The 72,089-nt window shown below is 43.1% G+C and overlaps 3 protein-coding genes and 1 long non-coding RNA gene across 11 annotated transcripts in view; 2 read left to right on the top strand and 2 right to left on the bottom strand.

Annotated features, from left to right (window-relative positions):
- LOC124708750 (mucin-5AC-like) overlaps positions 1–1,486 on the bottom strand; it is a 2,296-nt gene extending 810 nt beyond the window's left edge. Inside the window, exons 1-2 of the mRNA XM_047240418.1 lie at positions 434–1,486; positions 238–369 (exon numbers count right to left, since the gene is read on the bottom strand). Coding sequence (XP_047096374.1) covers positions 238–369; positions 434–1,486 — 1,185 coding nt within the window. The remainder of the gene's footprint in view (positions 1–237; positions 370–433) is intronic.
- Positions 1,487–13,565: 12,079 nt separating this feature from the next.
- Positions 13,566–17,679, bottom strand: LOC124650035. 5 transcript variants are annotated; one of them, XR_006986857.1, is made up of 6 exons: positions 17,569–17,679; positions 17,323–17,406; positions 14,169–17,017; positions 14,039–14,094; positions 13,913–13,959; positions 13,566–13,824 (listed from the first exon to the last, which is right to left on the bottom strand). It is a non-coding gene; the product is annotated as an uncharacterized LOC124650035 (long non-coding RNA). The 5 variants fall into 5 exon arrangements; XR_006986858.1 differs by having other exon boundaries at positions 14,177–17,017; XR_006986859.1 differs by having other exon boundaries at positions 15,783–17,017.
- Positions 17,680–23,016: 5,337 nt separating this feature from the next.
- Positions 23,017–25,081, top strand: LOC124708366 (epoxide hydrolase B-like). Its single transcript, XM_047240038.1, has 5 exons — positions 23,017–23,169; positions 23,275–23,489; positions 23,569–23,898; positions 24,471–24,541; positions 24,623–25,081. The coding sequence occupies exons 1-5, from the start codon at positions 23,097–23,099 to the stop codon at positions 24,867–24,869; spliced, it is 936 nt and encodes a 311-aa protein (XP_047095994.1). The 5' UTR covers positions 23,017–23,096; the 3' UTR covers positions 24,870–25,081.
- A 9,355-nt stretch (positions 25,082–34,436) lies between these two features.
- LOC124650030 (calmodulin-binding transcription activator 3-like) lies at positions 34,437–44,412 on the top strand. Of its 4 annotated transcripts, none has more exons than XM_047189596.1 (13): positions 34,437–34,688; positions 36,844–36,963; positions 37,906–38,021; positions 38,153–38,241; positions 38,367–38,409; positions 39,640–39,787; positions 39,909–40,028; positions 40,110–40,438; positions 41,402–41,773; positions 41,871–42,565; positions 42,658–43,198; positions 43,548–43,892; positions 44,034–44,412. In XM_047189596.1, the coding sequence occupies exons 1-13, from the start codon at positions 34,643–34,645 to the stop codon at positions 44,142–44,144; spliced, it is 3,075 nt and encodes a 1,024-aa protein (XP_047045552.1). In that variant the 5' UTR covers positions 34,437–34,642; the 3' UTR covers positions 44,145–44,412. The 4 variants fall into 4 exon arrangements, with proteins under 4 accessions (XP_047045552.1, XP_047045551.1, XP_047045553.1 ...); XM_047189595.1 differs by having other exon boundaries at positions 39,906–40,028; XM_047189597.1 differs by lacking the exon at positions 34,437–34,688 and having other exon boundaries at positions 36,931–37,025; positions 39,906–40,028.
- The last annotated feature ends 27,677 nt before the right edge of the window (positions 44,413–72,089 follow it).

The following is a 72,089-nucleotide window of genomic DNA, read 5'->3' as shown; positions in this document are numbered from 1 at the left end:
TGTGTGTTCTGCTCTACAAGTATCTGATGATCGATCAAGAAGCTAAGAAATTATCAGGTTACACTAATATAAATGTGAAGGACACTGCCAGCTCTCCATCCTGTACACATGCATACCAAATTTATGTGAAGAACACTACAGTTTGGCTCTAAAAGTACCTACTCGGTGAGCACGCAGTGGTGCACGAACTCTGAGCAAGAAATGAAGTGGAAACATGAAGCCTAGGGCTTGAATTACCTGCTTGCTCGCCTTCTCAGCTGACGGATGCTTTGCCGGCGATGGGACGTAGGCGCTGCGCGATCCGGCCAGCGACCCGCAGGACGAAGTCGAGTGGGATTCCTCACTGGAGACCTTCCTGGCTTCCTGCGACTGTCAAATTGGCACATCAGAGGCAACGGACAGAGGAATCAAGAATTGCAAGATGCAGAAAAACAGGGGACGGGGGTGAGGTACATGTATCAAGTACCTGCTTGCTCGCCTTCGCCGGCGAGGTGAAGAACTTGCAGCATGGCCTGGTCGACGAGTCGGACAGGATGGAGGAGCGAGAGGCCTCGCCGGTGACCACGGCATTCGTCTTGACAACCTTCTGCGTCGGCTGAATGGCCTGCTGCGGCACGTCCCACTGCCGCAGGTTCCTGCGGGGCGCGCTCACGATGCCGTGCTGTCGCCGCGGCCTTTTCTTGCTGCTGCCGCCGCCGGACTTGCGCAGTGGCGGCGCCGAAGTCTGCGAGGCCGAGAAGACGAACGCCGGAGAACTCGTGTGGCCGATGGCCGGCCCCGGAGAAGGGAAGAACGCCAAGCCGGCGCTGTCGGTAGAGCCCGTACGCGCGTGTTTCGGGGAAAGCAAGGACGCCTCGGCGCGGCCGCTTTGGTATTCCCTGGGCGACAAGGACGCGAAGCCGCTACCTGCAGTGGAGCTCGCTGGCGTGGGCGGCTGCTCCGGTGAAGCGGTGAACATGAAACCACCGTTGGCAGTGGGCCCCGCCGTGGGCTTCTTCGGCGATGCCACGGGCGTGACCCCGCCGGTTGCGGTGACGCCCGTGGGCGTTGTCGGCTGCCCCGAAGAAGCCATGAACGACAGGGTGCTGACATTGGAGCCCGTAGGAGACGGCGTCGTGAGCGTGTCCTCGAAGAACGCGAAGATGTTGCCTCCACCGCCGCCGCCGATCCACGGGCGCGCTGACGGGAATGAGAAGTCGCTTGCGGGGGACCCCCTGCGCGACAGCAAAGGCGGCGCGGTGGTCGGGGACCGGCGCGGCGAGGGCGGCGGCGTGGGGGTGGGCGAGGAGTCGAAGGGGTGGAGCTCAAGCAGCATCTTCTTGCGCGGCGAAACGGCGGGGACGAGGCAGCGGCGCTTGCGCCCACCAGCGACGGCGGCGGGCGCGGAGAAGGCGACCGCTGAGTGCGGTGGATCGATGCGGAGCTCGGCGAGGTGGTACGGCAACGGCGAGAGGAAGAAGTCGCGGTGGAGGTGGGCCGCCGCCATCTCCATGGTCGGCGCTCCCGGCCGGGTTCTTGGGTTCTTGGAGTTGGGGTGGCGTGGCGGTGGTTGTTTGTCTTGGAGGCGAGTTGGTTAGTTAGTTTGTTGTGGCCCTTGACTCCTCCTGGATGGAAAAGAGAGAAGCGACTAATGATTAGCGTTGGCGTGACTTGTCTTGGCTTTATAAGGCGGAAAAAAAATCGTGGGGCGATCGTCTCGTCGTCGTTGGTACTATAGTCCAATACTCCAATACCATCGATGGCAAAACCTCGTCGTTCGTTTACTGAATCAGTGTTCTTGCTCGTGGTGAAAGCTCCATTGTTTAAAAAATTGGCCGAGATACCGATTTATCGGTCGATTTATCGTAAATCGGTGGTAGCCGATAAGATTTTGGCATATCGGTTGATTTATCGCCGGCTCTGATATTGCGGCCGATTTTCAGTGTTATAGCTGATATTTTGCCCGAATTTTGCTGAAATTCGGTCTAGAAGTCGATATTTTCATCCTATAGTTTTTCGAACTATGCAGTAGCTCAAAATTTGCATATTTATTGTTTGAAATGCAAGGGATCAAGGTAGTACTTTTGTTAAATGCTTCAATATTATTTTTACATAGCATATTATAGAATATTTAGTGCCAAAAATTAGGATTTACAAGAAAAAAAGGCGATAAATGGCCGACCGATAAAAACGATTAATCGGCCGATAAGCGATTAATCTCCATTTTAGGTTTGACCGATAAGTTAACGATTAACGATTTCTTGAACATTGGAAAGCTCCAAGCCTCCAACTAAGGGCTGCCAGGCCAAATTTCAGAGAAACAAAAGGAGGAAAGAAATGCCAGGGAGAATAAACTACATGTGATAAAAAGAGGGCACTTGTGCGACACGGATTTGGTAGACATGAGTGTAGATGCACCCATTTTTCAATATTCAAAAATGCCATTTAAAAGTTTTGGTAAAAAATAAAATAATTTTTGCATGTACATATTATCTTGATACTTACTCGTGCCAATTCTCAAGTGAAAATACAACCATATGTGTCAGGAATTGATCACCTTATTGGTTGGTGTCAGCAAGACACTGGTCACCTAGCGATATCTTATTGGTTTGTGTCATGAATTGATCAGCTGACGACATAAAGCCATCACGGTTCGCTCGTCTTGACTCTCATAGATGCCGTTGGATGAATGGTGAACGGTCAACATCAACATAACGGTCAAATCAGGTGGATAGATTCACAAAATACAACCATTTCGACGGGGACAAAATCTTTACTGGCCACCTTTAGCACGATCTCTTCAAATCTTTGGGAATCAACCTACACATGGGTACTAGTTACCACCCTCAAACGGATGGACAAACCGAAAGGGTTAATCAGTGCAAGGCATTTGACCAAAAACTAAGAAGTGGTGTTCATGGCTTCCAATGCCAGAACGGTGGTAAAACACAAGTTTCCAAACTGCTCTAAAAATGATTCCCTTCCAAGCCTTGTATGGTTTCCCAGCTTCACAAGTGGCAAAAATGTTTTTGGTAGATGACAATATTGAAATAGTTGTTGAGATGCTCCAAAATAGGCAACTGGCCAACCAAATCATCAAGCGCGACTTGCAAGAAGCTCAAAACCGTATGGTGCACTTTGCTAACATAAAAAGAAGTGACAGAGAGCTCCTTGTTGGGGACATGGTCTACTTGAAAGTGCAACCATACCGCCATTCTTCTCTCAGCATCCACTACTGTATCAAACTCCACAACAAGTTCTACGGTCCATTCCAGTACTAGTCAAAGTGGGCAAACATCTTATAAACTGTTACTTCCTGAAGGTTGTAAGCTTCACTCCACCTTCCATGTGAGTCAACTAAAGAAACACAAAGGCCCTCTTGAATGCCAACACTTCCATTGATTGATGAGGAAGGCAACACAACTAGGTCGTGAAGCTATTGTTCAACACAAACCAATTCCTCGCAAGTATGGTACGATAAGCATTCTTGTGGTTCAATGGCTTGTTAAATGGATTAACTTTCTAGGAAGACACCTCCTTCATCCAGGACTTCCCTAACTTCACGTCTTGAGGAGAAGTCGTATCTCAGCAAGGGGCATTGTCAGGAACTGATCACCTAACAACCTGAAGCCATCACGGTTTGCTCGGTTGACGCTCCCAGATGCCATTGGATGACGGGCTAACTGTCAAGATCGAGATAATGATCAAATTAGAAGTTAGCTCCTTTCCTTTTAGCTTTGCGCTTACATGCTCCATCGCTATTAGAGCTCGGACGGGATAAGACGGCTCGCTCTGAGCTCGTAATCTCATCCTTCTCCCTCTGGGTTAGAACCCTAATGCCGCCGTGTTCCGGCTGGCCAATAATTGGTCTATAAAACTCTAGATTTAGCAAAGAAGGAATCTCAAATTCAGTAGTATAGGTGGTGCCTGAATATTCCGTGTGTTCGTCTAGTTTAGACTCTGAATTGCTATTAGCATCCTATCAGTTGGATTCAATGATGATAATTTGGTGTATCTAGCACTGTTGTCCGAACTCCGAAGACCGTCCAAGATGTTCCATATATTTGTATACCATTCATATACCTATGATGATGTTGTTGATTTCCTCTATGTGTGAGTAGTTTACCTTGTTCTTAGGGAGATGGAGAAATCCTAGCAATATTATGATGTTTTTTTTCGAAAAGGGGGTCTACCCCAGCCTCTGCATCGTGATGATGCACACGACCTTTATTAATAAGTTCAAGACAAACCGAAGAGTGTGATACAAAATTCACCGATCACGCATGATGGATACATAAATCAACCAGCGAAACATCATAAAACTGAAAACTAAACTGCAACTAGGCGAACTAAGCATCCTTTAGTCAACTAGTGTGACACCATCCAGCCTGGGACAAGATACCCTGAGCGACCTTCTGGAGATGGTTGCATCCAGTATCCATAAATGCCCACTGGTCCGAGGGAGGAGTAATGCCCACTGTTGCACCCAGTGAACAACCATATGAATAACCTGCATAATATTAAAAGTAGTTGAATTGTTAAACACAATATTATTTCGACATCTCCATATTGAACAACACAAAGCAGACACACCAATGCGCATTCTATCTTTTGATTTTTTGTCAACACCATTCAGCCAATTACCAAACATATTAGTAACGTTAGCTGGTGGTGGGAGATTAAAAGCGAAAAATATCATGCTTCAAAGTAATTTTGAAAAAGGACAAGCTATAAAAAGATGTTCGATAGATTCTTGTGCACCACAAAAACAACATTTCGTACAGCCTTTCCAATTACTCTTTGCAAGATTATCTTTGGCTAACAAAACTTTATTATGAAGAAACCACATGAAAATTTTGATCTTCAACGGAATTTTAAGCTTCCATAAGTATTTCCGCAAAAAAGGCGTATGGTCATTCATTAAGTCTTCATACATAGATTTAACCGTAAACAAACCAGAGGTTGTAAGATTCCAAACAAAAGTATCTGGTTCATTTTGAAGAGTAACATTCATCAAACGTCTAACTAAACTTAACCAATCTGTCCACTTATTCCCTTGTAACCCTCTCCTAAACTGAATATTCAGCGGTACCTGAGCTAATACATCGGCAACTAAGACATTTCTATGTTGCACAATGCAAAACAAGGATGGGTACTGCTGCGCCAAAGATTCATCCCCCAGCCAAACATCCTCCCAAAATCTAACAGCCAAACCATCCCCTAATTTAAAGTGACCTCGTGCAAAGAAATCATCTTTCACATGCATTAGTCCCTTCCAAAAAGGAGAATCAGATGGTTTAGCTTGAACTTGAGAAAGAGTTTTTTGAGAAAGATATTTATTATGTAATAGCTCCTGCCACACCCCCTCTTCATTTAACAATTTGAATAGCCATTTACTTAGAAGGTATTTACTTTTTAGTTCTAAAAGCTCAATACCAAGACCCCCTTGATCTTTTGGCCTACAAATAATATTCCATTTTGTTAATTTGTAATTCCTCTTGTCCCCATCGCCTTGCCAAAAAAATCTAGACCGATAAAAATCAAATCTTTTCAGAACCCCTTTCGGAATCTCAAGGAAAGACAACATAAACATCGGTAAACTTGTCAATACAGAATTGATCAAAACAAGCCTATCCCCATAAGATAAAAGCTTGCCTTTCCAGCATCCCAATTTGCTCTCAAATCGAGTTTCCACCGGATACCAATCTGAATTTCTAAGTGTTTTGTAGTGGATAGGGACTCCAAGGTACTTAAACGGAAAAGAGCCCGCCTCACATCCAAAATATGTTTATATTGCTGCTCCTCTTCCCTTGCTTTTGCGAAGCAGAATAATTCGCTCTTATGAAAATTAATTTTCAAACCTGAGAGTTGTTCAAAGATACACAATATTAATTTCATATTTAAAGCCTTTTGTAAATCATGCTCCATAAACAAGATTGTATCATCCGCATATAGAAAAATTGAAATACTTCCCTCAACAAGATGTAGGATTAAGCTTCCCACTTGGCCATCTGCCTTAGCGCGTTCGACTAAAATAGCCAACATATCTACAACAATGTTAAATAGGATAGGCGATAGAGGGTCATCCTGTCTCAATCCCTTCTTAGTTTGGAAATATTGCCCAATATCATCATTAACCTTGACTGGGACACTCCCGTCTGGGACAAAATCTTTGATGAAACGACACTATTCTGGCGCAAAACCTTTCATTCTCAATGTTTGTTGGAGAAAGGACCATTTAACCTTATCATAAGCCTTTTCGAAATCTATTTTAAACGAAACCCCATCCATTTCTTCGAATGCAACTCATTAATAGTTTCGTGTAATATAACCACACCTTCCTGTATATGTCTACCCGGCATAAAAGCTGTTTGTGTTGGTCTAATCACTTTCGAAGTAATCTCCGTCACCCGATTAGTGCCAACTTTAGTGAACACTTTGAAACTGACATTAAGTAGGCAAATAGGCCTATATTGCTGAATTTGAACCAAATTTTCCTTTTTGGGTAGTAATGTAATGATGCCATAATTCAGTTTATATAGGGACAACTCCCCACTATGGAACTGACTAAATAACGCCATTAGATCATATTTAATAACCTCCTAAAAAATTTGATAAAAACCAGCGGGAAAACCATCCGGTCCAGGAGCTTTATTATGTTCCATTTGATAAATAGCTTCATGCACCTTCTTCTTAGTAAAAGGAGAAGTAAGAATATTATTTTCCTCAATGGAAAGCTTGGGTATATCCTGGTTGTTGTCCTCAATTAGATCAACATTGGACGGGATTGGATCTCCAAAGAGCTTCTTATAAAATTCAGAAATATAAATCTTTAAATCCTCATCACCAACAATAGTCCCTTCCTCTTGCTCTACTTGGTAAATTTTCTTTTTTCTTTTCTTACCATTAGCAATTAGATGAAAATACTTAGTATTACTCCCCCCTTGTTGAATGTGTTTTACTTTCGCTCTTTGAGCCCATTTGGTCTCCTCATCTCTCCTTAGCTTAGCAATTTTTTCGTTCGCATTTTTCAAAGTTGCCCTTCCGGCTTGAGATAGGGGGAAAGTTTCTGCATTTAGATCAAGGTCGTCAATAAGAGCAATTAGTCTCTCGTTCTCCTTTTTATAATTACCACTCATACTCTTGGCCCAACCTTTTAAAAATCATCTTAAATGTCTAATCTTATTTTGCCATCGCTCAATAGGATTATGACCTGTGTTAATAGAATTCCATTCCTTTGATACCATCTCGTAGAAACCCTCTTGTTTTAACCAGAACAGCTCAAAAGAGAATCTAGATTTATTTCCATTATGTGCTTTTATACCAGAGTCTATAAAGAGAGGAGTATGGTCAGAACCAGACCCAGTCCTAGATAAGGCTCTCACCGACGCTAATGGAAATTTCTTTTCCCAATCAACTGTAGTCAGAATTCTATCCAACTTCTCATATGTAGGATTATCTCTTCGACTAGCCCGTGTAAATTGTCTCCCCGAATGGGCAATTTCCCTTAAGTTGAGAGACTGAATAATTGAGTTAAACATAAAAGGCCATCTTGCATTGAAATTATCATTATTTTTTTCTTCTTTTTTCCTAATGATGTTAAAATCACCACCTACCATCATAGGGAGATCTTGATTATCACACATCCTTACTAACCCAGCTAAGAAATCTGGTTTTTGTGCATCTTGGGGAGCCCCATTAGACAGGCACAAAATTTCATTCAAAACCATCTCTCCTACAGTTCATGTGCATTCGTACGAAAAGTCCCTAGTGGTAACTTTTAGTACTTCAAGATTATCTGAATTAACTCCTACTAAGATTCCTCCAGACCTCCCTTGAGGAGGTAAACAAAACCATGAGAAATTAAAAGGGCCGGCTAACTGATTTAAGAAAGGGATTGCAAAGTTTGATCTCCCTGTCTCCAACAAAGCAATGAAATCAAGTGCATATTCCCTAATAGATTCTTTAATAAAAAGATGTTTACCCGTATCCCCAAAGCCACCTCCATTCCATATCATACCTTTTAAATTCTGCATTACTGATATTGTGATGATCATACACCTTTTTCTTTCTTACTTTCTTCTCTTTTATAGGTGGTAGAGGTTCCCCTACAAGATCATCAACATCACTAATCTCCTTATCATCATCAACAAGATCTTCACAAAGAGCTAACACATTAGTCATAACTAGATTGGAGGGACCATTATCCCCTTCGATCACATAATCAATATTTTTTGAAGATATTGGATATTACGAATTTCTCGTACATTTTTAATACTATCAACAGTTTGTATTGCCTCATTAATATCATGTCCCAAAGAAACTCTTAAACGTGAAGCTAACCCTATGATCTCCGAACTATCCTTTTCAATAAAAGAGAGGTTTGAAGATTTTTTTGTACCTGTCCCCATAGATTCCATGCGTTGTTGAGTTAACTTCATAGCCTTGTCCATAACCTCAGCATCCGCATTGTCCTTGTTTTGTAGACGTGCACTAGAACGAGCCATGGTAGGAGCAATACCACCAAAAGCAATTACTTCCTCCTCGGTCAGCCTATGAACATCCTTAGTTTGAGAACCATCAGCTGCTCCATCAAGCACCTGAACATTTGTTTGGACAATCGGAGATACATCAAAACGAGAAACACAAAAATTATCATGTGAATAAGATTGCTTTTTGTCGGATAATACCATGCCAACCACATTATTTTCACGAGTAACATGACCACCAACAGCTCCATCAAGCTTGTCATCCAAGTGTGTGTTAATACAATATGAATTATTATCAAAAGTTTGAATTGAATCGGAAGAAATCTGTAAATTTTCATCCAAACATACCTCAGAAACAGTGTTCACTGCACCATTAAGCAGCACAGAGGATCCGGCGCTCTGCACCCCCGACATGGCCACACAAGATCCGGCGTTGGGAGCCTCCCTCGGTGTGTGCGTGTTGGCCGCTAGTTGGCTCCCCGCCGCCACTTGGTCTCTATACCGCGGGCAGTCCCGCACGAGCTCCGAGGGCGATCTTGTCGGCCCTGCTGCGGGCGCAGGCTGATGGACAGACATGTGCGCGGCCAACGATTGGCTAGGCACATCAGCCGAGGAATATTTTCTGAGACCAATCATTGGCACATGATCCAACAACAAATCTTCCTCAAAATCAGTGTCCTTTCTGTCTTTTTGTGGCTGACTAGGAGATTGATGTGTAATACCATTTTGGGCTCCATTTTTTATCAAAATTTTTTCTGTTACCTCCACGGGCAGACCAGACCCATCTTCAGCAGCAAAAATACAAGGCAAACTTTAATCGGAGATGGAGGAAAAATCCCAAAAGAAACCATCAAAACATTTTGCTTGAAGTTTGTATTATTTCTATTCTCACTAACTGTCCCTTGATTTGCTCCTAGATTCATTGTTTCCTCTACCTCCATATTTGTGACCTCATCTTTGCTATTTTCATTCCTCCTATCTTCTTCATTTCCACCATCCCCTCCATTATTATTCCCATCATTATGAGGATCATCAGCCATATCTATTTCTACATTTGGATTATTTTTCTCCACTTCAAAGGCTAGACAAAAAAACCTCTTGAGATGTATACATCAGAGGTATACGGAATAAGTGATGCATCCATGCACCCAATCCTCAACCTAAGAACCTTGGTTTTCCTTGTGAATGCCATATCCACCTCCATTGTCTTCCCAAAAAGAGAGCCTAGAGCCCATAGAGAAATATACTCATTTCTGACATCTGAAGAAATTCCAGTGGCTCTCAACTAAACCTCTGGTAACATAAAAGTAGGCTCCTCCATAGCTGATCATTCATCAATTTCCATATCTGTTTCACGGTTTGGCACTGGGTATGTTCTGAATTTCTTCATTCTTTGCACCTCATTTTTGTTAGGAAACTTCACCTTGTACATATTATTGTGGAAATGAGTAACTTCCCATTGGAAATTCTCTGATGGCACTATCCATTTCAACTGCTCAACTATTTCATAAATAGTCATAGCCTGTCCCTGTATAGTTACTTTAGCCAGCTTAGCATTCTCCACCTTGGGCTGATAAGTACCTCTGAAAGGAATCTCAAAGAACATCAGAGCCTCATTGGCATACCCATACATAGCAACCGTAGGTTTTGGAGCATGTAGTAGATGACAAGCATTGGAGGCGTGATTTATTGAGTCACAAATGTCACACATTAGCACCGTGCAATCATCAATATAATGGCCCAGCTGCTTGCAGCGGAAACAACTATCAGTATTTTTTCTTTGCCATTACTGCACCATCCTCCCCTATAGTATTCCCTCCTTGTATACTGCTAGGATGCACAACCGAGGAAGTAACCTGACCCACATCAGGTTGAGAAACAGCTGGTGGTGGAACTTGAACATTCCCATCGAAGGACGTGCTCCCACCATGTTGGCCACCACTCTTCTATGACGCAACGGTGACAGCTGCTACTACGGCCTGCACCGTTTGTTGTAGGAGAGCCTGATCAATGCCCCCCTCTCGCCGACCACCATCTACCCCGGCATTATTCCGGGCAGTCCCTCCTCCAAAACTACCACCAGACGACTATTGAATGGTGATCGAGATAACCTTCTCGGTTTTCGATTCTCTACATTTGGAGCTGGATTCTGAGGCTGATAAGTGCCCTGGCGATGATACTGGTTATTAAAACGACGATTGTTGAAACCATACCCAGATCCGCGGTGGAAGCTTCCGAAGCCGCCACTGCTAAAACCTCCAACATTCCCAAAACCTCCAGCGTCGTCGTTACCATCCTGATACCGAGCACCCGCCTGATCGTCCCAAGCCGCCAAGTCGCTCGACTCCCCTTGCACGAAGTTCCTCTACCTTGCGAAGGAATTGGGGCCCGAGTAACGGCCACCGCCGCGGACATTAGCACCGCTCGGGAACTGGCGCCCCCGATCATCGCCGCCTCTGCCTGGTGCCTGACCAAAACCGCGATTCATCGATCGCCGCCGTAGGGAGCTGCGATTCGTTGGTAGAAACAAGAGTTTTGCGGCGCCAGGTATACCCAAGCAGATGACGAAAGGCTCGTCCAACAACGAGATTAGGTTTAGGAACGTCCACCGCGTGCGCACGCTGATGTGCCCGCATGCGATTACGTCTGTCATTTGGGCTTAGCTCAGCAGCCAGAGGCCCAAAATTCGTACCCTTCCTTAGCCCACAGGCCCGCACATTTGAAATTTTCGGATCATGGACGTGGGCATCCCCAGATCCGGTGATCATCGCCGATTTGTTCCTCCGGCGCACCACTTTCCAGCCGCCAGCTCCGTCATCCATAAAACATGATGGTTCAAGAACAGGGTGAACCAGTTGCTTATACTTTTTTTTTGAAATTTGACCTACGGACTACTCGATTAAAACTCTGACGAAAAATTCACCGGCGAAGCGAACACAAGTGCCGCCTCCTTCTGCGTCAATTGACGACAAGCTCGCCGTGCCGCGCGTTGCAAGACACCATCTGAATCCGGCAGATCACGATCACCTATCGGTGAAGGATCTGATAAGGGGTTGCCCGATCTTCTCAGTAAGCGACGGGTGGTGATGAACACGCGATGGTAGCAGCGGATGAAATCGATGATATGAGGAGGATAACTTGTATGACGCCGACGAAGTCTCTCGATTGATTCCTGTCGCCAATGCAACAGCTCTCAACCCTGCAAGATATTCGCAACTCCACACACTTGCGCACGTAGCCGCCGACCACGAAGCGGTAGATTGCAATCTTCTAATCCCCAATGGAACAGCAGATCACACAAACTTTCAGTAGCATAAAACTCCAGATCGCAACGAATTGGAGAGTTGGGATTCAATAGTTCTGCATAGCAAACAACTAAGAACTAGGGTTTATCTTAAACATGGTCTAAAGAAGCTAGGGGGCGTCCAGGGCACTTATATAGGCGTCCGGGACGACTTCTGGTCGAAAAGATACAAGAATAACCGACCCAGAATAGATCTGGTCGAGACAGACTCGGACACGGCCGGTCTGGGGGCCGGTCGGCCGGGCCAGGGACCGGGCTGGCCGGTTCAAACCGGGTTGCAACCGGGCGCTGGAATTGTCGCGCAGTAACGCTCCCGGTTGGCATCAGCGTGGCGCCCGGTTGGCGCCGGGGCGTATCCGGCGGACCGCCCGGTTGGACCGGGCCAGGGACCGGGCGCGTCGGCGTGGCGGCCGGTCTGACCAGGTGCTGGTCCGGCCTGGACTTCGTCTTCTCCTATCGCGCATGCCTCCCGCTCCTCCCTCGCGCGTCCATGAGATATCTTCATGTCCAGCTCCATGTCCAGCTCCATGTCCAACTTGACGTCCATCTTCACGTCCAGCTGCTCCTCTCCTCCTCGTGCGATGCTTGTCTCCTCTTGATACCTGATTATACATAACTAACATGACTTAGGCAGTATAAAGTTCTCATCAATCAAAGTATCGTTTAGGAACAAGTTCACCTGTTGTTTAAGTAGCTTCGCACGAGCCCTTGTAATTGGTCCAATCCGAACTTCATTGGACTTGAGCTTCACATCAGGTTCATCTTCATTTGGTAATGACAGAGGTAGTGGTGTAGTAGGGATGTCCTCATCAGGATCCCTGCATACATACCTGATCGAAGATGAAGACAACGCCGACGATTCTCCGTCGACCTCGCCGTCCGATCCCTCGTCTGAGGAATTAGAGATGGCCCAGAACCGGCCCTTACACGCCGGCGCCGGATCCCTGATCCCTCCGGTCCGATCGAGGTCCGTCTCAGCGATATCGCCTTCCGCGTCGCCTGCCGACGCCTCTCTAAGGGTCGTGATCCCTTCTTAGAGCATCAATTTCTTAGAGCAAATCACTCTTCCAATATTATGATTTGAAATAAATATAATCTAGAATTTGAGTTCAACATGTATTAGTTCTCTCTGTAGATATTATGTGAAGTACACCATATAATATTTATCTACGGTACTAGAGAGGTGGAAACTATCGTTGATCATGTGGTAGTATGTACGGTGCTAAGTGACATAACGTGTTGGCATACTATTCACATGGGTAATGGGAATAAGACTGAGATTCATTAAGCTCATATCAACATCCATGGGAAAATCCTTAATTGTGAGGAATCAGAGTGGATTGTTTACCATCATTGAGCGGTTATTCGAGCTGAAATAACACTAGATGGTCATGCGCGCTTCGCCGCGCCGGCTGCTAGTCATTCTTGAATGACCTGATTCTTGTGTCATGTCTTTATGTGTTCATAGTCGTAGTCATATATGCTAGGTAGTGGAGCATCCATAGTTGTAGGACGGATCAAGAGGTCCCTATCTTAGCCGCAGCTCGCCGATGCCATCGAGAATGCCAATGGTTATTTCTGCCCGGTCGAAACTAATCGAGAATGCCAATGTCACCTCTACATTCTGCTAATTTTTACCTACCTAACATTGGGACAAACACAGGCTAATTTTTTTTCTAGCATAATTAATCATGATCCATCACAACCAAAGATGCAAAACAAAGCCAAAGCAAGCTTCTCGACCAACCGCCAGTGTTCACCACGTACTGTCAATCCCTTTGGAGGACACATCATAACGCACATCATACACTGGCATAGCATACTCATAAACATCACATAAATGTAGATAGTACATGGCCTAAGTTCAAGAATGTTAAGGTAGCATACTTGCACATCGACCTAAACATCATATCAGGTTCAGCCTCATGCAGACTACATGACGATGGCGCACAGACAAAACACAAGAGCACACACCATCCTGAGGATGCAGCAAACGCCTTTCTGATGCAACCTGCTCCAATGAAAGAGCAGCTACTTGGAGTTCCACACATTCTGATAATACAGTTATGACCAAGTCAGGCAACGCACAACTGGTGAAAAAACGCATATAGTGATACGACAAATGCATGTATCACAACACCTTCTTCCCTAACTTCTCAACACCATATGGGAATAGCTGCCTCTTCACTGCAAGAAAGAAGGCAGCTTAGCTATGCTCATCACCTAATAAAAAGCAGGAAGAAACAAAAGCAGGCAGAGAATATACTTTTTCTCAGAGTGATTTCCCGATCGAATGCAAATCTGGATCATCACTACATGGACCTGGAGCAAAAAAAAAAAAAAGCTTTCAGCACCGCCACTTAGCAGACCAAACCAACATGAGATCCATCACATACACACAGACCGAGGGCAGAGGCGGCGGAGTGTGCAAGCCTACATCAGGAGACAATGCCACTTCTGCATTTATATTCATGGTAACATTTGGTATACAGTAAATCAATCTTTTTATTCAATAACATTTTTTTTTCTATAAACTTCCTTAAATTACATCTTTTAATTGAGCTATATGATTGCCAGATGGTTATACCATCAATAAAAGAGTAGAAATATATATTGCTTTGAACAGTATTTGCATATGGAAATAAAAACTATATATGCCTTAATAACAAAGATATTATGGTTGTAGCATGCTATTATGAAAAAATATACAACAATCACCACATATCATCAGTCAAAGATTTATAGATGAGGTAAAACTATGCACATGCAAATTTAATAATGATGTATGCCTTGGTGGACAACATAGTTGGAAATGCAAACTTCAGGGCATGTTCCATTCCCCACTAACCTGTAAGTATGTAAAAGTATCAAAAATATTTCTACTGTAGCATGTGTGTCTCTTTGGCCATGTAAATACTAAACAATATAATAGTTTCATATAGTGATTAACAACCAGCATTCATACATAAATGTTCTGAATAATATAAGAGATTTCACTTTAATCTTGTAAGTCCTGCTAGCATGAATTGTATCTATTAACCTTGGTGGGATAGATTGTGTGAATAATAAAAAAGCAAGAAACTCCTTCAACTGGAGGAGGCATTTAAGTGATTCTACTAAGAGAAAAATGGTGTCATTTCAGCGATTTGCATAGTTAATCCAACTAAGTAGTTAGTACTTCTATTTCCCTAATAAACTTAGTACAGACTGTTAAATAATAGTGCAATGATAAATATTTAAATCTGTAAACTGAATAAACTAAGTAGCTGATCACATGTGACAGAATGTGCAAACTGGCACAAATTCAGTCCCAAGATAAGAGCTTATTAACATGGAAGCAACATCTTTTGGTACTGACACATGACACAGACAAGGTGCAGATATGGTAGGAATATGAGAAGAGGAATGTTTCACAATGCAATTATTAATCGTTAATTAGTCCAGAAATAATTAAGCCAGAAAATTACATACTGCTACTGAAATTATGAATCTATGCATCTTTGTTACTGCAACGTAGTGGATATACCATTAATAGAAGTATATATGGATTAGACATATTAAGAGTAGAGAGACAACAATCTTAACATGAGTACAATACTGTTACTGAAATTATGAATCTATGCATCTTTGTTACTGAAACTCTGTGCCATGGTTGGGCAATACTACGATGGTAAACAATAATAAATGTCCAAACAGTTTCTTATACATACACCAATCGGCATATTAAACGGTATATTATGTACTAAATAGTGGAATTCCCTAACAAGGTCAATGCGGCCAAAATTTGAGTAATCTTTTGTGAACTTGTCTAGATGGAGGAAACTAAAAGCGTAATCAAATTCGCCAACATCATCCTCAGTATTGTACTTGCTTTTGATATTCACATTTAGTTCCTTGGTTTACTTCCTTACATTGATATTGTGTTATGCCACGAATGAAAGTGTGGCACAAATATACTTAATGCAAGCTATACAAAATGGAAAATTTGAAATTTAGTATTAAAGCGATACCTGCCAAAAATCTACGACAAATCAACATCTTTCATGCCGCAATCTCACTAAGCAAACCTGAAGAGTTCCATTAAAATTCAGTCTTCCACGTCTAACTGGAGGAGAGATTAAACTACAGTATATATGTACATAAAACAGAAACTACAAACATAGATGGATAAATGCTGCTTATAAGTTGTTGAGTAAACAGGCTCTTGTACATTAAGCTATGTTGTAAGGAGAACCATAATACATACATATATGTATATACACACACTAATTTGCTGGCAATGCTTGTCTGATGCATTCTTTGGAGCACTGTATCAACCTCTAAACTCCAAACAATACTATTCTTGTTAATTCAGTATTCAAGAATTAGGAGGAAAAGGTTCTAGTCTCATGTGAAAAGATCCAATGACCTTCCAGAGTCGCTGGATCTGATCCAAGTAACAAAACCGCATACAGTCTACCTTGAGCCCAATATGGAATCACCCTGGCACCTCGCGACACCTGCGCCTCCCTTACCACATGGCCCGCCGTCCGTCACGCCATCCACCTTGAATTACTCATATCATTCTTAGACTTCCTATCAAAGTAATTTACCATACAAATAGATTGAAATCTACTATAGATATATTCAGTATATTTAAACACGTGCTAGAAAAAAGTTGAAGTTAACGTTGGCATTAGCGTCCTCAAGGAAAAAACTACCACTTGTATATCTGGTAAGATCATTTTACTAACATCCTAAATTGATACATTTTTAGGTGAAAAATCCGCCGATCTATTAATAATCATCAACATCAGCACAAACAACCCCGAAAGTAATACAAATTAATAGACAGGTTGGAACAATACTGCTGTCTTTTTCTTTAAGGTTCAAATCTTATGTTATGTACAATTCAACAAACAGAGAGGGGCAATGATGGCAGGGCCACATCATTCCATAATTTCCACTTAATATAATGAGAGAAATTATAAGAGTACCACTATGTACAATACATGGGTTTACTGAGCTTGTGTACCGTAAAATTTCACGCTCCACCATTAGGAACACACAGGATATAATTAATATGATGTCAGTGAAAATTGACAAAGGGGAGATGGAACTGCTATAGGCTAACAGTATATATGATCTGATGCACGTACACTATTTACTAATACGCAAGAATCATCCCTTCACTTAATAGATTGACGCCGACATCAAATATTCAAATTTCATCATGATCATGATTCTCCAAACTTGTGGACAAAATCTGCGGTAGATAAACAGCAAAAATAGAATCAGTCCTTGGAGCTTGAACATCGATATAAAATTATCACTGCCTAGCATATCAATAATTTCTCTCATTCCAACTTCTACTGCAATGATTTGTCACATTGCAAACATTCATCCATCTGCAACATTTGAAAAACATGTCTCAGCTTACTGGCATTGTTTGGTTTTCTATGCTGTCTTTTAGAAGGCATATAATATTTGATTTAGTGACATGCTGTAAATCAATCGGTGGTAAGATATCTCAGTGTTCTTGATTTGAGAAATGGTAATTGACTTGCATACCTGAATAACAGCTGAGGAGTCATGGATACAGAGGCGAGCTGCTACACTGTCCGTTTATGGAGGAGGAGAAGCACTTGCCGCGTCCTGAGGCGAAATAAGATATTGACAGACCCTGGTGAGGACCCATGACCCAAAGACGACCACAGGCCTGATCCTGATGCCGATTAACAGGAGAAACAGGGAGAAACCAAGCATGTCCTACGGAGGCACGGCTTGTTGTGTTGGGGAATCGGCGCATATACGTACCACGCGTTTGTCCGAGAGGAGGACGGGGCTGTCGGAGAGGCTGAGGAAGAGGTCCTTCTTGCGCGGAGGCGGCGCTGCGGGCAGCTCCCCGGCGGCGAGCGGCGGGAGGACGCGGGGCAGGAAGCAGGCCCAAACGGAGTCTGAGTCGGCCGCGGCGCGGCGCGGAAGGTGGCGAGACTGCGGCGGCGCGGCAGGCGGCGCGCGTGGAGGTGCGGGCGAGCGCCGCGGAGAGGAGCTCCTCCGGCGGGCGCCCGGTCTCGCAGGCCTCGGCGCCCATCGGTTCCTCCACCGCTGGTCGGTTGACTCGATTCAATTCGATTCGATTTGGAGGAGGGAGTGTGGAATCTGTAGGAGCTGTGATTGTCTTGAGGCCTCGGGATTGAAAGCGAAGAACGGCCATAGAACTTGGTTGGCCTGGACGCTGTACATGTCGAGGTGCTCGCGGCGAGGCCCCCACAGGACCGACCGGAATACCGTGGCGGGCCGGCGCCCCACTGGTTCAGCTGTACCTCCACAGATGAGACGGAGGCGATGACCTGCAGAGACGGGGACGGCCGGACTGAGCGGCGATGGCGGTAGGCGGAACCCTAGCATCCTCGCTCGGGAAGGGATCAAGACTGCCTCGCGCGCCGACCACGCAGAACCGGCCAAGTACGGAACTGCCGCCACCTACATCTACTGGCCCACCAGCCATTCAAGCACCGTCAAAACGCTGAGAAGCCAGCGATTGTAACAGCCTTATACCGTTTAGTTAATATGGCTTTCTATGATCATCTTATTATAGAGCTCTTCCCACACATGCACATGAAGGACAATATAGACTCATCATATATCATAAGTAGTACCCAATTCTAGTAGTGGATCCTACACACCCTGAGAACTCTTTAGCCATCTTGATGTTTCATTATTTTTTACATAGCGATTGTGTCTTTGTTTGCACTATTTAGTTTTACTTACTACTCTTTCTCAGACAACACTATTTTCTCAAAAACACTCGTACTTGAAATCAAATGCAACTTGCAAGCATCCTTTGGTAAAGGGTAATGAGGGGCATAAAGATCCCTACGAATGGCTCTCTATCGTTTGATACTTTTACTTTTAAAACTAGCTACAATATACATATGTACTTGTAGTCATCAAGAACGGCGAGAGCTGTAGCCACAGCGTCGGACATGACGGCGTCAAGAGCAGCGGCCTCGCCGGCGGGAGCTGATGCCTGGGTGAGAGTTGGGAGAGTGAGAGTGGAGACCTGTAGGGTAAAGTGTGGCTAGCTTGCAGGCCCGAGGCAGACAAAATCTTCCTTGACGCGGATGCTAGTAGAGTCCGCGTAACGGCAAACCCGATCCAAATTTAGGTCGGGTTTGCTTCGAAACTGACGCGTTTGACTTGCGTGCTCGGTTTGCGGTAGAGCGTCGGGCTTCGTTAGGCCGCGGTGGACCGCGACGGACGTGAGATGTACGTCCGTATGCAGGGGGGCGTTGAAGATGCCCTATATTTTCCTTTGAATCGAATCCACTACTTGAATTAATGGTCACATCAGTGTATGTATCCTGCGTGCTAGCTGAAAGTTTTTCGTCTGTGGGCTATCATGCAGAATCGGCTTGGATGGGGCGCAAGAAGACCCGTCTCCCCAGGAAGACCTCGAAGATTCTTCTTTTTATCTGATGGACAGAAATGGGCTAGTAGCGTACGCAGATCCTCGTTTTCGCCCGAATTTGTTTCATCCATCCAGGGAGTCCAGATCATCCCGCCCCCCGGGGAGCGCTCGGAGAGTCCGAAGGAAACGAAAGCGCGGAAAACGTCGAGAAAACTTCCCGCGCGGCTGGTGGCCCCGACTTTTCGGTGAAAAAGACCGATCGTCATCCTCGTCGCATCGTCTTCTGCGCGCTGTAAAAGCCTGCCACCGGTTAGTCTTCCCCAAACGCGTAGCTTCCACGCGGCAAGTTAATACCGCCGCCTCGGTTTCACGCGCGTCCCCCTCTGTTTATCGCGAAATTACCGCGTCTTGCCGCATTCACCACCCCGTATCCCTATTCACCACTTATGTCCCCAATCTCCTCGAGCGAACAATGGCGAACTTTGGCGATGGCGTGGCGAACAACGGCTGCGGCCGGCGTTCTCTCCACCAATGGGAGGGGAGGTTGCTGCACGCGGCGGGCTACCCCGCGCCGCCGGACTTCCGCGCGCCCGGAAGCTAGCGCCTGAGCGCGAGGGGCGTCCCGATCCCGCCGCCGCCAATCGGACGCGCCGCCCTCGAGGCGGAGATCGACGCGGTGCTTGTCACCCTCAGCGACGAGCAGCGCGCGAAGCCTCGGTTCTACCCCGACAACTACGAGGGCTTGGACGAACTTCTTCCGGCAAAGGTACGAGCGCGAACTCGCCGCCTACTATGGCCCTCCCCCTCCTCCCCCGTGAAACAACACCGCCCGCCGCCGCTGGTGGAGCGGGCCGGGCCGCACCCTCGAGAACGTGCTCGCGCACATCGAGGGTGGCAACTCCCTCGTACTGGGGATGCCCCCGCCAGTGGCGCCTACCGTGTCGCGCCGACACGGGAGCTCGTGGACGCCGCGACGGATGGCGCCATCGTCCTCGTCGTCTCGGTCGGCATCGAGGTCGGGCGGGTCGGCATCGAGGTCGGGCGGGTTGGCTCCTCCACTAGCGACGCCGAGGGCCATCAAGAAGGAGCCGGCGTCTCCACCGCCGACCAGAGGGCGCAGCAGCGGCGCCCTCGTCATCCGCGAAGGGGGGTGATACGTCCCAAACGTATCTATAATTTCTTATGTTCCATGCTACTTTTATGATGATACTCACATGTTTTATACACATTATATGTCATATTTATGCATTTTCCGGCACTAACCTATTGACGAGATGCCGAAGAGCAAGTTGTTGTTTTCTGGCTCGTTTTTGGTTTCAGAAATCCTAGTAAGGAAATATTCTCGGAATTGGACGAAATCAACGCCCAGGGTCCTATTTTTGCACGAAGCTTCCAGAAGACCGGAGAGGAAACAAAGTGGGGCCACGAGGTGGCGCCACACTAGGGCGGCGCGGCCCAGGTGCTGGCCGCGCGGCCCTACTGTGTGGGCCCCTCGTGACGCCCCTTGACCTGCCCTTCCGCCTACTTAAAGTCTTCGTCGCGAAACCCCCGCATCGAGAGCCACGATACGGAAAACCTTCCGCAGACGCCGCCGCCGCCAATCCCATCTCGGGGGATTCAGGAGATCGCCTCCGGCACCCTGCCGGAGAGGAGAATCATCTCCCTGAGGTCTCTTCATCGCCATGATCGCCTCCGGATCGATGTGTGAGTAGTCCACCCTTGGACTATGGGTTCATAGCAGTAGCTAGATGGTTGTCTTCTCCTCATTGTGCTATAATGTTAGATCTTGTGAGCTGCCTATCATGATCAAGATCATCTATTTGTAATCCTACATGTTGTGTTTGTTGGGATCCGATGAATATTGAATACTATGACAAGTTGATTATCAATCTATCATATATGTTATTTATGTTCTTGCATGCTCTCTGTTGCTAGTAGAGGCTCGGCCAAGTTGATACTTGTGACTCCAAGAGGGGGTATTTATGCTCGATAGTGGGTTCATGCCTCCATTAAATCCGGGACGATGTGACGAAAGTTCTAAGGTTCTGGATGTGCTGTTGCCACTAGGGATAAAACATCGATGCTTTGTCTAAGGATATTTGTGTTGATTACATTACGCACCATACTTAATGCAATTGTCTGTTGTTTACAACTTAATACTGGAAGGGGTTCGGATGATAACCTGAAGGCGGACTTTTTAGGCATAGATGCATGCTGGATAACGGTCTATGTACTTTGTCGTAATGCCCTGATTAAATCTCATAGTACTCATCATGATATATGTATGTGCATTGTTATGCCTTCTTTATTTGTCAATTGCCCAACTGTAATTTGTTCACCCAACATCTGCTATCTTATGGGAGAGACACCACTAGTGAACCGTGGACCCCGGTCCTATTCTGTACATCTGAAATACAATCTGTTGCAATTGTTCTTTACTGTTCTTCGCAAACAACCATCATCATCCGCACTATACATCTAATCCTTTGTTTACAACGAAGCCGGTGAGATTGACAACCTCACCGTTACGTTGGGGCAAAGTTCTGTGATTGTGTTGTGCAGGTTCCACGTTGGCGCCGGAATCCCTGGTGTTGCGCCGCACTACACTTCGCCACCAACAACCTTCAACGTGCTTCTTGGCTCCTACTGGTTCGATAACCTTGGTTTCTTACTGAGGGAAAACTTGCTGCTGTGCGCATCACACCTTCCTCTTGGGGTTCCCAACGGACGTGTCATCTACGCGCATCAGGGGGCACCGGTCGTCATCTCCTTAGTGCGGCCGCAAGAGGAAGAAGTCCAAGAAGGACGCCGCCGCGTCCCAGCTTGCCAAAGAGGAGGCCAAGCGGGCCGAGGACGAGGCGATCCGCGAGGCCATCGCGAGGTCATTGACTGACCTCGTCCCTGCCGACAACACCCTCCCGATGGACACCGCGCTCGCCTGGTCCAGGCAGGACTGGGAGAGGCAGGAGACGGAGCAGCAGAGGTGTCTGCTCGACCTGGCGGCCGCACAGCGCCGCGCCGTCCGCGCCACACCCACCGCACCCACCACACCCATCGCACCCGTATCGCTGATCAAGCTCGAGGAGAGCAGCGACGACGAGCTGTATCGGCAAACGCCGCCACACGGCGACCCTGGCCAGGGTTCCAGACGTTGGTACGGAGACGCCGGCCAGAGTAGCCAGCAGGCGCTGCCGCCCGAGGACGCCGACAACTCCAGCGATGACGACGACGATGGCGGCTACTACATGGCGTTCTACCACCATTTCAGCATGTAGATCGCCATGTTTTAGCTTTAGTTTATGTTTCCCTCTGGCCGAATTCAAATATATTACGAATTCGATTTATATATGTACGAATTCGCCTATATATGTTAAATATCTCTAAATTACGTCTATATTTGAACGTATTTCGTCTGATTTTATCTGAATTCGCCTATATTTGTTCGATTTTTACATCCATCCTAAACTCGCCGCTGGTAATATGGATCTCCCCAGGCCAAATTTTACATCCGGCGCTAAATGGCGCCGGATTTCGGGCCTGGGGAGCTCAACGGTTGGAGATGCTCTTATATTGGTTGGATTAAGCTATGATAATTTGGTGTATCCAGTTTTATCCGCACCCCGAAGACCGTCCAGGATGTACCATTTGGATAACACATTTCAATGGGATCCAAGAACTAGTGTAGCGGGGATATGGAGTTGAGGAAGCCATCCATGTGCCGAATTGAATTTCTGATTAAATTAGAGGTTTATCTTGGTTGCTCTTCAGAAAACGCCAAAGGGTACACGAAGCCTAGACGGGAAGGTCAATGAAATAGAATATTCCTTTTTTCCTTCTTATAGCAAAGTGGGTGAGCCGTGTGTGTTCAGCATTTCAAAGCTCTGCATCCCACAAGAAATAAAGAAAAAGCAGTTCAAGATCTGAAGCAGCAATGGTGCAACTGATAGAGCACACCCAGCTCCCCATCCGCGGGCTCAACCTTCACGTTGCTCAAGTAGGAACAGGTGAGAGCTTCTCTTCTGTTGGGCATAGCCGCCATCGGCGATCGGCCGGTAGGACTGCAGGCAGAGCAGCTAATCGATTTGTTGTCTTTGTTGCTTGACTCGCAGGCGAGCTCGGAACGGTGGTGTTCTTGCACGGCTTCCCCGAGATATGGTACTCGTGGCGGCACCAGATGCAGGCCGTGGCCGCCGCCGGGTACCGCGCCATTGCGCCGGACAGCCGCGGCTATGGGCTGTCTGACCAGCCGGAGGACGAGGAGACCCCCTGGGAAGACCTTGTAGCCGACGTACTCGGCATCCTCGACGCCCTCTCCATCCCCAAGGTAGGTTAACCAAGAAACGAACGGTAAATTTGCCATGGTCCCTCTCCATGACCATGAGTCCATACGTGCGTGCGTGCAGGCGTTCTTGGTGGGCAAGGATTTCGGCACCATACCAGCCTACGACTTCGCGCTGCGGCACCCTACTCGCACCCGCGGCGTGATGTGCCTGGGCATGCCCTTCAGCCCCGTTCCCTTCAACTTCGACGGCACCATGCCGGAAGGCTTCTACCCACTCCGGTGGCGCCAGCCCGGAAGGGCGGAGGCCGACTTCGGGCGGTACGGCATCAGGCGTGTGGTGCGCACCATCTACGTGCTCTTCTCCGGCAGCGAGGTCCCGGTTGCGAAAGAAGGGCAGGAGACGATGGACCTCGCCGACGATTCCACGCCTCTGCCGGAGTGGTTCACCAAGGTTTAAAATAGCGCGCTAATTCTTCGCTAATAGCACGCTATAGCGTATTTGGAGGATCCACGCTAAATTTTAGTAATTTTGCTCGTTATGGTGCTATTTGTGAAATAACAGCTCTATTCCGAGTCCTCGTAGGCGCTTTGGCTGACCTTGTTGGTCGCGCTTCCGGCTGTAGCTTCTTCGGTAGTTCGTGTGGGTGTGTGGTGTCGTTCTGTAAGCTGGGTTCAGCACTTTGTATCATTTTTGCCGTTGGTGGCTTTGTTAATTCAAAGTTGGGCACTTGAGTGCCTTTTATCTAAAAAACATGCTATATCGCGCTAAAACTTCATAGCGTTACCGCGCTATTTTTAGGATATATTTGCTGTATGTGGTTATGTATGTATGATTCAGTTATTTTTGGACTAAATATCTATACTTTTTAGCGAAATTCTTTATTTTTGGGATATATTTGGTATTTTTTCAAAACGGTATTTGAAATATAGCACGCAATTAGTATGATATAGCGTCCATAGCGTATGAACGAGGTTGACGCTATTTCATTTAGCACGCTATTTTAAACCTTGTGGTTCACCGAGGAGGACCTCGACGAGTATGCTTCGCTCTACGAGAAGTCCGGCTTCGAGTACCCGATCAGAATGCCGTACTGGTACTACTCGCTAGTCAGATTTTTGTTCAACTCCGACTTTGGGTATTGATGAGCCGATTGCTTTCTTGGAGCGGGCAACAGGTCTATAGATAAGATGGCAATCCAGTTGGATGCCAAGTTCGAGGTGCCGGTGTTCATGGTGATGGGGGAGAATGACTACGCCTTCAAGCTGCCAGGGTTTGAGGCCGCCGTGAGGGGCGGCATGATGAACAGCTTCGCGCCTGACCTGAAGGTCGCCTTCGTCCCGGAGGGGAGCCATTTCGTGCAGGAGCAGTTCCCGGAGCAGGTCAACGACCTCCTCCTCGGCTTCTTGAAGGACCACCCGTGATGGCAGCACAACGAGCGTTCACCTGATGGCAACGAGGCATGTTACAATACTGTTGCAACTTGTGACCGCCGCTTGTCTTGCACAGCTGCACGACGTACCATTCGTCCTCTCGTCTTTGTTTCTCCTCATGTTCCCGTTTTTTACTTTTTCTTTAGCCAAAACCATCATGACGAATTTTATTGGTTGCGCATCAAAGATACATCTTCTGCTAACACTCTTATCTGAGTGGCTAGTGGCTACCTATACCATGTTGGACCACTATGTAGTCCTCAAAGAGCATCAGAAGTGTTTTTGCCTCATCATACAAGGCCCACTGCTTTGATCTGTTAGTCACGGACGACTGCACGTCTTAGCCACCGCGGTACAGTCAAACTCAACGATCACATGCTGGTGCCCTTGCTCAGCCAACAATTTTATGCCCATTAGTGCAGCCTTGATCTCAACTTCCTCCGCGTCTTCGCAGTTAGGCAACGAAGAGCAGGCAGCCATAAGAATCTTTCAGTTGTGGTCTCTGGCAACGGTACCTACCGTGCTAGGCTTGCCTAGACCAATGAAGGAGGCATTTGTGTTCAATTTCACCCAGCTCATGGGCGTGGAGATTTTTTTTAAATAATACACTTTATTATTTAATTCAGAAATAATAGTCGTTTTTAGCATTTTTCAGAAATAATACACCGTCGGATTCCTGAACCCGAAACGGAGAAATCGGGGTAGAGGATTTGCTGTTGTTTTTGGACTCCCTCGTCCCATGAGTGAAGGGAATTGGGTCAGTGAGCAGCGGCGCCTTGCCCTTGAGATCTTCAGCGGCATTCAGCGAGAGCTCTTGAGTACTATTGTACGCCTGGAGGAAGGCGATCGAGCCCGCGATCGTTTTCCTGCCTTGGTTGTGCACGATGTCATTCCTCAGGTGCCAGGCACGCCAGAGGAGCAACAAAGTCTTGGCCTTGGTTGTGTCATCGACTTGGTTCAAAAAAATAAGTAACCAGTCCTTCCATGTGTACACGAGAGTGTGCTAAAGAGGCGGCTTCCAGCACTCACACATGGCTTGACGAAGGCTTGCTGCTTTGCTGCATGTAATAGTGACATGGTATGTGTTCTCTTTGCCAAACCTGCATATTGTGCAAGTATCGTTAGGTTACGAGTTCTCATCGAACTTGCTCGTTTCACGGTTGGTAGGTTATCAGTGGCCAATCTACAACCGAAAACACACACCTTTGGGGGAACATTCGCTTTCCAGATGCAGTTCCACAACAACCTTTCTTCGTCGGGCTTGCTGTTGGTGCTTACATAGTCACGATTCTGATGCTTCAGATAATAGGCAAGACGGTAGGCGCTTTTGACCGTAAACACTCCGTTTCTTTCATAGTGCCAGGCCACCCGGTCCTCGTGGTTTTGCTGCGGGAGATCAATGGACAGAAAAGTATTGGCTTTATTAGGACAATGAAAAAATAAAACTTATGAAAAATTGGGACAAAGAAAAGTACAATCCTCGTAACAACCGCGGCTGGAGAGAGAGAATTTCCTTCGTTCTTCATGATTTCAATCACATCATGCAGTCTCAATCACTTCAACTCGATTGCATACAATTTGGCCAGCCAGTAGAAGTTTGTCTCAGAGTGTACCGGTTTAATGGCATTCATGTAGTTTAAGACAAAATTTGACCACTTGTTTGGTTAATAAAATATAAATTATATGTCTACAAAATCTATATCATTAGATTCATATTTGAAAAAGGTTTTCAATAGTATAATTTTTTATAATTCTATATTTTATTGATAAAAAATGGTTAAAACAATTTCTTAAACTATGTGCGCGCTTTTTAAACTGTTTCGGAGGGAGTAGAACCCCGATAGCTAGCATGTCGTCTCCAATAATGGCGCCCAAGCTTCCGTCCAAATCAACACTGAAGCCAACATCGATATTCAATTTCATTTACTCCTCTGTTGGCTTCGTCCATCTATGCCTGACGATACCCTCCTTCTTCGCCCATCCATGCCTGATGATACCCTCCTTCTTCCCGTTCTTGCCGGGGGTTGAATTGTCTCTCCATGCATTGCTTGTCGGCGTGCCCACCAAACGTACCGCACTGCAATCACTACCAGATCATTCCTTTCAATCTTTGCACAAAAAAGTCCAGTGAGATATTTCGCCAACAGAAATGTCGGCCACATCTCAACATCGGCTGGCAGCACCGCCAGTTGCTCCTTGTAGCACCGGCCGGCGGCAAAATGGGGTGACATCGGCTATTTGTTGGGAGATAGAGGAGGGGCGAGGACAAATGACTAGATCATGTGGTGTCCACCTACAAAGGGTTGGTGGGGGAGAAGAGGTGTCCGACCGGTAAACAAAAGGTTCAAAACCGATGAGAGTCTCTGCTGGAGGCCGTTTTAGCAATTTGTGATGACACCAATTAATCTACGTGGATACCAATTCTTTGGCACTCCAAGCGTAAAGTGATGCATCAAGGGCTTCTTTCCCGCAAGGACATCTCGAAGGTTTATGTCAAACTATTGAGGAATCAGTGGAATTATACTCTTCGTGACATGGGTATACCATATTGGGTACTCGATATTTCTAGCCCTGGTGCGGATCCATGAAGGATTCCATAAGGCTCATGAAGCCCAAGAAGAGTCCAAGACTAGAAACTAGATCAAAAGAGGCAATTATCGTTCATATCGGGTAAACCGTCATACAACATGTAACCGACCCGGGATTGGACTATGAGACCTATCCCACTATATAAAGGCTAGGAGGACCCATCGGGGAGGAGATCCAGATGTCTTATAATACCACACATCATTGCAAGCCCTAGCTTGAATACAATATCAACGACTTTAGCCTCCAATCTCTTTTTTGTCGGATATCTAGTTTGTTTGACAAGTCCCACAAACCACTAGCGCTAGCTGTCTCTTTCCTAAAATTCAAGTATGGGCATTGCTCAGGTTAACCCTCGTCACTTCTTTCCTCTTCGAACAACCTATAAACTGAATAGTGCTTCCTTGTATCCCAAACACAAGGTTTCGTATTAGAATTGAAATCAAATAGTAAAATGTTGTAAATAGAGTAAATACTCCCTCCATTCTTAAATAGTCTACATTTTATCTCCAAAATTTGTTCGAAATAATCTACCGTTCTAACTTTTAGTCAACAACATTATTAAAAACAAAATGGTTTTGCTCTCTTTATTGGACGTTGTTATTTTTAATGTAGCTTGGATTAGTTGTTCCCATATCTAAGTAGTATTAATAAATCATGTCAAAAAAGTAGTACTAATAAATGCAACACTAAATTTTTACATTTTTTGAGAACGTAAATTAAACTAGAACCCCAGGAGTATGCAACAATTAAAGTAAACTAAATGCTATGCATAAGTAAAGTGGTATGGTGATGGTAGTGATGTAAACTTTATGAAAGAACTAAATGCGATAAATATTTTTCTATTTTCGGATTAATTAAGTGCTCAAAATGAAAAGGTGTATAAATGCAAGTAAAAGATGTTTTTATGATTAAAGATGGCCGGGTTTATCTACTCTCTTTTAGATATGATGAAATCAAAACGGTTTCAAACAAGGCATAATACTGATGTAACTTTATTATGTGTTTGATAAGTATTCATATGGGCACCACGTCCTATGGTTGAGATGATGTGAAACATTTCACTAATGCTTCTCTAGTAAGAGAAAACTCCACAAACTAGATTTAAGATATACAAAGTATTATCATTTCTTCTGTGACATGATGTTAAATATAAAATATGTAACTCAAAAGATATGAGATCACCATTTTTGGTCACTCGATGATAGTAACACATGCATTCATTTATCCCTAGTGAGATAACAACGAAAATGTAGAAAACATAGTAGGACCCAAACTTTTTGGTCTCTCTCCAGTTCCATACTACCATGTTACTCCAACTAATGCACATGTCCCCCCCTCTCATGCTCTATCATACTAGTTGGATCAAAACTTGTAATTAAGAATTGGGTACATAATACACATCTACTCATACATCAAATACAAACTAAAAATTGCAATCTCAAATACCAATCTCATAAAAACCAAAGATCCACCACAAAGGGGTTACATATAGATGGCCACAATCATGAGGGAAATTCATGTGGCGCTGTAGAATATTGATCGAACAAGAGAAAGATAAAACAAGCTACTTTCACAAATCCATAGTCCAGGGGTGGAGAACTCGCTATTCATTATGGAGGCCAAGAAGATGTTGTTCAGAGGTCGAAGATGCGCTCCGGTGGCGTCCCCCCCTCCCCAATCTTCGATGGTAAACCTCATTTTGTGTTTCTGTTTCGTGGTTCGCCTTCCTTCACGATCGCGAAGACAACCACATATATAGGCGCATTTAGGTCAAGACGAGTGTAGGGACCCAACGATTGACGGCGTAGGAGCCACGAGAGGGAGTGGGCCCTACTCATTTGGCTAGGTATCGGGTCACGTGGCGGGCTCTGTCTTGGACTTCCCTCGGCTTCAGGCCCAAGTGCTACATGTCTTCATTTTCCGTAAAATTTGCGCACGAAAAATCTCATGTCCTTTTAAGTTCACGAAGGTCCGTGAAAGTCAAAATACAAAAACATGGTTTTTGTGCCGAAATAAAAAGGATCTTTTAGGAAAATCTCGAAAATAATTCTAAATCATGATTGTGACCACTTATATGATTGAATTATGCTAGAATATGACATAATGAACCACAAAGAACATATAATGCATTTATGCATCGATGGGGTACTCTCACGTCTCGTAGAACTTAAAAATGTTGTATGACTATATTACAATGGGCAAAACTTGGGCCATGCCTAGAAAAGGCCTATGGGAAAATTAGGCCTGAGCCCGGCCCCATCTACCCACCAGGTCGCATGAGTTTGGGTCCTACCTAGCGCGTGCGGGCCACGCCGTTGTCGCAATTTCAAATCTCGCCCTTCTTCCATGCCAAACGCCATATAAAGCTGTCTCCCCAAAACTCTCCAATCAAAATCAGCAAACAAGCCAACGCCTCCGTCATTCCTCCCCAATCCCAATCCGCCAGAGAGCGGAAACAGCCACTCGGATAGGAACACTCTGGAAGCTTCGAGAAGCCGCCCGCACGGAGACATGGAGACAGACGACCAGAAGCCGAGGCCCGACCAGCTCCTCCTCGCGCTGCGCTGCTCCAAGGCGTCGCTCCTCCTCTCCTCCCTCCGCCACCCACCACGCCCGACGACGAGCCGCCGGAGTTCCTCCTCTTCCTCCTCCGTGGTAACCCGGATCTCCGCCCCTCCTCCGTTTTCGCGTAGTCTGCGCAATGCTTTGCTCGGACGCGTCTTACCGATGCGCTTCCCGTCGTCGCAGGAGTTCGAGCTCCGGAACGCGCGCCTCCTCGACGTCGACATCGCGGCGGCACGGCGCGAGGCCACCGGAAACACGCGAACATCCGCTACCGAGCTTCTCCTCGTCATCGCTCTGGCCCCCCTCATCCTCCTCTTCGTCGCGCTTCTACTAGCGGCAGCGGCCGTGTAGGCGGCGGCGCGCGTAAGGGATTGCTTGATCCGCGTGCCAACTGCCGACGTCGTGAGGTTATGCGGCGAGAAAATCCAGTGACACTGTGTTTAACTTCCCCTTCATGGACTCCGTAAGTTGCCGCTGTTGTATTGTTTTTCAATCGAGAAGGGAACAGGTACGGGAATTGTGTTTTGGGCCTGCTCATCCATCAGTTTTGGTGGGATCGATAGATGCGCGTTATGTGTTCGATCAAATGCTTGCTTGTATGTAGATGTCTGTACAAAGCATGGCTGTCTCATTCAGTTACATCCATTTGCTGTTTTCTGATTGATGCATGCAGAAATAATGCACGGATATATCCCTTGCAGCGTTATTGCCATGAGTCATAGATTGTGAAATTGTGAAGTTGCCAGTATATGATTTTGCTTTGAAGTGAAACATGAAGGCATTGAGCTCGCATGGATTGCTCTGAAAACTAGAGTCTGCCCTGTGGCAGTTTTTATCCTACGGATTTCTCTGGAGTACATTGCACCAGCATCCTCATCAGGACCGGCCATTCCATTTTCTCCCTTGCATGATCTTCTTTAGGAACAGATGAGTGTTTGAGAGCATAGATACGCCATAACTTCTCATATGCTTTTCTTCAGCAAAATAAGTTCTCGTATGCCCCCATAACAGCTAGAAAAGATAAGTTTCAGTGCTTAGGATGTGATATGAGCTCAGAATTACCCCCGACTGCTCATTCGGCTCAGTCCAGCTGTACATGAACTAGGTAAACAATTTGATGTTCTGCCAGTATTGCAGTTATTTGTTTCCAAATTATTTGCTGTGTTTTCCTCTGCGTTTTACTACTAGTTTGGCTTGTCAGGGCTTGTTTGTTGCTTTAGATATGCCCAGAAATACAGAACTCAGGGAAAATTACTACTAGTAACCAGACTATACTGTATTGCATTTTTCATATTTTACTGAGCTTTCTCTTATAAACCCAAATTGATCTGTAATATACAGTTTCCTTATGTCCAAGAAATAAAATGAGTTCTGGAACTTTAATTTGATTCCAACATGTGTTTGCCTGAAACAAGTTGCAATTTGCATTTTTGCCGCATCATATAATGTCCTAAGACCTTTAGGTGCACTCTGCACTATCTATGATCCTTTGGAGTTCAGACTTTGTTCATCTGGATGATATCTTGTGTTGCTGCTTTGAGTTGAGCACAACCTGCAAGTTGTTTCATCTGCAGACTAAACAATGTCCAAACTGTAGTAGGCCTGAATGGCACCCGGTCTCTGACATGTTTGATACTACTTGTCAGTGACAAGATCAGATGCATACATATTCTTGTGAATGATCATATAGTATAGTCATTTTCGTTGGTATGGTGAGATAGGTTAAAATAGAAAATACAGTTAGCAGTACGCCTGCAGTATGCAGAGGTGTGGTGCTGACCTGGTTAGAGCCAGAATGTGCCGTAATAGTAATCAGGCATGTTTGGTTTCTGTCCTGTTTAATTGATTATGTATCTATCATGGTTATGTCCCTACCATTTGGTGTTGAAGTGCACTACCCACAATTTGGCAGTTTTAGCAAGCCTTCTAGCTATTGGCATGCCTGCAATCCCAATATATCTACTCCAAAGTATTTGATGTTGAGATCTGGGCATTGCTTAAATTCCGCTTTAGCTTTTGGCACAAACTAAGCATGACTAAAACCAGGTAATAAGAATATGTCCAGGACACTGGCTAAAAATTAGTTCGAAATGAAGCAAATACAACTTTCATTCTAGAGATGTGCGTTAAGAATATGATGGGTACTATTGTTCCCACATATACATTAATTTCCTCGTATCACAGGATTAAAAAAATGCATAAACAGGATTGTACGATAGCAATGGCATCCCTCTTCACCCTGCAGGGTTAGTTGTTTGGTTACACCATAAAAACATGTCGAAACTCGGCAACACTAAGAGTTTTTCCACGAGGCTTGACTCATTAAAAGAACCCTGCAGGATAGCACGTCAGAAGTTTTTCAGATCCGGGAAAAATTGTTGCAAGACGATGCTACATGCACATAAAAAATGTTGCCCTTGGTTTTTTTTTTTTTTGATGCACTGATCAGACGCTCCAGATTTCTTTACTGAACCAGATCCGACGGCCGGAGACCGGTTGATAATCCCCCGCAGTGGCGAATCTATGATGAAAATGGAGGATATCCTAAATAATCATGGACATAGGTTCATACCATTTAACACCGTGGAGTTTGCAATAACTGAAGCAACCCCAATAAGTTAGTTCTATAGGGAAAGGTCGTGTATCTTTGCCCCACATGTCCATTTGCTAAAGTTGAGATATTCAACAAACATGATGCCACAGGTTCAACTTAGTTTTAACAACACAATCTCTTATCAACTACTCCTATGTTTCCAAATTATAATATGATTTGGTAAGCTAAAATAGCCTACCAAAACGTCTTATAATTTGGGATGATGGTATTAGATAGAGTACAACGCTTCGGGAAGTTGCCATCGATGAGCGTATTAGTCACGAGCTGGGAAAATGGCAAGTATTGGTCACGAAGTTGCAGAATTGTGTCTCGTTAGTCTTTCCGTCAGGACGGCCGTTAAGTTGGTGACGTGGCGCCATCAGTGGTCACATGAAACGCGCGTGCGGCCGACCCGTAGCAAAAAATCTGATAGAAATTATTGTAACATTGTAAAATCAATATAAAAATATCTACATGCCCAAATTTAGCAAATAATATACCGTTGGATTCAGAAAAAGGAGTAGAACACTTTGGTACTGTTGGTTTGCACTTTTGCAAAACTTACAGATATTCAAATTTTAATGAGTGTTTATGGTGTTTTTGACATGATTTAAATTCAGTAAATGCGTTTAACATTAAACCAATACCAAATGACTCATATTGATATTGCCCATCCACTAGTATGCCTGTGGTAGAATTTTGAAACTGAAACTATTTTCATCATATTTTTACTGTTGTGTTAAAATGCCTATTTAAAATCATTTTGAATTTAGAAAATTGCATATGAAGTGTTCTAAATCAAATTTTGCGGTATGGGCAAGAGTGTGTGTCGTGAAGCGCCGATAGCTCAGCGCTGCTCTCCAGGCCACACATGCTCTCGACACAAAAATTTGATGGCAACTTCGTGTACTCTATTAGATAATAATATTTATCACACAATGATAAATATAATTTGTGAGGCAATCAGATCAGCTTCTTTTTGAACTTATTTCCCTCTCTAACTAACAAAACTTTGAGCTTTGATCATTAACCATGGTTTAGGCACAACTTTTTTTTGATGTCATTGTAAAAATGGAGGGTAGGCTGAGAGCCCATCGCAGCCTAGCTGTGCTTGCCCATTTCGCCATGATTTTTCAATAATGATTATGTTACCCTGCGCAAATTGCCATTATTGCGTCCAAGCAGAAACTTTTGTATAATCGGTTGCAAAGTGGTGCAATGTTCATGGTTAAAGTGCGTCCATATGCAGCGTCATGGAACTGGAAGTACGGTGCGGGTGAGGGCTGCCCACGTTGTTCCCGTGTTTTTCCCGTGAAACTTTTTTTCTTCTGAATTTTAGAAGGAGAGCTGCTAAATTTATTGATTAGAAAGAAGAGTTATACTACCTCCGTTTTAGAGAATAAGGCGCACACGTATTCCGAGACAAACTTTAACCATCAAAATTGAGTGACAAAATCTTGATTATGTTATATGTAATCAATATCGTTGGATTCGTATTGAAAAACACTTTCTAATGATGTTAATTTCATACGAATAATTTTTATATAATTAAGATAATTCTTAGTCAAACAAAAAAACACGAAAAACAAGGACTTCTGAAATGGAGGGAGTACAAGCGAATTTTAAAAAAAACGAAAATTATCCAATTTGCTGCGAAGCTTCCGTCCCGCCTACTGCTCACGCTCAGCACAGGGCAAAAAGGTCCGGCCAGGCCTTTGTTAACGCAGGGCAAGACAGTCATTTGCCTTGTACTAATCGGCCGTCAAATGACCCACAGCATCACCAACCTCCTCTGTCTCTCTCCACTCTCCCACTGGTCTCACACTCCACACGTCAAAGCTAAGCTAAACCCGGGAGTAAAAAAACATCCTCCCTTCTCCAGTCTCCCCAAAAATTGCGTTGAAATCCCCCCAAAACCCCTCCTCGCTCGGCTCGAATCCCGACACGCAAGGATTCATCCTCCGCTCCAGCCAAGTGGATGCGCTGCCGCCGGAGCCGGACCCGGCGTTGATCCCCCATGGCGGCACCGGAGGCGCGCCGCTTCGCGGTCGTGCCGCAGCTAGGTGAGCGGGCCCTCTTCCTTGTTCCATCCACCCCCTGACTCCGCGGGTTCGTTGGCACTTGGCTCTGTTTGGTTCGATCCGATCTGGCTGGTTCCGGTCAACGCGTGGTCGTCGTTCACTCGAGCACGGTTGTTGGGAGGAAGAGCGCGTGCGTGGTTCGCTTTTAGGCCGACGCATTTCTGGTTTATTTATTTATTTATTTATTATGTCCGAGGTGGAGTTATTGGGATTTTTTTGGTGGTTATTAAAAGGCGGCGGCATGGCACCTTGTTGACTTGTTGTTTGGTACGTGTGCGCGAGCAATCTCGGACTCTTCGGAGGTTCTTTATGGCTGTTGAGATTCCTGGATGGAATTATATTGTAGTGAATACTACGTGGTTCTGGGAGAATTTTGGTTTGGATGATTAGCGCTCGACTTTGGTGTTGTGGGCGCCATTGAAAGTTGGAGGTGCATGAGTTTGCTGTATAAACAGAATTCTTGCGTTATAAGGTTTTGATTTGCATATCAACCAAGTCAGCTCGAGTAAGGTTTGGGCTGGGGAGGGTTGTTTGTGTTAGGACGAGAGATCATGGTGGTCTGCAGTTCTGCACTTGTGTGTGCTAATGTTCCTTTTTGGAGAGTAACCACGTATTTCATTAATGCAAAATCAAGTTACTTGAGTAAACAAATATGGAAACAACCAGACAGACAAGGAGGAAACAGTTGTCCTGAAAACTTTGCAGAAAAAACCCTAAAGGATAGAAATATACAAAACTATGCCTAGGGTTTCCTGCACTCATCGAAGCCAGCGGCCGCCGCCAAAATCCAACGCCACCTAGACGCGTGTTGGAAGGGACGCCGAGCCTCCACCAGTGCCAGATCCAAAAGAGCACCATCGCCAATGAGGCTTTGTGAGTCGATGAACAGGCCAGCTGCAAGCAGCGAGGCACATGTCGCCGTGGCACGTCGACTGGGGGACGTCCCCGTGCTATCTTGGACCAAGATCTGCCGCATCCCATCGACGAAGTCGAGGAATAACGACAAATCCACCACATCTGGACCAGTATCCTTGCACCAGAGCATCCACCTCGCCCCGGTCCCCGCGCCGTCGTGGACAACGACAAACGCCAGCGACACGTCGAGAAACAGATCTCGCCAGATCTGAAGAGCGGCGAGAATACCAAGCCGCTGACCTAAAAGATAGACAAGCACACGTTGCCAACAACTCCGAGACGCCGCCGTGAAGGTCACCGCCGGTGTGGGAGTGGATTCGAGGCAGATTTTTTTGCCCGGGCGCCGCTCCCACCACCCCAACGATGCACCACAGCAGACAAGCCCTAACTACAGAATGGAGGAACGAGGTCCCCTCCCCCTCCTGCCGCCGGAGTGGCAAGCGGAGGGAGAGGGGCCCAAAGCTCCCACCGGTGGAGATGGGATCTGGCCGCCCGCCCGCCTGAGAGAGAGGAGGAGGGGAAAAAACGGTTCGCTGATTGAAGCGAGTTGGAACACCATAGACTTCCGATTCACTTCCATTTTGGTGTCCCCGGCAGTGTCTATGCTTTCTAGACGAATATGCTCTGTACCAACGTTGAGAGGTCCACATTCACAAAAAAAAAAGTGGTGGACGTTCTTGTCAGGGGAACCTTTCTGTTTTTCTACTCGAAATATTCCTGTGATCTTATGTCAGTTCCTTTAGCATTGATTTCGAGTGGTAAGGCTGAACCATCTGCTATCTTTTTAATAACAAGCTTTTGGTTGCGGGTGCTCTGTATCTCGATGTTTGACTTTATTAGGCGTGTGATCTATTGGTAGGAAATTGGTATTCGTCAATCCTCGGAGATGTTGCAGGGATAGTCATTTGTTAGCTTGTTTGAAGACTTAAGATAGTTACACAATTTGGTTCTTAGGTTTCATATTGTGTGATGAAGTCCTATCTGCTTCGTTTTGAAATTAGGTCATAAGAAGAACAAGATTCACAGCTAGTGGTGAATAAGCTTTTAGCGTTGTGGTCCTCTTGGAAGTTCAAATATGAAAACAATACTCAATTATAAACTGAACATACTACACATTTTTGTGATGACATGAAATAGATGTATTGACAATTTCATTAATGTTCAAGAGTCTTGGCTGCAACTATGCTGCGTTACTTAACTGTTTTGTATTATATATGAACAGATATTGAGCAGATACTGAAGGAGGCACAACAAAGATGGCTGCGCCCTACTGAAATTTGTGAAATACTTAAAAACTACAGAAATTTTCGTATCGCCCCAGAACCACCAAATATGCCTCCAAGTAAGGACATATCTCTGCTCTATCAAACACTGCTGCAATTTATTGTACTATGAAAGATAGAGGTAAGTTTAATTGGTGAATCATGATAACAATAGTATTTTATAAAATTATATTTTTACTCAGAATCTCCATAGTTCTGATTGTTTTAACATATGGACGTTCCCTTTTTCGTACAACTGGAAAAGTCATTGCGGTTGCTGAACTATGCTTTACTGAACAAAATTTGTATGCTACAGCGGAAAAGCAGCTATGTAAAAGTTAGTGCCCTGTTTATGAAACCAGGCTGTATCTCCCAAAGTGCACCAAAGTGAAAACACTAAGTACAATATTATTGAATGTATATCTTCTGTTTTCTTGTTATGAGGACATAATCTCCTTTGCTTTTACTTACACCAAAAGCAGATCTCCAACAGGAAAAAGTGTAAAAGATGGCCAATTAAACGGGAATGTCATACTCCACTGCAGTGCCAAATAAAACCGAAATGAACTTCAATCGCTGATTTTCATTTAGACTAGTTTGCTATTGCCCTTTGTGCTAAGCAGCTGTATTTCAGTGGGAACTTGTATGTGTTATAAATATAACTAAAACATGATATGTTAAACCGAGCTCTTTATGTTAAACATTTGTCAGTTTGCATTTATCTGGCACCATAGCACAATTGTTTGCTAGAAGATGTTATGTTCTTTTGCTTTGGCCAAACTTTCAACTGCTCTAGTCGTGCTTCTTTTCTTCCATGAATCGCTGCAGTATTGCACACTATTCAACTCTTAGTTGCATATGAATTTCTTTTACTTACCTTCCATTGAGCAGACCATCTGTATCGCAACATAATTCATTTAATCACTTCTCCGTTAGATATGCTTAGGTTGATGTAGCGCCTCAATATATCCACAGCCACAATGCTTTAGCTCTTAGCAACTGACATTCTTCATCTTGCCTAGGTGGCTCACTTTTTCTGTTTGATCGGAAAGTATTGAGATACTTCAGGAAGGATGCTCATAATTGGAGGAAGAAAAAAGATGGAAAGACTGTCAAAGAAGCGCATGAAAGATTGAAAGTAAGCTATTGTGGAACATCTACATAGTTATCGTCTTTCAATGATCACCCAATATTTTCCTTGAGATTTGTTATGCTTGTTGAGATTTTTGTTGTTGGCTAGAATAAAACTGACTATAGTCTGTTAATCAGTCTGGAAGTATTGATGTGCTCCACTGCTATTATGCGCATGGGGAAGACAATGGGAATTTCCAAAGGAGAACTTACTGGATGTTGGAAGAGTAAGTGGATTCCCATTGGACAACTTGCATGTTGCTTACGTAGTTCTATTTTTTGCGCATGCGCAGAGGAGTAATACACAATTGCAGGTTTTTAGACTTGAATATCCTCTTATTTGATTTTGCAGGGATTTCATGCACATTGTCCTCGTACATTATCTTGAGACCAAGGTAATACCGAAACATCATCTTTTTAACTTGGGTAGTTGGGTAACTCCATATCTGCCATGCATTTATGTTTTTCATCATTTACCTTTATGCAAGAGTACCGTTGCTTCTTGTTAGGATTCTAATATTATCGATTATGTTTGTTTTTTGCTTGTCTGGCATATGCTTATATCATGTTGTTCAGGTTTACTTGTTCCAAATATTGGTAGTTGTACAGATCTGGCTAAAATGTTATGTCTAGAAAGCCATGCGAGTTTTATAATTTTTATTACGAATTACTCAATGTTGAAGTACACTAGGAACCCGACATTAGTTCCCTCATCATGGAACACACTGGTATCCATGTCAAGTTTCATGCACTAGCCAATGAAACCAAAAGTCCGAACTGATGGAAAGGGCTAGGCAATCCACACATACCGTAACACCCCCTCTTACGTGTGACTCGGGGAGGCTAACAGGTGCATAGAGAAATCTCAGGTATGACTCAAGAGGCCTATACGTGGACAGAAAGGGGGCTACCATTAAATTGTGAAAGCTGAGATGGAACCCAATACCCCTGGTTCTGCTACCATGTCAACTTTCATGCACAAAGCAACGCAACCCAAAGTCCGAACTGATAGAAAGGGCTAGGCAATTCTTACATTCTGTAACAATCCAAATATGTTGTGAGATTGAGGCCTTCATCATGTTAGTGTATCACATTGTTTAGAATGATTTCACATTCCAGAAAACAAATCTTTTGAGACCCACCACTAAGAGTTGGGACTTAGAGGAGTTTGGCTTGAATTGTAATCCAGAAAAGCTACATTTGGTGTTCAAAACTGGAAAAACATTTTAACTCGGTACAACATGGCACTATGTAAATTGTTGAACCCTTAATTCAGTGGCTTCATCAGATGCTATTGTTAAATAATTATAGTAGGGGTTATTGGAGGAAGATTCAAGAAAAGTGTATTCTGTTATAGCAGCTATACTAATCTAGCTAGTGAAATGCAATACCTGTTGCAAGTTGAAACTGATTTTGGAAACACGGAATAGTGCTATGTTTTTACTGATTTGTATATACAAGTTCATTTTCATATAATCTCTTGTTTGGTTCAAATGATTGTTCTCATTTCACATTCTGAGAAAGTTGCGGGGTCTGCTTTACTCCGAAGAGTTGGTTTGGTTCTGCGTTGCTCTTGGAAGAAATAGATTAAATTTCCATTGTATCTCTGTGAATATGATCTTTAGGGTGGTAAGTCATCTCGAGCTAGGGGGGATAATGACATGCTTCAAGCAGCTGGTGTGGATAGTCCATTAAGTCAGTTACCTTCTCAAACTATTGAGGGTGAAAGCTCACTCAGTGGACATGCCTCTGAATATGAAGAAGCAGAATCAGGTAGAGATGTTTGGCTATCTTCTGTTATGTGTAATGACAATGGAAATATTACACCACTAAAATAGTTTCACTGATACATATTCTATGCACAGCGTATCTAAAGCAAAATTCGGTGCAGCAGATATTTATTCAGGAGGAGCCGGATACAACTCTTTCACTCAGATGCAGCAGCATCAAAATGGAGTTGGACCAGTGATTCATCCTCCTATTTTCAGCTCTTATGGTCCTTCTTCATCTATAGGTAATAACACACCAGAATCAGTCTTCGTATTTCATACCTAAGTACAGTTGACTTAATCCATTTCGTTGTTACAATTTTCAGGTACTTATCCAGTACTGCAGCATGCTATGGTGAACAATACAAATATGTATTCTGGCAGTCAAGATAGTTCCTCTGTTCTTCTGAGTGATTCAAGAGCTGGATTTATACAGAATAGCCATGAAAGTCACAATGATCTTTCATCATGGAATGAGGTTATGAAATCGAATAGAGGATTTATGCCACATCTGCAACCTCCTGTTCCTCCTGAGGTTGGCACTTCTGCAGAAGGCCCAGCAGTAGAGTATTTGACATTTGATGAAGTATATTCGGATGGACTTAGTCTCAATGATATTAGTGCTGCACGTGCTGACGGAGAATCATTCTGGCAGGTATGCCGTGTGTGTTCTTTTTTGTTTATGGTAACATAGTAATAATTATTGCTGAAATGCGTAATTGTGTAATCCTTAATCAATAATAGAGACATTATATGTGCACAACACTTTCAATTAGCATATATTAAGCATGAAAAATAGTTCTCTAGGTTTTACAATTATAGTTCCTTATTTCTAGATGTATTTCACCTTATTGAATATAATTTAGTTGAAAGAAGACCATACGAACATGGATTACTAGTACAAGAAAATTTAGTCTACATATTCATTGATTGTTGTTTCAAAAAAATTAGTATAACTCAAAAAGACGAGCATGAATATTTTTCCAGAATAAGAAAATAGAACATGAAGTACATATGCATGAGAAGCAACTATTTTCATGCATGCAAATTGAAATAGCAAAATAACTAAGAGGCAATAATTATAGTTTTGAGGCAATAAGTTTAAGAGAGATCAGATGGAAGTCTTATATGTATCCACAACCGTCCATTGGTTGGAAAAGCATGAAAATGATTAAAGATCTTTGAAGTCCCAGATAAAAAGTTTTCCAATTCAATTTGTGCTTATGATATTGGTATAGATGGAAAAAAAACATTCACTGTTATCTTTATCAAAATGTTTCTATTATTTGGTTGGAGTCTTTTTTTTTTAATTAAAATGGGCATATCTATCGACTATAGAGAGCACATTCAGTGGTTAGATGCACATGGTTGCTTCAAGTTAATTCTGCCATAATGCTGAATATTCTTACTTTCTCTTTATATATCGATATTTGCATGGCTTATTTGGAAAATTTAATTTGCCAAAATGTCTTATATTAAGGAATGGAGGGAGTACATGTTTCCTATTTCATTTATTTACGCTGATAATAGCTTTGTATAGTCAGAATATTGTACTCGGCCTGTGCCTAGCTAGCTAGTGCTACTGGTGATTTATCTAACGAAAACTGTTGCATTTCAGTTCTCCAGTGCTACTGGCGATTCTGCAATGGAGAACAGTTTTGCACAAAATAATGGATATGGGGAGGCAGCCATCAGCCACCCTTTTTTGAAGACTAAATCATCCAATTTATCTGATATCCTAAAAGATAGCTTTAAGAAATCTGACAGTTTTACAAGATGGATGAGCAACGAGCTTCCTGATGTGGAGGATTCCCAAATTCAGTCTAGCTCTGGGGCGTACTGGAACTCTGAAGAGGCAGATAGTATCATCGAAGCATCAAGCCGTGAGCCACAGGATCAGTTTACTGTGGCACCAATGCTTTCACAAGACCAGCTCTTTAGTATAGTTGATTTTTCACCAAGCTGGACATATGCAGTCTCAAAGACTAAGGTATATAGTACATTAGCTGTAGTAAGACATGTTGTCTTACATCCTTTTCATAAGCTTGAAAGTCTTTAACCTTTTTTTTGTGTTCCATGCCATATAGGTTTTAGTTAGTGGGAGATTATTAAATGCCAACGAAGTGACTGAAAGATGCAAGTGGTCATGTATGTTTGGAGAAGTTGAAGTTCCAGCAGAGATTTCATCAGATGGGACTCTACGTTGTTATTCTCCTCCACACAAACCTGGTAGAGTCCCTTTCTATATCACCTGTTCCAACAGGTTGGCCTGCAGTGAAGTACGTGAGTTTGAATTTCGACCAAGTGACTCTCAGTACATGGATGCTCCTAGTCCACATGGTGCAACAAACAAAATTTATTTCCAGATACGCCTTGATAAACTATTGTCCCTCAGGCAAGACACATACCAAGCAACTGTATCTAACCCCAGTCTGGAGATGATTGATTTGAGTAAGAAGATAAGTTTGCTGATGAAAAACAATGATGATTGGTCGGAGTTACTAAAGCTTGCTGATGATAATGAGCTGCTTACAATTGATCAGCAGGATCAGTTTGCTGAAAACTTGATCAAGGAAAAACTGCATGTCTGGCTTCTTCATAAAGCAGGTGATGGTGGAAAGGGACCAAGCGTAGTAGATGATGAGGGACAGGGCGTACTTCACCTAGCAGCTGCCCTTGGGTACGACTGGGCTATTAGACCAACTGTTACTTCCGGTGTGAACATCAATTTCAGAGATGTCCATGGATGGACTGCACTCCATTGGGCTGCATTCTGCGGCAGGTAAGCAATTCAAAAAGTGACATCAGTTCATGTGTTTACCTTTCTGTTTTGAATACTGAACTTTATGTGACATTCTTTGACCAACGATGCAGAGAGCGGACTGTTGTCGCACTTATTGCGCTGGGAGCAGCTCCTGGAGCTTTGACAGACCCAACTCCCGATTTCCCTGGAAGCACACCAGCAGATCTGGCATCTGCTAATGGACACAGGGGAATTTCTGGTTTCCTGGCAGAGTCTTCTCTGACTAGCCATCTTCAGGCCCTCAACCTGAAGGAAGCCAATATGGCTGAAATATCTGGCCTACCTGGCATTGGAGATGTTACTGACAGAAGTTCTTCTCAGCCTGCAATTGGAGATTCCTTAAGTGCTGTTCGTAATGCTGCTCAAGCTGCTGCTCGGATATATCAATTTAATAGAATACAATCCTTCCAAAGAAAGCAAGCTGTTCAATACGAGGATGACAAAAGTGGAATATCAGATGAGCGTGCACTTCCGCTCATGTCTGTCAAGTCATCCAGACCAGGGAAGCTTGATCCCCTGCATGCTGCTGCATCTCGTATACAAAATAAGTACAGGGGATGGAAGGGGAGAAAGGAGTTTCTTCTTATTAGGCAGCGGATTGTAAAGATCCAGGTAAGTCAACTGTATATGTCAGAACCCTAGATATTATAGTTTTGAATAACACTCAAAAGTCACGGTACTTCACTTTTTCTTCAAATTGAAACACATTGAAGTTTGTCGTCCATTTGTTGTATGTTAGCTGGCTAGCAGCAGTTCGATGCATTGCCTAGAGATAGCAAAATTTCTGGGATGGGCTGGGGTATCAGGATGAATGCTCCCATTGTGGGACAGTCGCTTTGTTGTGCTTTATAACTGCTCATTATGCCATCAATTTCATGTGTTTCTAGAAAATTGTCCAATATGAGTCATTGGCTGCCAACAGTCATCAAATGCCTGACTTTGTAACTTTTTTACTGGATAGGCTCATGTGCGTGGCCACCAAGTGAGGAAGCATTATCGGAAGATAATTTGGTCTGTTGGGATAGTGGAGAAAGTTATATTACGCTGGAGGCGCAGAGGGGCTGGGTTGCGTGGGTTTCGGTCTTCCGAAGGTGCCATGGAGAGCAGCAGTGGTGGAACAAGTACCAATTTGGTCACGCATAAACCTGCTGGGGATGACTATGATTTCTTGCAAGAAGGACGAAAGCAAACTGACGACAGACTGCAGAAAGCTCTTGCCAGAGTCAAGTCCATGGCTCAGTACCCAGAAGCAAGAGATCAGTATCAGAGGATTTTGACTGTTGTATCAAAAATGCAAGAGTCCCAGGTACTGCCCTGGTTTCGTAGATATTCCAATATTTAACTAAATTGGACCATTTACTTTGTTGATTTCCGCAGTTCTATCCAAATGGTAGGCATACACTGCTTATACAACACTCATACCATTTTTTAACTGCTGGTATGACAGGCCACTCAAGAAAAGATGCTCGAGGACGCAGCAGAGATGGACGAAGGCTCTTTCATGAGTGAATTCAAGGAGCTGTGGGATGATGGTACACCTGCCCCTGGCTATTTCTAGTGTACGAATTGGTGGATGCCTTTGTAAATCACATTTTTTTTTTACTTTTTGTCCCAGAGTGCTGATGATTGATACATACTGACAACCCAAGTACTGATATCTTGGATTTGAATTCTGTTTTGTTATTTGTTGCTATTTATGTACAGTGATACCTTATTAACAGTATGGAACTCATGTACAAAGTTCAACATAGGCAGTCATGGATTCTAGGCTGCATGAGGAGTTTGAGTAGGTTTTCAGTCAACGTTAGGAGTTTGCGTCTGTTTTCCCTTTGGTTTGCTAATGATGATCCAATGTTGCTTGCACCTTTATCTTGAGGGAGATGCATATTGTAAGATCAATAGCAGCGTGGTTTGTCTCCTACTGATACTTCCATTTTGTTCTAACTAACTTAATTACTCGCGTTGTTATGGGATAATGACTAGAACTCCCCCGGAAAAGAGCGGCAGAGCGACTCTAAAGCTGGGTTAGAGAGAGAAGAGAAGAGCAAAGTGAGAGCCCAAAATGCAGCATATCTACGGTTAGACTTGAGTTGAGCTATATACTTCACACCACCTCGCTAGTCAATCCATGATCATGAGGCTGCATCATATCAGAGAGGTTAGGGTCTTAGGGATAACTATAACATGCAATGCAGGAGTAGTTAATTCAAGCCAGGTCCCTGAACAGACGACGTGCTTGCAATTCAAATCCGACGACCTCTAAACAGGTCCGCTAGTTTTTTTTTCAAAGGCTGATTGGATGGTCGCATGAGGTTTGCGCAATGGCCCCCACGCGTAGCTAAAATTAGTTCTGAGCTAGACCGTTGGGAACCGCCTAATCGGCTATTTTACAGAAGGCATACCTAAGACTAATCATAGTGGTAAGTAGCATGTAGTAGTATCATGCATATGATATTTGTGTATGATACTATCTCTAGAGTGGGTAGTATCATAGAGTAACCATGCTATATTTATTGCTTTTAAGAAATCTCAATGCAAATTTGTGCATTAAATTTTCTCGTGATATGTGCTATGGTACAGTATCCATCTATGTTACTACCTCCGTTTCAAGGAATAAGGCGTCCTCGTTTTACGGGCTTTTTGTTTGACCAAGAATAACTTCAAATAGATAAAGGTTGTTTGCATGAAATTACTATCACTGAAAAGTGTGTTTCAATACGAATCCAACGATCCTATTTTGCATCACCTCCTGATACGTCCATTTTGCATCACTATTTTATATCATAATTTATTGTTATTCATTGATATATTTCATATTTAAAGATGATACTTATGTTATTTCACCTTTTTTGCATGTTTCATGATTATTGGAGAATTACTCACCGGAGTCAAAATTCTGCTAGAAAAAGCACCGTCGGGATACAATATTTCTGAAGATCAACAATTGACGGAAAATATACCGAAACTCCTATTTTTCCAGATGACGAAGCCAGCCAAGAGGGGAGGCCGAGGAGGGCCACCATGGGCCCTCCCCATGGGCCGGCGCGGCCACCCAGGCCGGCGTGCCGCCACGTGGGGAGGGGGCCCACGACCCCCTCGGTCGTCGCCCTTCCGCGTACTTCATCTCCCAGAAACCCTAAGGTGCGAAGGAACATCGAGGATAGTCATAGCCGCCTCCTCGAGGCGGAAAACACCAGAGAGAAAAGAGCTCTCCGGCAGGCAGGAATCTGCCGGGGAAATTCCCTCCCGGAGGGGGGGAAATCGTCGCCATCATCACCGTCATCGAGCTGGACTTCATTGGGATCATCATCATCATCTCCACCACCGACACCGTCATCTCCACCGCTGCACCTCGTCTCCGCCGTAACATCTAGGGTTGAATCTTGAGTATTTCATAGGGGAAACTCTCCCGGTGTTGATTACTCCTTGTTATTGATGCTATTGAGTGAAACTGTTGAATCAAGGTTTATGTTCAGATTGTTATCCATCATCATATCACCTCTGATCATGTTCCATATGATGTCTTGTGAGTAGTTCGTTTAGTTCTTGAGGACATGGGTGAAGTTTAAATGTTAGTAGTGAACTATGTTGAGTAATATTTAATGGTTTGATATTTAAGTTGTGGTGTTATTCTTCTAGTGGTGTCATGTGAACGTCGACTACATGATACTTCACCTTTATGGGCCTAGGGGAATGCATCTTGTATTCGTTTGCTAATTCTGGAGTTGCCGGAGTGACAGCAACTCGAACCCCCGTTGGTATATCGATGCATGAGGGATAGCAGGATCTCGCAGTTTAAGGTCTGTGGTTAGATTTATCTTAATTACTTTCTTGTATTTGCGGATGCTTGCAAGGGGTTTAATCACAAGTATGTATTAGTCCTAGGAAGGGTGGTGCATTAGCATAGGTTCACCCACACAACATTTATCAAAACAATGAAGATTAATCAACTATATGAAGCGAAAGCACTAGACTAAATTCCCTTGTGTCCTCAAGAACGTTTGGTCATCATAAGTAAACAAACCAGCTTGTCCTCTATGCTAAAAAGGATTGGGCCACTTGCTGCAATTATTATTCTCGCATTTTACTTACTTGTATTTTATTTATCTGCTATATCAAAACCTCCTGAAAACTTGTCTGTGAGCATTTACAGTGAATCCTTCATCGAAACTGCTTGTCAACACCTTCTGCTCCTCGTTGGGTTCGACACTCTTATTTATCGAAAGTACTACAATATACCCCCCTATACTTGTGGGTCATCAAGACTATTTTCTGGCGCCGTTGCCGGGGAGTGAAGCGCTATTGGTAAGTGGAATTGGTAAGGAAAACTTTTACTGTACGTGCTGTTTTTATTTGTGCCTGCTGCTATAATTCATTATGGAGAGATCTTATCTTGAATTCCTATTTGGAAAATCTACTACTACTGCAAAGGTAGTGGATGAGGCGCCAGGTGAGAAAGTGATTCCATATAAAATACGTATGAAAATTATTGAACGTGTTGTGGATAACTGCTATGAAGGGGATGGAACTGTCCATCCTGGAGATCATTTACTGTTTTTACATGAATTATGCGGGTTATTCAAGTGTGCAGATATTTCTATGGATGAAGTTAGGAAGAAACTATTCTCTATGTCGCCCAGCGCATTGGTATAAACTGCTGAAGAATGGGCATTCTCTTGATTGGAAGGATATTATGCCTCTATTTTATTCTAAATTCTATCCTCCAAGTGAAATTCACAAAGAACGAAACCGCATATATAATTTCTGGCCTCATGATGGAGAGAGTATTTCCCAAGCATGGGGGAGATTGAAGTCTTTAATGCTCAAATGCCCCATTCATGAGCTTCCTGGTAATATCATCATTGATAATTTCTATGCAAGACTTTCTTTTCAAGATAAAACCTTGCTCGGATACTACTTGTTCCGGATCATTCACGCGCAACAAAGAAGAGTTTAAATGAGACCTTCTTGACCGGATTCAGGAGAATGCGAAGGATGGGAGAACGACAAAGGTAGAGAGTCGGGTATAAATTATGATTATGAATGCATTGAAACTTTTATGGATACTGATAAATTTCGAAATATGAGTGCTACTTATGGTCTTGACTCTCAAGTTGTTGCAAATTTTTATAAAGCTTTTGCCTCTCATTTTGAATTGCCTAGGAAGAGTTTTAGTAAGTATCATGAACCTTACAAAGATAAAACTGATTCACCTATAGGTAAATGTATTGAAGTTAAAACCGTTGATCACATTCTTCCTGAAGCTTATATTGAAAAAATTCCTTTTCCTTCCAAAATGAAGGAGTATTCTATTATAACTAGTGTGGTTAACAAAAGTGCAAAGAAACCTATAGAACCTGAGGAGCAAATAAATGTTGAACCTGTTGTTGCAATAGTTAAAGACCTTGTGACTGAAAATGTAGAAGATGGTCACATCATTTTCTGTGAAGATGCTTCTAATATTGTTTCACATCCTAGTAAGTCTAGGAAATCCAGTGTTCCTATGCTCTCTGTTAGAATTGGTGATCATTGTTATTACGGTTTATGCGATATTTGTGCAAGTTCTAGTGCCATTCCTAATGAGCTTTACAGGGAAATCATGCATTAAATTGGTTCTTGTGAACTTGAAGATATTGATGTGGTTATTCGGCTAGCTAATAGAGAAACTATCTCTCCTATTGGTATTGTTCGAGATGTGGAAGTTCTATGTGGTAAGATTAAATATCATGCTGACTTTTTGGTACTTGGTTACTGCTGCTAGTAAGACTTGTCCTATCATTTTTGGTAGACCTTTTCTAAATACTTGTGGAGCTATTATAGATTTCAAGAAAGAGAAAATTGTGACTAAATTTGCTGGTGAATCTTATGAGTTTAATTTCTCTAAATTTGCCAAAGTTCCTTATGAAGCTGAATTGCCTAATGATGATTTTAGAGTTGAACAGCTTGCATCTATTGCTCTTGCTCCTAATAATCCTTTGCAGCAACATTTGGAGGATCATGAGAGTGAAGTCTTTAGGGAAGAAAGGAATGAGATTGATGAAATTTTCCTTCGTCAACCCATTCTTAAACATGACTTACCGGTCGAAGATCTAGGTACAACACCACCACCAAAGGAAGATCCTGTTTTTGATTTGAATCCGTTACCTGATAATCTTAAGTATGCTTATATTGATGATAAGAAAACATATCCTATTATTATTAGTGCTAAGCTTTCAGATTTTGAGGAATAAAGATTATTGGAAATATTGAAGAAACACCGAGGAGCTATTGGCTATACTCTTGATGACTTGAAGGGGATTTCTCCCTCTATTTGCCAACATGCCATCAACATGGAAGATGATGCAAAGCCTCGTTGTTGAACATCAGCGTCGTCTAATTCCTAAGATGAAGGATGTGGTAAGGAATGAGGTATTAAAACTTCTTGAAGTCTGGTATTATATATCCTATTGCTGATAGTAGATGGGTTAGTCCTGTGCATTGTGTTCCTAAGAAAGGAGGAATAACTGTTGTACCTAATGATAATGATGAGTTCATCCCTCAAAGAGTAGTTGTAGGGTATAGAATGTGCATTGATTTTTGAAAGGTTAATAAAGTTACTAAGAAAGATCATTACCATTTACCTTTTATTGATCAAATGCTAGAAAGGTTATCTAAAAATACTCATTTCTGCTTTCTTGATGGATATTTTGGGTTTTCACAAATTGTTGTTAGAGCAAAAGATCAAGAGAAAACCACTTTCACTTGTCCCTATGGAACTTATGCTTATAGGCGTATGCCTTTTGGTTTACGTAATGCTCCTGCTACTTTTCAAACATGCATGTCTGCTATTTTTCATGGCTTTTGTGAAAAGATTGTAGAGGTATTCATGGATGATTTTTCTATCTATGGGAATTCTTTTGATAATTGTTTGCGAAACCTTGATAAAGTTTTGCGAGAGATGTGAAGAAACTAACCTTGTTCTTAATTGGGAGAAATGCCACTTTATGGTTAATGAAGGAATTGTATTGGGACATAAAATTTCTGAGAAAGGTATTGAAGTTGATAGAGCTAAAGTTGAAGCAATTGAGAAGATGCCCTATCCTAGGGATGTTAAAGGTATACGTAGTATTCTTGGTCATGCTGGTTTTTATAGGAGATTTATTAAAGATTTCTCTAAGATTTCAAAGCCTCTTACTAATCTTCTTCAAAAAGATGTACCTTTTATTTTTGATGATGATTGTAAGGAAGCTTTTGAAACTCTAAAGAAAGCCTTAACAACTCGCTCATGTAGTTGAACCTCCTGATTGGAATTTACCTTTTGAAATTATGTGTGATGCTAGTGATTTTGCTGTAGGTGCTGTTCTTGGACAGCGAATAGATAAAAAGTTGAATGTTATTCATTATGCTAGTAAAACTCTTGATGCTGCTCAAAGAATTATGCTACAACTAAAAAAGAGTTATTAGCTGTAGTTTTTGCTTGTGACAAGTTTAGACCTTATATTGTTGATTCAAAAGTCACAATTCATACTGATCATGCTGCAATTAGGTACCTTATGGAAAAGAAGATGCTAAGCCAAGGCTTATTAGATGGGTGCTTCTTTTGCAAGAATTTGATTTACATATTGTAGATAGGAAAGGTGCTCGATAATCCCGTTGTCGATAATTTGTCTAGATTTGAAAATATTGCTTATGATCCTGTTCCCGTTAATGATAGTTTTCCAAATGAACAATTGGCTGCAATAAAGGTGAGCTCGCGGGATAGTCCTTGGTATGCTGATTATGCTAACTTTATTGTTTCCAAGTACTTGCCTCCAACCTTTTCAGCTCAGCAAAGGAGGAAATTCTTTTATGACTTGAGGCATTATTTTTGGGATGGCCCACACTTATATAAAGAAGGAGTGGATGGTGTTATGCGAAGATGTATCCCCGAATATGAACAACAAGAGATATTGAGTAAGTGTCATGGTAGTGTTTATGGAGGACATCACGCGGGAGATAGAACCGCACAAAAGGTTCTACAGTCAGGTTTTTATTGGCCAACTCTCTTTAAAGATGCAAGAAATTTTATTTTATCTTGTGATGAATGTCAAAGAGTTGGTAATATCTCTAGACGTAATGAAATGCCTATGAATTATACTCTTGTTATTGAACCATTTGATTGTTGGGGATTTGACTTCATGGGTTCTTTCCCTTCTTCAGAAGGTAACACTCATATACTTGTTGTTGTTGATTATGTTACTAAATGGGTGGAAGCCATACCCACAAAAAGTGCTGATGGTGAGACCTCTTTAAAAATGCTTTTAGATGTTATTTTTCCTAGGTTTGGAGTACCTAGATATCTTATGACTGATGGAGGTTCTCATTTTATTCATGGTGGTTTTAGAAAAACTCTTGCTAAATATGGTATTAATCATAGAATTGCTTCAGCATATCATCTGAAAGAGCAAAGTCTAAACCCCGGGTTTTGTGTGTTTGATGACAGCACTTGAGTAATCTCACCGTGTGCCTTGAGTATCATTGTTAGATTTGCAAGCGCACGGTGACCTCGCTGGACACGTCGAGATCGGAAGACTGAAGCGTAGCTTATAGGTTTTCTGGTTTTGCGTGTGTATCGCGAGGTGACATGGCTGGAGAGAAAAATGGGAGAAAACCAGTTTTTGCCAGACCGGTACTACCGGTACTAGTAGCGGTACTACCGCTACCCCTACTAGTACCGCCCACGGTACCGCTCTGTAGTTCTGCGCTGGATTTGACCCACAGTACGAGTTACGGTACCTCTGCGGTACCTGGAGCGGTAGTACCGCTTGCGAGAGGTAGTACCGTCCATGGTACCGCCCAGGTACCGTAACTAGTTACGGCAGTACCGCTCCGGTACCGCTTTGAGTCCAGTAAGGTTTGGACCCTATTGCGGTACCTCGAGCGGTACCGCGAGCGGTAGTACCGCTCTGTGTCCACGTGGACCAGATCTGTGGGATTTCGAACTCAGAGCGGTAGTACCGCTTACCCAAAGCGGTAGTACCGCTTAGGCAAAAACTGGACATAACTGTTGGATTTGGAGGAGCCTATTTAAGGGGCCCTTTTTCCCCAACTCGTTTTTATCTCTTTTCTCTCTCTCTCCTCCATTGTTGCTGAGCTTAAACCTTGAGGATCTCCCCAACCATCCAACCAATCTTGCGCAAATTTTGAGGAGTGGTGGAGGAGACCCCGATCTATAGTTCTACCAAGAGAGATTTCACCAATACTTGCTACTCCTTAGTGGATCTTGGTGTTAGGGTTCCTATGGTGGGATCTTGGAGGAAGTGCACCTATGTAGGCTAGCTTGGTGTTGTGCTAGCCCCATAGGTTGTTGGGAACCTCCTTGTGGTGTGGAGCTCGCCCCAACCTTGTGAAGGAATCACCGCCTCGACCGGTGTCTTAGTGGAGAAGGGGGAGCCCCTTTGTGGAGCTCTCTTGAGGAAGAAGGTGAGGCCTTCCTTCGTGGTGTGGCCGCCTAGTCTCTTGTGTGAGGCTAGCACCTCCTCAATGCAGATGTACTCTCTTTTGTGAGAGGAACTGCGCGGAAACAAACCTCGCCTCGTCTCCGCGCCATCCGGTTGTCCCGCTCCTTACTCTTACTATCTTGCTTGTTCCTTTGCTTGTTGCACTTGTTCTAGGATCATTGTAGGAACACCAACACCACTAAAGCAATCACCTTTACCTTCCGCACCGCTAAAATTGAAAAAGACTAAAACTTGACGTAGCAACCATTCACCCCCCCTCTTGTTCGCTACGATCCATTCATCATCCTCAAACTAGTGGGTGATGTCTACGGGTGCTTCTATTCTTGTAGACAGTGTTGGGCCTCCAAGAGCAGAGGTTTGTAGAACAACAACAAGTTTCCCTTAAGTGGATCACCCAAGGTTTATCGAACTCAGGGAGGAAGAGGTCAAAGATATCCCTCTCATGCAACCACCGCAACCACAAAGCAAGAAGTCTCTTGTGTCCCCAACACACCTAATAGGTGCACTAGTTCGGCGAAGAGATAGTGAAATACAGGTGGTATGAATAAATATGAGCGAGTAGTAACGGCGCCGGAAAAAGTGCTTGTCTGGCGTGCGATTGATGGTGGTAATATTGCGAGCGATAGAGATGCGATGAAAACGAGTAAACAAGCAGCGATAGCGATATTTAGGAACAAATCCTAGGGATCATACTTTCACTAGTGGACACTCTCAACATTGATCACATAACAGAATAAATAAATAGATGCTAGACTCTACACCCTCTTGTTGGATGATGAACACCACTAGCGTGTAGGATTACACGAACCCTCAATGCCGGAGTTAACAAGCTCCACAATATTCAATGTTCATGTTTAAATAACCTTAGAGTGCATGACAGATCAACATAACCAAACCAAGTACTAACATAGCATGCACACTCGTCACCTTCACACTACGAAAGGAGGAATAGATCACATCAATACTATCATAGCAATAGTTAACTTCATAATCTACAAGAGATCACAATCATAGCCTACGCCAAGTACTACACGATGCACACACTTGTCACCATTACACCGTGCGGGAGGAATAAACTACTTTAATAACATCACTAGAGTAGCACACAGATAAATTGTGATACAAAACACATTGCAATCATAAAGAGATATAAATAAGCACTTCACTACGCCATTCATAACGGTGAATAAGTATTCCGTGAAATATAGCCTAAGAGACCCACACGGTGCACACACTCGTCACCTTTACACACGTGGGACAAGGAGTCTCCGGAGATCACATAAGTAAAATCCACTTGACTAGCACAATGACATCTAGATTACAAGCATCATCATATGAATCTCAATCATGTAAGGCAGCTCATGAGATTATTGTATTGAAGCACATAGGAGAGAGATTAACCACATAGATACCGGTACAGCCCCGAGCCTCGATGGAGAACTACTCCCTCCTCATGGGAGACAGCAGCGTTGATGGAGATGGCGGTGGTTTCGATGGAGGAGCCTTCCGGGAGCACTTCCCCGTCCCGGCGGCGTGCCGGAACAGAGACTCCTATCCCCCAGATCTTGGCTTCGCGATGGTGGCGGCTCTGGAAGGTTTCTCGTACCGTGGCTTTTTCGTCTCGAGGTTTTAGGTCGAGGGGGCTTAAATAGGCGAAGAGGCGGCGTCAGAAGGTCAACGAAGCGGTGACACGCTAGGGTGGCGTGGCCAGGGCCAGGGCCGCGCCGCCCTATCATCTGGTGGGCCTGTGGCCCCCCTCTGGCGACTCTCGGGTGTTCTGGATGCTTCCGGGGATTCTAAGATGCTGGGCGTTGATTTCGTCCAATTTCGAGAATATTTCCTTACTAGGATTTCTGAAACCAAAAACAGCAGAAAACAGCAACTGGCCCTTCGGCATCTCGTCAATAGGTTAGTTCCGGAAAACACATAAATATGACATAAAGTGTGCATAAAACATGTAGATATCATCAATAATGTGGCATGGAACATAAGAAATTATCGATACGTCGGAGACGTATCTGCATCCCCAAGCTTAGTTCCTGCTCGTCCCGAGCAGGTAAACAATAACAAAGATAATTTACGGAGTGACATGCCATCATAACCTTGATCATACTATTGTAAACATATGTAATGAATGCAGCGATCAAAACAATGGTAATGACATGAGTAAACAACTGAATCATAAAGCAAAGACTTTTCATGAATAGTACTTAAAGACAAGCATCAATAAGTCTTGCATAAGAGTTAACTCATAAAGCAATAAATCAAAGTAAAGGTATTGAAGCAACACAAAGGAAGATTAAGTTTCAGCGGTTGCTTTCAACTTATAACATGTATATCTCATGGATAGTTGTCAATATAAAGTAATATGATGAATGCAATATGCAAGTATGTAGGAATCAATGCACAGTTCACACAAGTGTTTGCTTCTTGAGGTGGAGAGAAATAGGTGAACTGACTCAACATAAAAGTAAAAGAAAGGCCTTCAAAGAGGAAAGCATCGATTGCTATATTTGTGCTAGAGCTTTTATTTTGAAAACAAGAAACAATTTTGTCAACGGTAGTAATAAAGCATATGTATCATGTAAATTATATCTTACAAGTTGCAAGCCTCATGCATAGTATACTAATAGTGCCCGCACCTTGTCCTAATTAGCTTGGACTACCGGGATCATCGCAATACACATGTTTTAACCAAGTGTCACAAAGGGGTACCTCCATGCCGCCTTGTACAAAGGTCTAAGGAGAAAGCTCGCATTTTGGATTTCTCGCTTTTGATTATTCTCAACTTAGACATCCATACCGGGACAACATGGACAACAGATAATGGACTCCTCTTTAATGCATAAGCATGTAGCAACAATTAGTGTTCTCATATAAGATTGAGGATATACTCCCTCCGTTCTGAAATAGTCTACATTCTAGCCCCAAAATTTGTTCTGAAATACTCTACATTCTAGCTTTTAGTCAACAACAACACTGAAAACGAGGTGGTTTTACTCTCTTTATTGGATGTTGTTGTTTCCAATGTAGCTTGGATTGGTTGCTGGAATATCTAAGTAGTACTAATAAATGCACTACTAATTTATCTCATTTTTTCTAGAATGTAGACTAAATCAGAACGGAGGGAGTATGTCCAAAACTGAAACTTCCACCATGATTCATGGCTTTAGTTAGCGGCCCAATGTTCTTCTCTAAAAATATGCATGCTCTAACCAATAAAGTGGTAGATCTCCCTTACTTCAGACAAGACGGACATGCATAGCAACTCACATGATATTCAACAAAGAGTAGTTGATGGCGTCCCCAGAAGCATGGTTATCGCACAACAAGCAACTTAATAAGAGATAAAGTGCATAAGTACATATTCAATACCACAATAGTTTTTAGGCTATTTGTCCCATGAGCTATATATTGTAAAGGCGAATGATGGAAATTTAAAGGTAGCACTCAAGCAATTTACTTTGGAATGGCGGAGAAATACCATGTAGTAGGTAGGTATGGTGGACACAAATGGCATAGTGGTTGGCTCAAGGATTTTGGATGCATGAGAAGTATTCCCTCTCGATACAAGGTTTAGGCTAGCAAGGTTATTTGAAACAAACACAAAGATGAACCGGTGCAGCAAAACTCACATAAAAGACATATTGTAAATATTATAAGACTCTACACCGTCTTCCTTGTTATTCAAACTCAATACTAGAAATTATCTAGACTTTAGAGAGACCAATTATGCAAACCAAATTTTAGCAAGCTCTATGTATTTCTTCATTAATAGGTGCAAAGTATATGATGCAAGAGCTTAATCATGAGCACAACAATTGCCAAATATCAAATTATTCAAGACATTTTAGAATTACTACATGTAGCATTTCCCGATTCCAACCATATAACAATTAACGAAGCAGTTTCAACCTTCGCCATGAACATTAAAAGCTAAGAACACATGTGTTCATATGAACCAGCGGAGCGTGTCTCTCTCCCACACAAGCATGTATTTATTCAGAGAATGAAAATAACAAAACAAAAATAAAAGCACACGGACGCTCCAAGTAAAGTACATAAGATGTGACCGAATAAAAATATAGTTTCAAGAGAAGAAACACGATAAGTTGTCGATGAAGAAGGGGATGCCTTGGGCATCCCCAAGCTTAGACGCTTGAGTCTTCTTGAAATATGCGGGGATGAACCACGGGGGCATCCCCAAGCTTAGAGCTTTCACTCTTCTTGATCATAGTATATCATCCTCCTCTCTTGACCCTTGAAAACTTCCTCCACACCAAACTCGAAACAAACTCATTAGAGGGTTAGTGCATAATCAAAAATTCACATGTTCAGAGGTGACACAATCATTCTTAACACTTATGGACATTGCACAAAGCTACTGGAAGGTAATGGAACAAAGAAATCCATCTAACACAGCAAAAGAGGCAATGCGAAATAAAAGGCAGAATCTGTCAAAACGAACGATCCGTAAAGACGAATTTTATTGAGGCACCAGACTTTCTCAAATGAAAATGCTCAAATTGAATGAAAGTTGCGTACATATCTGAGGATCACTCACGTAAATTGGCATAATTTTCTGAGTTACCTAAAGAGAATTAGGCCCAGATTCGTGACAGCAAGAAATCTGTTTCTGCACAGTAATCCAAATCTAGTATCAACCTTACTATCAAAGACTTTACTTGGCACAACAAATGCAATAAAATAAGATAAGGAGAGGTTGCTACAGTAGTAACAACATCCAAGACACAAATACAAAATAAAAGTACTGTAGCAAAATAAACACATGGGTTATCTCCCAAGAAGTTCTTTCTTTATAGCCATTAAGATGGGCTCAGCAGTTTTAATGATGCACTCGCAAAAAAATAGTATTTGAAGCAAAAGAGAGCATCAAGAGGAAAATTAAAAACACATTTAAGTCTAACATGCTTCCTATGCATAGGAATCTTGTAAATAAACAAGTTCATGAAGAGCAAAGTAACAAGCATAGGAAGATAGAACAAGTGTAGCTTCAAAAATTTCAGCAAAAGAGAGGTGTTTTAGTAACATGAAAATTTCTACAACCATATTTTCCTCTCTCATAATAATATCCAGTAGCATCATGAGCAAACTCAACAATATAACTATCACATAAAGCATTCTTATCATGAGTCTCATGCATAAAATTATTACTCTCCACATAGGCATAATCAATTTTATTAGTTGTAGTGGGAGCAAATTCAACAAAGTAGCTATCATTATTATTCTCATCATCAAATATAGGAGGCATATTGTAATCACAATCAAATTTATCCTCCATAACAGGCGGTACTAAAAGACTACTATCATTATAATCATCATAAATAGGAGGCAAAGTATCATCAAAGAAAATTTTCTCCTCAATGCTTGGGGGACTAAAAATATCATGCTCATCAAAACCAGCTTCCCCAAGCTTAGAACTTTATATATCATTAGCAACAACGGTATTCAAAGTGTTCATACTAATATGTTCCATGGGTTTTTTAATTTTCGCATCAAACCATCCATGTCTTAAATCAGGAAATAGAATAAGAAGCTCATTGTTGTCCATTATGCCAAACTAGTGTAAACAAGAAACAAAAAGATGCAATTGCAGGATCTAAAGGAAATAGCTTCGAGTACTTACAACGGCGAAAATAGCTTAGTAGCCGAGATCCGGAGTGTGAGTACCTTTTACCTTTCCTCCCGGCAACGGCGCCGGAAAATAGCTTGATGTCTACGGGTGCTTCTATTCTTGTAGACGGTGTTGGGCCTCCAAGAGCGAGAGGTTTGTAGAATAGCGAGCAAGTTTCCCTTAAGTGGATCACCCAAGGTTTATCGAACTCGGGGAGGAAGAGATCAAAGATATCCCTCTCATGCAACCCTGCAACCACAAAGCAAGAAGTCTCTTGTGTCCCCAACACACCTAATAGGTGCACTAGTTCGGCGAAGAGATAGTGAAATACAGGTGGTATGAATAAATATGAGCAGTAGTAACGGCGCCAGAAAAGTGCTTGCTGGCGTGCAGTTGATGGTGGTAATATTGCAGGCAATAGAGATGCAGTAAAACAGTAAACAAGCAGCGATAGCGGTATTTAGGAACAAGGCCTAGGGATCATACTTTCACTAGTGGACACTCTCAACATTGATCACATAACAGAATAAATAAATAGATGCTAGGCTCTACACCCTCTTGTTGGATGATGAACACCACTAACTGTGTAGGATTACACGAACCCTCAATGCCGGAGTTAACAAGCTCCACAATATTCAATGTTCATGTTTAAATAACCTTAGAGTGCATGACGGATCAACATAACCAAACCAAGTACTAACATAGCATGCACACCTGTCACCTTCACACTACGAAAGGAGGAATAGATCACATCAATACTATCATAGCAATAGTTAACTTCATAATCTACAAGAGATCACAATCATAGCCTACGCCAAGTACTACACGATGCACACACCTGTCACCATTACACCATGCGGGAGGAATAAACTACTTTAATAACATCACTAGAGTAGCACACGGATAAATTGTGATACAAAACACATTGCAATCATAAAGAGATATAAATAAGCACTTCACTACGCCATTCATAATAGTGAATAAGTATTACGTGAAATATAGCCTAAGAGACCCACACGGTGCACACACTGTCACCTTTACACACGTGGGACAAGGAGTCTCCGGAGATCACATAAGTAAAATCCACTTGACTAGCACAATGACATCTAGATTACTAGCATCATCATATGAATCTCAATCATGTAAGGCAGCTCATGAGATTATTGTATTGAAGCGCATAGGAGAGAGATTAACCAGATAGCTACCGGTACAGCCCCGAGCCTCGATGGAGAACTACTCCCTCCTCATGGGAGACAGCAGCGTTGATGGAGATGGCGGTGGTGTCGATGGAGGAGCCTTCCGGGGGCACTTCCCCGTCCCGGCGGCGTGCCGGAACGGAGACTCCTGTCCCCCAGATCTTGGCTTCGCGATGGCGGCGGCTCTGGAAGGTTTCTCGTACCGTGGCTTTTTCGTCTCGAGGTTTTAGGTCGAGGGGGCTTAAATAGGCGAAGAGGCAGCGTCAGAAGGTCAACGAGGCGGTGACACGCTAGGGTGGCGCGGCCAGGGCCTGGGCCGTGCCGCCCTATCATCTGGTGGGCCTGTGGCCCCCCTGCGCGACTCTCGGGTGTTCTGGATGCTTCCGGGGATTCTAAGATGCTGGGCGTTGATTTCGTCCGATTCCGAGAATATTTCCTTACTAGGATTTCCGAAACCAAAAACAGCGAAAAACGAGCAAGCGGCCCTTCGGCATCTCGTCAATAGGTTAGTTCCGGAAAACACATAAATATGACATAAAGTGTGCATAAAACATGTAGATATCATCAATAATGTGGCATGGAACATAAGAAATTATCGATACGTCGGAGACGTATCAGTGGGCAAGTAGAATTATCAAATAGAGAAATTAAATCTATCTTGCAAAAGACTGTTAATAAATCCAGGAAAAATTGGGCTAGTAAGTTGAAGGAACACAATATTTTTGCTATTTTTAGAAAATATGAAAAATTACGAGATCGAATCGGAGTGGAGGAGGCGCACGAGGGCGCGTCCCCACGTGGTGGCACGGGCCCCACCTTGGCCGCGCCGCCATATGGGGACGGCTCCTCGGAGTCCCTCTCCCACTCGGGTTCGACCTGGTACTTTCCTTTTGTCCAGAGAATTTCTGTTATATAATCCCTCGGACCCCCTGAGGTCCGTATATCGTCTTATCGTCGTGTTTTGTTTCGACATGTTTCTGTTCAGATGTCGTCGCAAGGTTCATCCTCAGAAGATTATGCAATGCGTCGCAACCGTGAGCTCCTCCAGGATCTAGATCAAGGAACTTTCGTTGGATGGGCGGAAGAGGAAAGGGTCGTGACAAGACAGAAAGAGATGGATGAGAGTGTCAAGGAGGAAGTGAAGATGATGTCATCAATAAAAAGAGAGCGGCAAGCTGTGGTGAGTAAGCCAATCTTAGTGGGATCGGTTAACACTCGACGTTCTTTTTCTCATGACTTGCAGGGACCTTTACCACCTGCCCCTAGCCTCAACTCTTCCCCTGCTGTGGAGGAAGCTTTTCGGGTTACCGATGAGTTTTGTGATCAATACCGTGTTCTGAGAAGGGAAGTGGAGATACTTCAGGAGGAGAACAACCGACTTCGCAGAATGCTAGAGCGGTTCCTCACTCCCATCAGGATCGTTCCACCATCACCACCGAAGGAGTAATTCATCATTGGTATTGGCACCCCCTTGGCTTGTTCCAAGCTTGGGGGGGGGGGTGCCGCGGTATCACATCATCACTATCTTTTACCTTTTTACTGTCAAGTAGTGTCATATCATGAGTAGGGAAGTTATCATATAAGATGGTTTGCAGTGTGGAAGTATCTCTCTTTTAGTTGGTTATCTATGTATCCCTTGGTGTGAGTTATCGTTATGGAATATTAATGAGAAGTTTTATCATTTACGTTTTGCACACCTTATTTTAGTTTGCAATTTCTGTTATATGATTGATCTTGTTATTAGTATTGATATCACTTTGGGAGCATCAAGTAAATCTATTTGGTTTTGGCAAACTTAGCATTGGTCAACATCAACAATACTTGGAGGCTTAAGTAGAAAAGAGGGTAGTACATGTAGATATATTATTTCATTATCTTTCTTTCTTGTTAGCTAATGAGCTTAGTATTCTGAAGTTAAAATTGTTTGTGCTTACAAGGAAGATGCATGATTGTTTCTATCACATGTATATTTGTTTGTTTCCCTCAACTCTTATGCTTGCTAACCAACCTTGCTAGCCAAAGACTCATGCTGAGAGGGAATGCTTCTCGTGCATCCAAAACCTTAAACCAAACCCATGCCATTTGTGTCCACCATAACTACCTATTATGTGGTATTTTGCGCCACTCCAAGTAAATATTTCATGTGCTACCTTTAAACAATTCAAAAGTTATTATCTCTTATTTGTGTCAATGTTTTATAGCTCATGAGGAAGTATGTGGTGTTTTATCTTTCAATCTTGTTGGACAGACTTTCACCAATGGACTAGTGGCATATACATCCGCTTATCCAATAATTTTGCAAAAAGAGCTGGCAACGGGGTGCCCAGCCCCAATTAATAACTTTCATTAATAATTCTCTTCACATGTTTTGCCCTGATTTATCAGTAAGCAACTTAATTTTGCAATAGACACTCCTCCATGGTATGTGAAATGTTGGAAGGCATCCGAGGATTCGGTTAGCCATGGCTTGTGAAAGCAAAAGGTTGGGAGGAGTGCCATCCATAAATAAAACTAAAGTACATGTGTAAACAAAAGAGAAGAGGGATGATCTACCTTGCTGGTAGAGATAACGTCCTTCATGGCAGCCGCTCTTTGAAAGTCTGTTTGGCAAAGGGGTTAGAGTGCCCACTACCATTCGTTGACAACAACAAACACCTCTCAAAACTTTATTTTTATGCCCTCTATATGATTTCAAAACTTAAAAAGCTCTAGCACATGATTTAATCCCTGCTTCCCTCTGCAAAGGGCCTATCTTTTACTTTTATGTTGAGTCAGTAAACCTATTTCCCTCTATCTCAAGCAAGCAATTGAGTTGTTGTGATCCAACCATTTATATTGTGATCTATTTAATCATGTCTTTTATTCTTCCTTGTTTAGTACAAATTTTATCTAAATGGATATGACCTTGAAGGTTATCAATGATTATGAGGAGATTGTTATGATTGAGCATGTAAGTTCTGCCATATAAGCTCTAATATAAAGGCTCTGCTCGAAAGATAAGTACAATTTTTTAATTGTTCTTTGACCAAGAACGAAGTTTGCCATCACCAATTATGATTTCCTATGCACCTTTATTTGTGATTTCCCTCTACTTGTTTCAAGTTGAGTTATATGAGGAAGTTGTTTACTAGAATGTCTTGTGTGAATTAATGTGATGCTTCTTGTCCGTATTTTATTTATCGACTCTTCACTCCATAAACATGTGGTCTTATTTACTGAGTTCAGTTTCGCTTGGGGACAAGCGAGGTCTAAGCTTGGGGGGAGTTGATACGTCCATTTTGCATCACTATTTTATATCATAATTTATTGTTATTCATTGATATATTTCATATTTAGAGATGATACTTATGTTATTTCACCTATTTTGCATGTTTCATGATTATTGGGGAATTATTCAACAGAGTCAGAATTCTGCTGGAAAAAACACCGTCAGGATACAATATTTCTGAAGATCAACAATTGACGGAAAATATACCGAAGATCGTAACATCCCAAAAATTTCAAAACAAAACAAATGAATTTCCCTAGTTCTAAATTTTGGAACCAACAAAAACTTTTATTAAATTAAGTGTGATACATAGTGATCTTGCGTAATTCTTGTGCTTTTTCCATGATTGCTGGTTATAGTAGTTTGAAATAATCTTAAACCCTAAACCTCACCCCTCTTTTCACCATCCTAGTTAAAATAAAATAAAAGGAAATTAAATAAGAAAAAGGCATATGTGCCTATGGCTATTTTTATAAACTCTTTACCCTAGAACTTTCCACTTGGTTTAGAGGTTTGGAAAACCTTCATACACTCTACCTAGCACTTATCAAACCAAATCCAAAGTGAAACCAAAGAAATTAAAAAGAAACTAAAAATGCCATAGAGGCATATGAGAGTAAAATGCAAATTTATGAACTTGAGAATCTTGACCCTAAGACATGTTGTGAATGGTTGGATCACTCCTCTATACCATTGCAACACTCAACAACACCAATTGGGTCAAGCCAAGTCAAATTAAATCTCAAATGCAACATATGCATAGAGGCATATGTGACACATAGCCATAACACCCAATTCTTGCCCTATGACTCTAAACCTTGACCACTTGATGTAAAACCATCTCTCAACCTAATATAATACTAAATTGACCCTAACCCATGCCCAAGTGAAGCAAAATGAACAATTTACAAGTTTAATGAAATATGACACATCACCTCTTATGTGTTATGGCCATTTTTGCAAATCTTTGAGCAAGACCATTTGAATTGGTTTCAATGGTTGGAAAATGTTTCTAAACTAATAAGAATCACATTAGAGTCAAGAAAAGTCAAATCAAATGAAGAGAAATCAAATTGTGAGATAATCCCAATTTCACTCACATACACATAAGACCAATTTTGCAAATCTTCACCAAAGGCCACCATTGCTTGATCTCTTGCTTGTAGAATGCTTATATATGATAAACAAACACAATTGCATCAAAGAAACCCAAATCAAATCAAAGAAGAATTCAAATGCAACTTATATATGATAATGGTCATTTGGCCATTTTATATTATCTTACCCACTTTGAGCTCTTCTATTAAGAGATTCTTAAACTAAACCCTAACAACTCTTTGCACCTCATCCAAGACCTCATCAAGATGAACATTTTTCGTGTTGACCACTTTGACCAAATCTTTGACCATTGCTCTAATTAGTCAAGCCAAGATGCCACCTTGAAACAAATTCTAGATTCCCTCCACTTTTTGAATTTTCACAAAACCTCTCCAAATTTCAAACCAATGCCACACATTGTTGCCCAACATCATTTAGAACACAACCATGCAGCCATTTGTCCAAAGTTACACACAAGGGAGGTCATTGCTTTGGAGATGAAAAGTACACATAAAGTGAAAATGGGGTACAATTCACTTTAATCATCACTTTCTCACTTTTTCTCTCTCTCTCTCTCTTGCCATCCTTGATAGTACACCATGGTACTCTGAAAAGACACATCAATGAGATGACACCACCTTGGCCATGATCACCATGCTCATGATTGCCACTCATTGCATGTACCACATACACTTTTTGAATAAATCAAGTGTGCACTCTCTAGCCCTCTCCAACCTGGTGCACTATGTCACATAGACTCATCACACCTCAACCAAGCTTGCAGAACTCATAGACCAAGAAAATGATGCAAAGAGGACCATGCCAAGCCCATGCCATTGATGTAGACCTCACCATTCCAACCCTTGTCCTCCTCCATCTCTAGTCACCCTCACCTTGTCAAATAAGCTTCACTCACCTCACCGACCCCCACCATGCCAAGGTTGACCTCGGGAGAAGCATAGCATAGCCCATGTCACACCATGCCCCTCACATGCTCACCACCATGCACCCCCATGCCCTGGCCCTTTTCCCTCCCTCTAATCATGTCACCTACAGTCCCCTGGACCCTAGGCACCTGCCAGACATGGTACTGGGTGGAGGAGAGCAAGGACTCGACCACCATGCTCATGCCATTGTCCATGATCACCCTCCTGTGGACACCATCACCTCTCTGCGTGCACACTTCAAATCAATGCTTCCTACTGCGCCACTAGCTTCCTCTCTCCCCCACGCACCTCCTAGACATGACCGTTCGGCCCAGAACACCCTGTAGCCACGCGCCCGGCGACATGGCCATCATGCCGGCCATACCCCGCCCCTCTCCCCTGGACACTATATAAACCCCGCCCCTCGCCCTGGATAGCACCACACCATCTCACAGCATCCCCTTCCTCCCCCTAGCACCTCCCTCTCGCCCTCCTCGCAGCTCACCGGCGTCAACAAGCTCACCGGCGGCATCCCTCAAAACCGCCCAGAATTTCATCACCATAGCCCCCGACACCTAAAGCAAAGTTGTAGCCCTTGGAAATAGCTTTCCAACGCACCTAACCACGCCTCAATCCGAGCTCCGAGGTGAGAGAAATCGCCCCCGCAAGCCTGCAGTGTCGGGAGGAAGACGAAGGCCCAGCACCGTCGGATCGTCATCCGACGATCTGCGCGCCCCGCGCGCGGGCGACGTGCATGCGCCATGCACGCACGGCCCGGGCAGCAGCTGGGCCGGCCCAACTTCTTCCCGCCCCCGTTTGAATTCAAATTTTGTTTAATTCTTTTTCATTTAAATTGCTATCAGATGCTTTGCTAGAAATCAAATATCTCCAAATCTACTTGGCCATTTTTAGTGAATTTCATATGGTTGGAAAGCCTGTGAAATTATCTATCCTATGCCACTGGATTCAAACCAATATCTGTTGTAGAATTAAAGTAGCAAAATAAACAAGACATAGACTTTTCTGACTTAGAATAATTATTAAAAATCAACCCTTTTGAATTTTGAGGTGATTCCACCTCTCATAATTCACATTTAACAAACTCTAATTGTTTATGTAAAAAGATGCTATGGGTTCTGTACATGATCATGGGCTAGATTCAAAAATTGGCTATGTAGTCAATACTAGCTCATTTAAACTATTTCAAATTTTAGGAATTTAAATCTATGAGGTGTAGCACCTCATTTAAATCATTCTCACAAGTAATATGAAGTAATGTGATGACCCTTGTTGCTTGGTCTCATATTTGCTCACTTAAGAATATTAAATGATTGCCATAGTAGCATTTAAATTGTTCCAACTAATTATTAAATCATATGAGAGGTATCCCTCTCATTTAAACCTTTGTCTCAAGTAATTCTACATGAGGTAGAGACCATGGTCTATTAACTCTCATATGGAATTATTTGAGGATATTAAATCATTACTATGTTGGTATTAAATTGCATGAGGTGTATTCCCTCATTTAAATTATGTTTCTCAAATAATAAGTGTGAAGTGTTGACCTTAGTCAACATGTGCTCATACCTTAGTATTTGAGGAAATTAAATCTTAACAATATTTAATGAGAGGAGATTAGTTCTCCAAATAAATAAATAGAAACATTAATTAATATTATAATGAGAGGAAATTATTGTTTTCTTTAAAATAAAGCAAAGTAAATCACCATGCTAATAAGATGTGATGCTAGCATAGGCTTGTGTGAATCTTTGGTGTGTTTAGTCTAGCCTACAAGTTTTGTGTGGTGATTGTATCCTCGTATTCGTTATAGACGCTAGTACCGAAGGCTACGAAGGGGACGACGAGAACATCTGCGGAGAAGAAGGAGGAACATTTTGATCCATACACCAACCAAGGCAAGCTATTACCAATGCAAGCTAGACTAATGCAAGTTATAATGTTGCAAGCTAATACTCTTGCAAGTCCCAAGTGCAAAGCTCTACCAGAGCAAGGCACCATCACCATTTATTTTTATGTTCAATAAACCTATCCCATTTTTTTGTGCAATTATTTTGCTTATTGTATTTCAAAGCTTGTTTTTGATTTATGATTCACTTGGGCTAGAATAGAACAAGAGCATCAAATTTAGCCTAAAGCAAACAAAGCTAGATAGCACCCCTCATGACTAGTTGCTATTGCTAAAGAAATAAAATTGACTACTCTAGATGGGAACATGTGAAATGAAATGACTTTGAAAACCTTGGAATGAGGACTCATTCTATTGAAAGATTTTGAAGGTGAATATGACTTGTGAATGACTTGGTGAATTTTACAAAAACTGATGGTTGGGTTCGGATGCGATACCATTCCAATTTACAAGTACCACCACAATACCTGATTATGGGTAGGGCTTAACTGGAAGTTTATGTGTCTTAGTATGGGTTCCCTCTAAACAAGCGTCATCGGGGTTATGCCAAGAGCTGCCTCCACAACACAAAAGAAACGACGTTAAAGATGAGGTGAATGTCCGGCCCACGCCCTGTGCAGTTCCCGGGTTGACTGCGGTTTCCACCGGGAGGCCAAGCTCATGGGGAGAGGTGCTCATACTAGCATATATAAGTGAAAGGTTATGGTTGATGATCCGCGTATTGTGTTACGATGATTCGGGGTTTATCCTCGACGGATGTAATCAAAAGTTGTGGCACAAGAGTACAACCTCTGCAGAGTGTAAACCTATTCGAATAGCCGCGTCCACGGTTAAGGACGGTTGGAAAGGCCATACTGTTCCGTCATCAGACCATTTTCAAAAATGTGACATATGACTTGTGTTTTAAATTTGGAAAGGTGAATGGTGATTTGGAATTAAAACACAACCGAGTTGTGGGAATGACACTAATGTTCCCACTTGGGTTAGTCTAGTGATTCAAGCATCTTTACTAAATGTTTATGAAATAAACTTGGCTTTATGCAAATAAACCTAGAGCTTAGTATCCCCTTACTAAAATTGATAGTGCTTACACTAGTATTAGTTTGCGAGTACTTTAAAAGTACTCATGGCTTTGTCCCCGGCTATTCAAATGGCCGGACTTTGAAGGAGAACAACGAGTACGAGGAAGATGGACAACAGGACGTCTACGACAACTAGGACCGCTCCTGACGTCAAGCGTTGGCCTGTGGATTAGATAGCCACTACTACTTCGCTTCCGCTATTTGTGATGTTCGTTGATCAATAGATCAACTACTATTGTAATACTTGGATCATGTGATCTACCCTTGTAAGACGATTATGTGTTGTAATAAATGATGACTCTATGATATTCAACTATTATGTCTCGCAACAACAATATTCCTGGGATTGCGATGTATGGCATAATAGGCATCTGGACTTAAAAATCCGGGTGTTGACAAAGATCCTATTTTTCCAGATGACGGAGCCAGCCAAAAGGGGAGGCCGAGGAGGGCCGCTATGGGCCCTCCCCATGGGCCGGCGCGGCCACCCAGGCCGGCGCGCCGCCACGTGGGGAGGAGGCTGATAGGGCAAAGGTGTCCGATCTTTCGATGAGACGAGGATAATTCGATTTGTTGGTGGAGTTCATGCTTGACGATCCGACTACACGTGCAAAGCTCGTGCGCCAATGCAATCGCTAGGACAATCTCCGGGAGTTACTGATCTTGCGGGAGCACGATCAGCCCGACCAGCAAGGGTCTTAATTCCTACCTGAAATCGAGAACAAGTAAGAACTAAAGATGCAATCAGAATATTGCGAATAGAGATGAAAGCTTGATTGATAATGGTGGGATTTCGAATAGTCGGTCTTGTTCTGGGCGTTGGCCTCAAAAGAAGTACACGTAGTTGCAGCAATTGACTAACTTTTAATCTAATCAAAATCCAAGTTCTAATGACGGCTAGAGAGGGATATATATGGGGGAAGTCAAGGGATTTTCGTCCAACCAGCTAGGGTTGGCCAAAAACACCTCTAAATGGGCCTTCCTCCACTTATATGGCCTCTTAAAATCCCCTAAAATACCTAATCCGAAAATACATGGGCCTGGCCCATTAAATAAGGTGACGCAGCACCAATAATAACTCTTTGGACGAATTTTATGATGGGGAAACTTGTAGAATTCGTCCAAGCATCGTTGCTCCATTATGGTGGCTTCAATGTTCTGAAATCTCCACTTGCGGCGTCATCTTCAATCCTCAAATGCTTGCTGCCATGTCCTCCATGTGTGATCATGCTCCAATGCTTGTCCTCCTCATCCATGCTAGGTCCATCATTCCTAAGAGTAACAAATATATCTGATTTAGGCAGCATCATATTCTCATGTATATAAGGAATAGTTCCAAGAAACGAAAGTACCTGATAGTTAAGTTGTTTGGCACGAGCTCGAGTGATTGGTCCTTGTATTTGTGTGGCTGTAGGTACAACGGTTGTATCAATAGATGGGATGTCCTCATCATGCCCCCCTTATTGAATTGAAGTCGTCCTCGACGCAAGCTCATCTTCTTCACCAAAGTAAGGCTTCAAATCTGCAATGTTAAATGTAGGACTTACCGGACCCAATTCTCGGGAAGCTCAAGTTTATATGCATTATCATTTATTTTTTCTAACACCTTAAAAGGACCAGCGGCACGGGGCATTAACTTAGACTTGCGCAATGCAGGAAAACGATCTTTGCGCAAATGCAACCAAATAAGATCACCAACATCAAACACAACATGCTTTCTTCCTCTATCCCCAGCAATTTTATACTTAGCATTCATGCGTTCGATGTTGTCTTTAGTAGTCTCATGCAATTTTAATATCAATTCAGCACGTTGTGTAGTATCCAAATCATTTTGCACCGAAGATGGTAAAGGCAATAAATCAATAGGGGCACGTGGAACAAAACCATACACAATCTCAAAAGGGCACATCTTAGTGGTAGAATGCAGCGAACGATTATAAGCAAATTCAATATGAGGTAAACATTCTTCCCACAATTTTAAGTTCTTCTTCAAAACAGCCCGCAGCATAGTAGACAATGTTCTATTTACTACTTCAGTTTGTCCATCAGTTTGGGGATGACATGTAGTACTAAACAGCAATTTAGTCCCCAACTTAGCCCATAAACATCTCCAAAAGTGGCTAAGAAATTTAGTATCACGATCAGAAACAATAGTATTTGGCACACCATGTAAACGCACAATTTCGCGAAAGAACAAATCAGCAACATGTGTAGCATCATCAGTTTTGTGACATGGAATAAAGTGTGCCATCTTAGAAAACCTATCCACAACAACAAAGATACTATCCCTCCCCTTGTGTGTACGAGGCAAACCCAAAACGAAATCCATAGAAATATCCTCCCAAGGTACACGAGGAACAGGAAGAGGCATATATAAACCATGTGGATTAAGTCGAGACTTAGCTTTTTGACATGTAGTGCAGCGTGCCACAAATCTCTCAACATCTCGACGCATACGTGGCCAAAAGAAGTGTGCAGCAAGTACATCCTCCGTCTTCTTCACACCAAAGTGTCCCATCAATCCTCCTCCATGCGCCTCCCGCAACAACAAAAGACGAACGGAACCATCTGGGATGCATAGCTTGTTAGCACGGAACACAAATCCATCATTGAGGACGAATTTGTTCCATGTTCTACCATCTTTACAATTCAGCAACACATCTTGAAAATCAGCATCATGCAAGTATTGTTCCTTTATTGTTTCTAATCCAAAAATCTTGAAGTCAAGTTGAGATAGCATAGTATAACGGCGCGACAAAGCATCAACAATAACATTATCTTTACCCTTTTTGTGTTTGATAACATAAGGAAAAGACTCAATAAACTCAACCCACATTGCATGGCGGCGATTCAACTTAGCTTGACTACGGATATGCTTCAAAGATTCATGATCAGAATGTATAACAAATTCTTTAGGCCATAAATAATGTTGCCAAGTTTCTAATGTCCGAACCAGCGCATATAATTCTTTATCATAAGTAGAATAGTTCAGACTAGGCCCACTCAATTTCTCACTAAAATATGCAACAGGTTTGCCCTCTTGTAACAACACACCTCCCAAACCAATTCCACTAGCATCACATTCAAGCTCAAAAGTCTTATTAAAATCAGGAAGTTGGAGTAATGGAGCATGTGTTAACTTATCTTTCAGTATCATGAAGGCTTCTTGTTGTGCATCGCCCCACGCAAAAGGCACATCCTTCTTTGTAAGCTCATTCAGCGGCGCAGCAATGGATCCAAAGTCTTTCACAAAGCGCCTATAGAAACCAGCGAGGCCAAGAAAACTCCTCACTTGCGTGACCGTCTTGGGCTGCGGCCAACTCTCAATTGCCTCAATCTTGGCTGGATCAACTTCAATGCCCTGCGCAGTAACAACATAGCCAAGAAACGCAACTCGATTGGTGCAAAAGGTGCACTTCTCAAGATTACCATACAAACGTGCATCACGTAAAGCATTAAAAACAGCACGTAAATGATCCAAATGATCCTCCAAAGATTTGCTATAAATCAGAATATCATCAAAGTATACCACCACAAAACGTCCAATAAAAGCACGTAAAACTTCGTTCATCGAGTCTCATGAAAGTACTAGGTGCATTAGTCAAACCAAAAGGCATTACTAACCACTCATATAAACCGAACTTAGTTTTAAACGCTGTTTTCCATTCATCTCCTAATTGCATACGAATCTGGTGGTAACCACTACGCAAATCCACTTTAGAGAACATAATAGAACCACTCAATTCATCAAGCATATCATCTAAACGAGGTATTGGATGACGGTATCGAATGATGATACGTCTCCGACGTATCGATAATTTCTTATGTTCCATGCCACATTATTGATGATATCTACATGTTTTATGCACACTTTATGTCATATTCGTGCATTTTCTGGAACTAATCTATTAACAAGATGCCGAAGAGCCGATTCTGTCGTTTTCTGCTGTTTTTGGTTTCAGAAATCCTAGTAACGAAATATTCTCGGAATTGGACGAAATCAACACCCGGGGTCCTATTTTGCCACGAAGCTTCCGGAAGACCGAAGAGGAGTCGAAGTGGGGCCACGAGGCGCCGCCACACTAGGGCGGCGCGGCCCGGGCCCCGGCCGCGCCGACCTGTGGTGTGGGGCCCTCGTGTGGCCCCCCGCGTTGCCCTTCCGCCTACTTAAAGCCTCCGTCGCGGAACCCCCGCATCCGAGAGCCACGATACGGAAAACCTTCCGGAGACGCCGCCGCCAATCCCATCTCGGGGGATTCTGGAGATCTCCTCCGAGCACCTCGCCGGAGAGGGGATTCATCTCCCGGAGGACTCTTCACCGCCATGGTCGCCTCCGGAGTGATGAGTGAGTAGTTCACCCCTGGACTATGGGTCCATAGCAGTAGCTAGATGGTTGTCTTCTCCTCATTGTGATTCATTGTTGGATCTTGTGAGCTGCCTAACATGATCAAGATCATCTATCCGTAATACTATATGTTGTGTTTGTCGGGATCCGATGGATAGAGAATACTATGTTATGTTAATTATCAAGTTATTACCTATGTGTTGTTTATGATATTGCATGCTCTCCGTTATTAGTAGAGGCTCGGCCAAGTTTTTGCTCTTAACTCCAAGAGGGAGTATTTATGCTCGATAGTGGGTTCATGCCTCCATTGATATCCGGGACGAGTGACGGAAAGTTCTAAGGTTGTGGATGTCTTGTTGCCACTAGGGATAAAACATTGATGCTATGTCTAAGGATGTAGTTGTTGATTACATTACGCACCATACTTAATGCAATTGTCTCGTTGTTTTGCAACTTAATACTGGAAGGGGTTCGGACGATAACTCCGAAGGTGGACTTTTTAGGCATAGATGCATGCTTGGATGGCGGTCTATGTACTTTGTCGTAA

This window comes from Lolium rigidum, chromosome 4, assembly GCF_022539505.1.
Source record: "Lolium rigidum isolate FL_2022 chromosome 4, APGP_CSIRO_Lrig_0.1, whole genome shotgun sequence".
Taxonomy (NCBI): Eukaryota; Viridiplantae; Streptophyta; class Magnoliopsida; order Poales; family Poaceae; genus Lolium; species Lolium rigidum.
The sequence above is the reverse complement of the archived record's forward strand: the minus strand, read 5'-3'. Positions and strand labels throughout refer to the sequence as shown.

Bases quoted from the DNA above. Each gene is read 5' to 3' on its own strand.
- LOC124708366 (XM_047240038.1), top strand. From the start codon at position 23,097: ATGGTGCAACTGATAGAGCACACCCAGCTCCCCATCCGCGGGCTCAAC. The intron at 23,490-23,568 runs GTAGGTTAACCA...GCGTGCGTGCAG, and splicing joins ACGCCCTCTCCATCCCCAAG to GCGTTCTTGGTGGGCAAGGA. The intron at 23,899-24,470 runs GTTTAAAATAGC...TGGTTCACCGAG, and splicing joins TGCCGGAGTGGTTCACCAAG to GAGGACCTCGACGAGTATGC.
- LOC124650030 (XM_047189595.1), top strand. From the start codon at position 34,643: ATGGCGGCACCGGAGGCGCGCCGCTTCGCGGTCGTGCCGCAGCTAG. The intron at 38,410-39,639 runs GTAATACCGAAA...TATGATCTTTAG, and splicing joins TACATTATCTTGAGACCAAG to GGTGGTAAGTCATCTCGAGC. The intron at 43,199-43,547 runs GTAAGTCAACTG...TTTACTGGATAG, and splicing joins AGCGGATTGTAAAGATCCAG to GCTCATGTGCGTGGCCACCA.